The sequence below is a fragment of the Perca flavescens genome, chromosome 1, assembly GCF_004354835.1.
Source record: "Perca flavescens isolate YP-PL-M2 chromosome 1, PFLA_1.0, whole genome shotgun sequence".
Lineage (NCBI taxonomy): Eukaryota > Metazoa > Chordata > Actinopteri > Perciformes > Percidae > Perca > Perca flavescens.
In genome coordinates, this window is record NC_041331.1 from 35,053,504 (window position 1) to 35,115,758 (window position 62,255).

The 62,255-nt window shown below is 40.1% G+C and overlaps 2 protein-coding genes across 4 annotated transcripts; both read right to left on the minus strand.

Annotated features, from left to right (window-relative positions):
* Positions 1-27,164: 27,164 nt before the first annotated feature.
* cyld (cylindromatosis (turban tumor syndrome)) lies at positions 27,165-50,096 on the minus strand. 3 transcript variants are annotated; one of them, XM_028576356.1, is made up of 17 exons: positions 49,730-50,096; positions 48,407-48,949; positions 45,800-46,111; positions 44,439-44,544; positions 43,490-43,591; positions 42,737-42,853; positions 38,433-38,821; positions 36,979-37,144; positions 36,739-36,880; positions 35,954-36,076; positions 35,175-35,266; positions 34,756-34,822; positions 33,157-33,289; positions 31,882-31,990; positions 31,536-31,654; positions 30,929-31,145; positions 27,165-30,052 (listed from the first exon to the last, which is right to left on the minus strand). In XM_028576356.1, exons 2-17 carry the CDS (start codon positions 48,896-48,898, stop codon positions 29,868-29,870), a joined length of 2,871 nt encoding a protein of 956 aa, XP_028432157.1. In that variant the 5' UTR covers positions 48,899-48,949; positions 49,730-50,096; the 3' UTR covers positions 27,165-29,867. The 3 variants fall into 3 exon arrangements, with proteins under 3 accessions (XP_028432157.1, XP_028432166.1, XP_028432173.1); XM_028576365.1 differs by lacking the exon at positions 42,737-42,853; XM_028576372.1 differs by lacking the exons at positions 42,737-42,853; positions 43,490-43,591.
* A 786-nt stretch (positions 50,097-50,882) lies between these two features.
* On the minus strand, positions 50,883-56,872 carry nod2 (nucleotide-binding oligomerization domain containing 2). The gene is made up of 10 exons (XM_028586912.1): positions 55,795-56,872; positions 55,065-55,191; positions 52,891-54,670; positions 52,672-52,755; positions 52,492-52,575; positions 52,289-52,372; positions 52,126-52,209; positions 51,665-51,748; positions 51,462-51,545; positions 50,883-51,252 (listed from the first exon to the last, which is right to left on the minus strand). Exons 1-10 carry the CDS (start codon positions 56,278-56,280, stop codon positions 51,180-51,182), a joined length of 2,970 nt encoding a protein of 989 aa, XP_028442713.1. The 5' UTR covers positions 56,281-56,872; the 3' UTR covers positions 50,883-51,179.
* Positions 56,873-62,255: the final 5,383 nt, after the last annotated feature.

Genomic DNA, 62,255 nt, shown 5'->3' on the forward strand with positions numbered 1-62,255 from the left:
ACAGCAGGGTAAACAATATTATCCTTGTGATCGAGTATATTTAAACCTGCACAACCTCAGCTGCTGCCGACTTGGTCAAAACTACAATACTGAAAAGAAAAAGAAAATCTTTAACATACAGGCTTAAAGGAGAAATCCGGTGCAAAATGAACCTAGGGATTAATAACACATTTGTACCATTGTTTTCATGCTAATCGAATCTGACCAGTTTTAGCGCAAAACCGCTAATTAGCTTATAACGTTATTGGGGCACTGGTAAAGTAAAAAGAAATCGCTATTTCATATCCCAGAGAACGGTCGACTCGGTACAAATGTGTTATTAGGTTCTTTCTTTAATTAATAGGTTCATTTTGCGCCGGATTTCTCCTTTAACACATATAGGATGATTACCACTTACTAATGCTAATGCCACATGTCACACTGGACTCTGGGAAAGTGTGATGGCCATTTTTCACTACAGTATTTGTGTTTAATCAATGAATCAATAAAATAACCAACAGATGATTAAAATAATACTTACCAGTACCATTACATCACATACATTATCCAGACATTTTTGTAAAAAAAGAGTCCGTCTTTTCAACCCAACTCCTCACGCTGCTATTTGCCAATTGCTATTAAATTAAACAAATGGAAATGAAGATGAAGAATAACAGTTTTTAATGTTTCATTGTGGACACTAAAGAAAACAATCTGAAACTGTTGGTTTTGAAATCTATCAAAATTTGCACCTCAGAAAATATGCCACTTAAAATGCATTTCAAATCATGTGTTTAAAGCTCACGAACATCATGAAATAGAATGCTGTGGATCAATTCTGTACAATATCTGCATCTTGTCTATACTGGTGCATGTAATATGGTTTTCTTTGAGTAAATAAATGCCCTTCATGTGACGTTCCATTTCAAATCCCCCCTGAATGACTCCTCTGACCCTCAGTTTAACTCAAGTTAGCCTCCAAAATCTCAGCTCACTAAACTCCACATGCGTGATTATGCTTTGTAAATACTGAGCAAATCTGCCTATTACCAGAGTAGTTATAGGCATATTGGTTCAGAGGGTGTTCAAAGATGGTCTCGCATTAGTGCTACCTTTAGCATGCTAATTGCTATTCTTCTCCTCAGTGGGGATCCTGTTTGAGATGGAGGGGCCATGTGAACTGACTCGATCCCTAGCTGCTTCAACTGTCAACATGCCCAGCCACGGGGAGGAGAGGACACCAACACTAGCCATGGGTCTTTAAACCCAACTCTGTTTAAATAAACACTAACATCATGGTAATATCATAAACATGCAATATGATATTTGAAAAGATATAGGAATCTGACTTCATCTTTCAAGGTAAATTTGAATTTGATTAAGTTGTACAGGAGAATATAAAGTCAGAATATGTATATTGTGATCAAAATATACACAATAACTTTTCTTAGGATATTTCATAATTGAAATAGTCACAAAATGTTAAATATTCTAAATACACAAAGCAGATGTAGCCCATCAAAGCACACTTAAAAAAAGACATGGTCTGTTTGTAACAAGGATGATTAATGCCTCTAAGAAGGACATCAGATACTTTTGAGGCTAAATGGCACACACACAAAAAAGAATTTGTTAAAGTTTTAAAGAGGGCATGGCTAGTGGCTGCTCTGATCGATAGCATTAGCTGTGACAAAATACATAAAAAGGGAATCAATGCTAATAAAGTGAGCTCAGCCTCGCAAGAAAGCCTCCGCCTCCTACATTCACCTCCAGATCCGTTGTCTTCCTTGTCCAGTCGTATGCAAGACACGGTTGACTATCAGTGACACAAGCTCCAGGTCAGGGATCACATCTATTAACAATTATTAATGGTCAGGTTCCAGCAAAACAGCAGCAATTGAGAAAAAGATGATGGCAAAAGCCACTTTTCAAATTAGGAAAAAAATATAAAACTAAATCTTCTTCACTGTAAATATATACTTTCCTGGGGATGTTCTACGATACCTATAGAACATGTTTACTACAAATGTGGATAGCATAATTAGCATTTCCACCAACTTGATAATTCTGTACAAATTGTTACTTAAAAAGAGGGAAAAGTAGCAATATAACTGCCCAGTGTTTGAAGGAAAGCGTTCTGTTAAATGTCGTGCAAAGTGATGAATATGTGCCATCTGCATGTCATGGTGTTTTCTCAGTGCTAACCACCGGGACTCCACTCTACATACCTGTGCTAACCTCCACACTGCCTCCCTCACTTAGGTCTCAAGCATGTGTTAAACTGTGAGAACACTTGACTGCATGACTGTGTTTTCAAAAAAAAATCTTGAAATAGCCAGTTCCTCTGGGAAAGCAAAGCCTCTTTGTATGCATCAACAATAGTTTTATGGTTGAATGTAACTGAAATGCCAGAAATTGTAATGTTGGTACAATGGGAATCAAGAAATGAAAGCTTGTTCTGCTGTTTACTGTCATTTTAAACCAATGTGGATACACTTAATAGTATATTAGTGTAAATATTACAGAATGGAATTATCCAGATAAAATATAGCATATTGGTCATTTCATTACTTATGAATAAACTCAGTTCTCTTTGTATAGTTATTTATACTTGTTGACATTTTAGTATTCCCTAAAATGTTAAGTCTTATGTAACCTCATGTTGTTTTCAATCTAGTTTACATGTGCATAGTACAGGCCAACCAGGATCTGCACATAGAGGTCAAGTTACACAAGGCCTGTTTGATTTAATCTACATTCACGGAATAAATGTTCATGGAACCTGAATGAACTCTACTCTTTTTCGTCATAGTGGAACTTGTGACTTTGATCAACCAGAAATCAAATTCAGGAAGACATAGACATGCATTAGAATGTGAAACTATAACTTCAGCTTCATCATGTAGTCATATGTCAATATAGATTCATCTTTTAATGCAATCATTATATCCGAATATACAACATTACATATGACAAGCATTAAAGATGCATTGTGGAGTTGAGCAGAATGACTGAAAAAGCAAAACTTTTAAAAGTGTCCCTTGGACATAGCAACCTGTTATGTTTGACATGTGGTCTAATGTACTAATTAAGAGAAGGAAAGACATGTGTATGTAGTATGCTTTCTGATAATGTATTCAACCATACCCAAAGAAAAGAGAAAACTGGTTCAACCTACAGTCAGTTAAATGTGGTGGGTGTGTGTGTGTGTGGTCAACCACACAAAAACATGTACATACTGGATGTGTTTGTGTATTCATGTGAGCTCTATCTGATTACACTTTGTGATCTGGAGCACAGCGCCCCACAGTGGCCCATCCTAGGACATCATTCCTCTCTACAGTTTCCCCAGCACCTATGTCCTCCTTGCAGTGGCGGCTGGTGATAATTATTTTTTTGGGGGGGCACTTATTTTTGGTTGGGGGGGAGCAAATAAATACAAAGCAGTACTTTGAAACTGGGCAAAACAACCAGCACAACTTTATTTAAAACAACTATGTATTTAAAAAGAGCTTTCAAGATTCAAGTTACAAACATAATAAGATAGTGACTCACTGAGTTTTTTTTTTTTAACTCACAACAGAGTAACTTGACTTAACTGTAGGGTTATTTTTTTTCCTGTCTTCATTTAACTCGTAGCTTGGGCATTAAACAAATTGCACCCACGACCAGTACTACTTTAAAACTTGAGATTATGCAAAATAATCTTTTACCAGAAGTCTAGCATGGCTAAACTAAATGAGTCAGTATGGTAATCAAAATCAGTTTGGTAGATAGGCCAATTAGGCTCAAACCCAATGTACTCAAACCACAACTCAAATATCAAAAACCTGACAAAAGAAAATAAAAATATAAAACCAAATGAATCAAAAACTGAGATCTCTTATTTCATAGATAACCAGGGGAATACTAAATCAGTCGGTTTGTTCAACACTGTTTCATTAGTTTGAGTGCACCCAAGTTCCTACCACCACCCTTAGCAGGTAAAACTGTCCATCCTGGCTCCTCAGAGAATAGAGTAGGGAAACGACGTGAAAATCCTGTGAGTAGCGGAGATGATGATGGCGAAGGTCTAGTGAGCGGTAAGAAGATGGTGGTGATGAAGATGAAACCCAGGAGGCAGTATGATGGCGGTGACTTGAGCAGCACAGTTTTGTCTCCCAGTAGAGTCTCACCAAAAAAAACAGCCTGCACAAAACGTGAAGAATAATCACAGTTGTCCATCGTCAATCCAACAGTTCACTTGTGTTTCTCCTCAAGATACAACATATTCTTACATACTACACATTTTAACCACATTTCACTTAAACTCAATGTTATTTGTCCATCTTAATTGACTAGCTTATAGAAAACATAGCAGTCACAACTAAAGGACGGAAAATACATACGTGTCTAGCTGAATTAACCAACAGCTAAGTTAAAATTTACAACAACAATTTCAATATTAACCATACCCTTTTATCAGGTTCATCAGGTTAGTAGCTAATTCCGACTGGCTTTAAAACACAAATCAAGCAACAATTCTCAAGGTTATCAACACCGATAGTAGTAATTTGCTGTTAGCTAGCTAGCAGCTAAGATAACTCACCGGAATGTTCAATTCACACGCCGTTTGGACGGGGTCGGCAGCTCCACGACGTTGTATAACTTCTCTTTCACGAATCTCTCCTTGTTTATTGTTGCTAGTTTCCTACTTTAATCAAAGTGGTTAGACCATTTCAGCAACACAAGAGCTACCTGCTGGCGCTACTATTGTGTCCACCTTCTCTCTCCAGTAGCGGCCGGGCGAAGAGTTGAATGACAGGTGTTGAGAACCAATCAGATTGGATAAAATAGCATGTCTCCAATTCTGATTCGCCAGGGACGCAGCGAGGTGCGTCCGGAGGAGAATCTTTAAGAAACCAATTAGAGACCAGCTTCAGCTCACATGCTGGCCGAAAGTTTAAGGACTCACATACACATCCATTTGGCCGGCGTCCCTGCAGCCCTATGCTGAAGCCAAGAAACCGGAGGAAACATATTGAAACATAGAAAATAGTTAACCAATTAAAGCCAGTTTGTATTAAATGCTGAGGCTCTTACTACCAGTTATGAGTAAACTATTTTATTTTTCATTTTTTATTTCATTTTTATATCATTTTTGTATACATTTATATTTATGGAATTTTGATGGGGGCGGCGCCCCAGCGCCCTCTATTGCCTCCTAGCTGCATGTGCCTCATGCTCTAAGGTGGACAGCATATTTACATAAAGGTGCAACCCCTTTACGCCTGTGATCATCAACATTGTTTATCGTTTGATCAGCTATGATTGATGCTCTGTTAATACAAATTTAACTTAGCGTATTTTCCCTGCCAAGGGACCCATGAAGAGGTTCAATTACAGAGCAATCTCATTAATTCGAGAGCTTGTTACGGAGAGAGGACAGCAGGCTTTTTTTTAATTCTGGAATGCAGATGTGTAAGGGACATAATTAGTAGATAAGAGTCCTAATTGGATCCTGCTGTGTGGCTGCAGAGGGTGTAGCCCTCGCTATGTTTTACAAGTTCCACGGTGTGGAAGAACACTTTTTTATAACCTGCTCGCACACACGCACCATCCGTCACACACAATGTGGGAGGGGAGTCCTTGCTCCCTGGTATTGTTAGTGAAAGATCGTCACAGCAGACGTACAATACTTGACGAACTTTGTCTTTGGCTTTAAATAAAGTGACATAGTATTATTTGCATGTAATGAAAGTATAATTTGCTTATAATAGACCACAAGTTTTAGGGGTTGGAAAAGTTGAGTTTGATCAGCAAACTCATAGAAAACGTAGTACAGCGTCAAGTGAACATGTTTTTTTGGTTGACAAAGAACGCAGGGTGAAAACATCAAACAGTCCTGTGAGCCTGCTTCACAGCACTGTCGTAACGTTTTTATGACACAGGTTCTTTTTCCCACCCTTCTCTCCTAGGCCACGTAAAATGTCGAGAGGTGGAGGGCTCCACAGAGGCATATCAAAAGGCCGACCACCTCCCAGGTCCAGCACAAATAGCCGGCTTCATTGCCCTCATTAGATGGCTGTGTTATTTAAGCATGCCTGTCTGTCTCTTGGCCTCTGCGGGGGGACCTGCTATGTAGAAATAGGCAAGGCAATGCAACTGCCATTCTCTGAGGGCACATACGAGCCCGACATTACTCATCACGGTGGTCCACCCACGACTGGAACTCCCACACTCACCTCCCTTTCTGCTAGTGAGTGAGCGCTGTGCAGCAGACTGAAGGCTCAGGCTCAGCAGTGGCACAGCAGGACTAGGAGGCAGGAGCAGGAGGGAGGAGGCGGCAGCTGGATGTGGAGGGGGGTGTAACCCCAGCTCTGGGTGGCGGATCTCCCCCAGCTGTGCCCATCTGAGGGGAAAAGCGGCCCAGAGGAAGCTCCATTAGTTCCAGGGACAGCCCGGGCCCTGAGTGGCCGATGGCAGCAGCAGAGCAGAAACACACGCTCCCTCTCTTCCAACATCAGCAACCCTCCACACTCAATTACTTCTCAGGGAAAGAGGTCTATGGACAATGAACACACAGCCTCTGGAGCACTGATTTATACTTTACACAAGTTTCTACTTGTTCTCAGTGAAAATACGATTTTTTGGGGGTGGGAAAGTGCATTGGAATTGTACCTAAGTCTTGCTTCTATGTGGCCAAGGCCCTGAAAGCTATTTACTGCGTGTTTCTCTTTGATGTAGGCCGCTGACTGTGAACAGTGTCACACTTGTACTTTGTTCCAAGTACTGTATCACTGAAAAAGCAATTAGTCAAAGAAGTCTTACCACATGTCATGTTCACACAACAGTGAGTGGAAGCTGAACTGAAAGTATCTGATGACTGTTTCCTGTCTTCTACAGTGCAACACCTGTATAATGAAGCTGATCCAGTATCAGTATAATGTATTAGGTGTGAAGAAGCTCTTTAATATTATTTTGTCTAAGCATTTGAACCGCTGGAGAACAAAAGTTTGTACGGCACACTTTTATAGAGAAGGATTGTGTTAACATCAAAGTCAGACATGCTCTCTGGAGCTCCTCCCAACCCTGAGTGCTTCACCAGAGGTTGATTCATTCACATCAGGGTCTTTCTTTAGCCACATTGAAACAGAAATGTCTGTATTTTGGAAGATGAGACTCACTTCTCATTTCAATCCCTTTTAGAACAATGAGGGAGGAAAAAGAACAACAGAAAGGACCAATTGGCAAACGAGGCCTCGGTTGCCAACTGACCCATATCTCTGTAAATTACAAATGTAGTTTATCTCTCACACACATGTTTTCTTCATGCTAAATATCATGTTTTCGCTGCATCTCTTTTAGCCTGATGTTGATGATTTATTCCTGTTTTTCTTCAAAGGAAAAACACACACACAAGACTAGACGTTTGTGTGTGCGTGGCGGAAATTGATTAATTGTTTCAGTACCTTACATGCAACGAGCATTATGTCCTTATGATAAACATCTTGGATTTCAAAGGTCAGGTTTTTTAACCTCTATCCTTGTGATCCTTTAAAGGCAGAACACTTTAGCCATCTCCCCCAACTTCTTGGTTTTATTTGTCTGTTGCTCCTTTTTTTGCAGTTGATACCACCTACTTTGGCTTTGTGTCAGTGTCTCCATGCTAACTCGGTTTGTGTGTGTTTGTTTATGTGTCTCGTAAGTCTTGGCCAAGCAATCTTGGCCTGGGTGCCTGCTGTGCTGTCTGTCATTCTTGCTTCCATTGACATTCAGACTGAGCAGCTGTGCCTCTTCATGTTTTTCAATTAGACATCACGTCAAACCACCCTGTTTGGAATTTAAAGGGCTCACTTTCCCTGTTTACACACCCTGGCAACATGGGGAATGAAAATCCGCAGTGAGGTTGTTTTTTTTTCTGAAGAAACATAGAGATATATGCATCCTTTTTCCCAGTGTCCTTGTACTGTACTTTACTCAGTACCAGTGATTTTTGCCTGTCTGTGTGTATGAGAAGAGACAGAGTAAAAGAGATTGAGAGACACATACATTTAGCAGTGACTGAAAGTGCTCTTTGGTAGTACAAAACAAGAGCACATGACCAGGGATTTTATTTTGAAAGGAAGGTAATGTCTTTGGTTTGAACATTTTGGTGAAGAAAGTAGCAGATAATCACAGAAGATCCAACTCATCTCAACAGGTGTTCCCTCTAGGTGCTGAGAAAAGAGCGAGCACCCTAAACAACCCAAAAGGCTTGCATTTTTCCAATCACAACAGAGGTGTCATTTACGTCCCCGTCACCAGGCATGACCTGGACCCAGACTGAGCCCTGAGGAGACACGCTATTGATCCGCACAGCCAAGAAAGCCAGCTGCCATTAAAGCCATGACAGTGGAACTGTACGGCATCGATCGGCAGCGCCGGAGCCCCACCATATTATTTATAGAGGAGAGCTCCATCCACTACTCTCTTATGTCTGATAATTGATGGCAAGTGGGGCCTTGCTTCCTACCCTGACCCCGACAAACTGAAAGTCAGATGGATTACATCTAACACAATTATGATTGATATTATCAGATTACGCCATGCACAACAAGGCATGCTGGGTGAGCCGAGCTGAGGTATTCACTCTTTGTGGTTGTCTCCCTAAAGTCCTCCTGTGGGAAAAATGGTGTGTCTGTGGTGAAGAGGTGAAGGTGCAAGTGGTTGTGTGTGTGTGTGTGTGTGTGTGTGTGTGTGTGTGTGGATAAGTAATGAGTTGGTGCATGTGTTAGAGGTCCCAATGAGCAAAATAAAGCTCAGAAATATAACCTTATCAGCTTTAAAAAAATTAAGGATGGAGACCCATGAAGCTAATACAAAAGATTCATGTTACTACTGCTATGTACCCAGGAATGTTAGAGTTTCCATCTGGTCCGAAGGCATGCCGATAATTCTGACTCTGCTGCAGAAGGTGTGAAAATATCCTCGCAGTTGACTCTGCTTGACTCGGGTAAATTAATAGGTTTGCTGAAATCTAAGTCGGTAAAATCCCCCATTGATTTATTTCCTCCACATTTATATGAACTTCTCAAGTGTAATGATTGGATTGAGCACTTCACATTTTCTTCCACCTCAATAAATTAACATTATTTTATGGTTTTGTGGTTTTCCTTTTCTTTAGGAAATGAGCGATGTATTCAAATAATGAGGTCAGAGACTCTTTCATCTGTAAAATAATTTTCTAATACTACTTTCTCAACTTCACAATAATAAATATATAGTAAGGATTCTGCTTTAATAATATTTGTTTAAACTGGAGTCAGAGGCTGTGAAGGAACAGTCGGCTCATTCGCCTGACTATGAAACCTCTTTTGTAGACAAGGCAGGCTCAAAGTGGCACATTGAGACAGCTACAGCAGCGCTCAGCACAGACCCTTCCTGTCCCATCAATGACCAGCATACTGCTCTCAATCCATTTCTTTTATATGTTATTATTATGTGGTTTACTTGCATTTTTCCTCTAATCCAATTACTCCGGATGACTATAATGCAATTTAGACATTGTTTATTATTCTATTACAGGACATTTCTTTCTCCCTCAAACATGCAAGGCTTGCCCTTAATGCCCCTCTTTATGGTTCAGAAGTTTCTGCGTTCTGTGGAGATCATCGTGATCAGGAATTGAATTAACGTGACTGAAGGGGTAACTCCATATGAGACTTAAATTGTAACGACAAGCCAGTTAAAATTCATTTTACACTCTGATTAGATTTAATGTTATCATCATTGCTTCACAGATATGCCTGTTCTTCATTCATATTGGAGAGAGAGAGAAAGAGAGAAAAACATAAATCTCACAAATTGGTTCCTGTCTCTTCTTGTTAAAACGATGGAGATTTATGGCTCGGCCATAGCACGAGGTCTCAACCGTTTGCCTGTCCTTACCAACATCAGCTTTATAAATATGCCAGCAACAATGTTTCATTCTCCAACAGTCAGCGCAGTTGTAGCAAATTAAATTAAATCTGCATCTTTCTCCTGATGATTTTTATGTCCAATTCATTAGCAAAACTAACATTCTTATTAGATAGTGAGAGTGGATGTTCTGCACAGTGGAGCACTTGACTAAATGCCTGCTGAGTGGTTTACTGTAGTAGGAAACATGTTTGATATAATAATAAGCACTTCCAATAAAAGTTGGCCTCCCTATTATGGACTTATGGTTGTGTGCGTTCTTGTATTTTTACTTCACTACATCCACATGTTCTTTAAGAGCTAGTTTAGATTTTAGGGTTAATTTAGAGGAATGACTGTGTTTACACCAGGGTTCATGTTAAGAAATGTAGTAGAGATTGTTAGTGTTTAGAGAATTAATGTGCTAAATTAATATCCTCACCTGATGGTAGGCTATTACATAATGAATCAGATGTGTGTCATTTTGTGCATACATGTGGTTAGAATATGTGTGTGAATGTGTGTCTCTATGAGGCAGCAAGCAGAGCGGGAGTTTCTTCTAACAGTATGAAGAAGTGGAGGAGGTGAGGAGGAGCAGTCTGGCTGGCTGACTCTCCTGCTGGCCTGGCCTGATAGCTGAGCCAAGTGCGTTTTAACACCTGGAGTCCTGGCTAGGCCTTTTCCAAGCACCACACTATAATGACTTGTTAAGGAGCTCAATAGAGGCAATTCACCTGATGCAATAGAGAGAGGGGGAAAAACAACTTGAGGTATTGAGTGTCAGCCAAACACAAAAATGTTCCATTCAAAGGTTGGTGTGTATTACACTGCGGTTAGTCTCAATCATCTTAATTTAATGGCCTCTCCTCATTTGTGATATTTGATTTCATTTTTCACTTCAGCAAAGAGAGGAGGTCGCATATGTATGGTCAACATATGGCACATATTAAATTACTTATATATTGTGTTTTGTTTTGGCAGTGTCATCTTTCTCATCCTGTGGCTTCATGCAACATATGCTCTCTCCTATTCCTCATATCACACCAGCTATTGAAGTCTATCTGGCATCTGATACCAGCTATTATAGTACTTTATATCTACATTAAGGACCACTAAGCTCTGAGTAACTAACAGGTGTTTTGTATTTCTATTAAAACAAAACATTTGACTGTGAACCTGTTATGAACATTGGGAATAGCTGCAAACACAGTCACCTACATGGTGAATATTTTGGAGCAATCAGGCACATTAACTGGAATTACTGGGGCTCAGTGCTTTGCTTAAGAGAACTTCAATGGTAGTTGTTGAGGGAGAACATCTTCCTATTCAAACCAGTCGACTTGTACATTCACAAGGCTAAGAGTCAACAGCCATGCTAGCGGCTTTGTGAGGATTAGGCACAGCAATGCTTTGAGCTAAATGCTAACGTCAGCATGCTAACATGCATGCTCACAATGAAAATGTTAGCATGCTTATGTTTAGCTATTATCGGGCCTCATGCAAGAACCAACAGGTTTTCTCTCAAGTGGCAAGCACTCTACAAGTGATTTCAGAGAATTTTCCCATATTTTGAATTTTCTCTTAGGTACGAACACAATTTACGAGTAGCACAGACCTGTCGTAATAGTCACAAGCCTCTTTCAGACATGGACCCTATTATTATTATTATGTTAATCTGACGGCAATTTGACATGTCGATCTTATGTCTGAATAGGCACTTTATCAAATCACTGTAATAAATATGATCTTTGTCATCGTCATTAAGTTGTTGTGGAGCTTTTTCTCAGACCAGATACTGATACCAAAATTATAAACGCAACACTTTTGTTTTTGCCCCCATTTTTCATGAGCTGACCTCAAAGATCTAAGACTTTTTCTATGTACACAAAAGGCCTATTTCTCTCAAATATTGTTCAGAAAACTAAATCTGTGTTAGTGAGCACTTCTCCTTTGCCGAGATAATCCATCTACCTCACAGGTGTGGCATATCAAGATGCTGATTTGACAGCATGATTATTGCACAGGTGTGTCTTAGGCTGGCCACAATAACAGGCCACTCTAAAATGTGCAGTTTTATCTTTTGTGTTTACATAGAAAAGTCTTAGATCTTTGAGTTCAGCTCATGAAAAACGGGGGCAAAAACAAAAGTGTTGCGTTTATAATTTTGTTCAGTATATTTACGCTCACATAGTGACCGGTGGAAAACAGGTTAAAAAGCATGCACAACTAGAGTAATAATATGATCACTCCCTCCTATCATTTCAATGTTCATTTATGACAACTGCATAGATGAAAAAATGAATTGCCAGCTAAATGCAATAAAGCAAATACGCACAACTTAACATCCTGTCATTTGATGCTTGTGCACTGTTGGACTTTATTAAATAGTCTGGAGAATATGCTCTCCATTAACGTTAAATGATGAAACTGCTGAAAATACATCAGTGGACTATATCACTGTGAGAAGCGAGGACAGGCGTCCCTCGAGCTCACAATGGTTCTTAATTAGGACTAGGTGCAAAATATTGAGCACGCAGACAACTCTTTGTCCTGTCATGTCTGAATAAAGCTGTAACATTAACGTAAATGTCACATATATCTGAATGACAAAAAGCCATCACCTTAACAGATAGATGAAGCCAGCAACGTTGTAGTCCATGTCTGAAAGGGGCTATGAACATATGCCTTTCTTCACAGAGGAAACAAACACTGGCTTGACTTAAAAAATCATAATGCCTTAATCTAAATTAATTTGTAGCTGAAATGCTTAAATAAAAAGGCTAAATGAAGTTAAATTTCAAAAAGCCTTAGAAAAAAAAGGTTAGAGAGGTTAAGGATAAGAATATGAAAAAGTGCATAATTGCACATGGCTGAATGTTATCCATGTACCATGTTCAACATCTTAATTTGCATGTTAGCATGCTAACATTCACTAATTAGCACTGAACACAAAATACAGCTTAGGCTGATGGGAATGTCATTAGCTTTACAGGAATTTGGACATAAACTTAAGTAGTTTTTTTTTTCTTCAAAAATGACCTGATGACAGTGCTAGATGAAGTTAAGAGATCAACAAAGTTATTTCAATTCATTGTGAGAGGGAATGGCAGTTCATCCAATAGCTGTCAAGATATAAAAAATAAAACATCAGCCTCATAGTGATGCTAGAGGAAAAGTCGGGGGATTATAGAAGTCATTAGGATTCATCCTCCCGGGAAATATGAATGTCCAACAAAATATAATTGCAGTCCATCCAACATTTAGACCGGCCAATCAACCAACATTGCAATCACTAAAATCACATAGCTAAAAAAAAGCTAACACAATTGCCTGAATACATATCTTTTTCTGTTTTCTTTTAGGACGGCCACATTTATTTTCAACTTTACAGTAATTTAACTGATAAGATAATATCAGCAATGATAATTTTGTTCAATGAGCCAGCAGTATTTGTTTTTCTTACTTTACAGTTATAATAAATGATCACTTAATGCATGAGCCAGACTTTATTATTTTGTAGTACTAGTAATGTACTGTGTTACTATTACTGTTATGCATTGTGTTGGTTGCAGAGGTGTCAAGTAACGAAGTACAAATACTTTGTTACCTTACTTAAGTAGAAATTTTGGGTATCTCTACTTTACTGGAGTAATTATTTTACAGCAGACTTTTTACTTCTACTCCTTACATTTTCACGCAATTATCTGTACTTTCTACTCCTTACATTTTAAAAATAGCCTTGTTACTCCTATTTCAGTTTGGCTTGTTTTCATTCAAAAAAAAACAACAGAAAACCTATCCAGATAAATCGCACCATCCAGATAGCGATATTACGAATCCCACTATGGCCACGCCAAGACCCGCCCTTCAATAGCATTTATTGGCCAGGCGTTATGGCCTTTAGAAAAATGTTTTTTTGTGGAGGGCTAGTGCACTATAGGCCCCCAAGGCGCTGCCTAAGCTTTTGGCCTTAATGGCATTTTTTTCCCCTTACATTACTTTTACTTTTATACTTTAAGTAGTTTTGAAACCAGTACTTTTACACTTTTACTTGAGTAAAACGCTTGAGTTGATACTTCAACTTCTACAGAAGTCTTTTTAAACCGTAGTATCTATACTTCTACCTGAGTAATGAATGTGAATACTTTTGACACCTCTGGTTGTGATCACAGCAGTTAACAGCTATTCATTTTGATTAATTTAGTTCCCTGAATCTTTACCTTAACATTTAAAAACCAGTGACATTGTTGGCTGCAGCCTGCAACTCTCTCTGTCACAGTGCAATGAAGCAACAGCAGAGACAACAGAGCACTGGAAACACTGGCATAATGCTTTGCGGAAGGGCGAAAAGTGACATCATCCTGGACACTACTGGACACCACAAGCTTCCTGTATTTTCACCTCACAAAACATAATGGCAGTTTGTCTCTATAGTGGTGTCCAGTCTTTGTATCTCTCCTCAGGAACAGGAAATCCATGCTAGAGGCAAGCTGGGGCTCTCCAAAAGAAAGTGATGACTGCAGAGAAAACCCTTTTAACATAAATACAGTCATAGCTGCTCAGGTTGAACTGTTGTAATGGTATTGGAAGTTGTACAAGCACACAACAACAAAAATAAGTTGAATCACTTTCATTTCTCTATGAATATACATTTTGTAATATTGGCAGATTGTGAATTTCAATTAATACTTATTATGGACAGCATTAGTGAGAAATAACATAATGTTGCTGAGATGAGATTTATTTTCTTTCACCATGTTCGGCGTGGCATCGTAAATGAATCATCAATTGTCTCATGTCTTTTTCTTTATCTAAATTGTATTATAAAGTCAAAAACGCAGTACAATACATCAGCACAGCTATCACAGCAAGTAATTGAACATATCAGTTCACAGAAGCTAATAAGACCTAGTTTTGTAATGTAGGAATTGTACATTGACAAACGGATTGCATTTACTTCTTCCTGCCCTGCTTATTATCAGTTACTTGTAATATAAATATGCAAATCTGCTGCTTGAACTTTACAATCCTCCTTTGAGGCTATTCATCTCCTTTAAAGTGTTCATTTACATGTGGAGAGCCCCCATGCATCAAGCCGTGTCATTTTGAAAGCAAATATTAATCAATTTTGCATTGTGGATTGCCCCCGAGCAGTGTGTAATACATGCGGTGTCTTTCCCTGGATGGATGGATGCAGACGCTTCTCTGCTCAAACTTCTTGTGATAACTGTGGAGAGGCTGCTCTGTTAAGAGGACTCAGTATCACTAAGCTTTATCATATTAGGTGCACACATGCCCTGCCATGACCCACTTTGGGGCCTTTTTTATACCTTTACTTACTGAGAAACATTTTTTTCTCTAATGCTAATTCCCTTTATGATTGATGCTACCCAAGTCCAGCGATTAAGCTGGTATCCGAAGGATAACTTATTTTTCTTGCTTGCTTTCATTGGATATTCACAAGGAAATACTAATTTTTAAAGTAGTAGATATTACCTTTCTAATGGATGATTACAAAGAGTCTGCAGAGCCAGCTGGCACACTGGCTTACTGGCAGTTGCACATGTGTTAACTGAAACTGAATCATCCATATCGTCTAACCAAGACTGGCACTGACTATTTAGCTCATAATACCTACTGAACCACTCATGATAATCTTTCATAAACCGGCTGAAGTTTGTCTGAGTCATGCAAACTGGCCTGTTTCAGCCGACATAGTCTGTTAATGTTCATACCAGTCAGAACTTATTAACCTCACTCCACTGGGCCGCAGCATGGCTATTCACTTTCACAGGAAGCTACATCAGTTTCACTTGAGTGTAATGCATTGGAATAATACTGTGATTTCCTGTGCTCAGGCTGATAGCCCATGTAATTTGCTTCTCAGCATCATAATGTTGCTCTAATGAGCTCCCAATGTTGTGTCATGTTTTCAAATGGTGGGCACGGCTAATATCATCTGCTGGTGATGGCGAGAGACCCTCTTCGGCCTTGTTACAGAGCTTTAGAAGCTGAGATGGATTTAAGTTGTGTTTGTCCATCTGCTAGTAACATATGCACTGATATGCTTTCCTCTTCATGGCTGGCTTAGCAAGGAAATGTCTGAGTCTTAATGTTTTGTGTGTTTAATATTATGACTACAAAGATTATAAAATATGGTAATAGTATTTTTCTGTGGAGAAAAAAGAGAAAATATATAGGCTATGGTGATCCAGGGAGAAGGAACTGTTTTTGGGACTACGATTTTTCATAAGTATCTCAACATCTTCGAGATTGATTGGCACAAAATTTTGTACAGACATTCAAGTTTACCAGATGATTTATTCTGATGGATTTGGTGACCCCCGAATTTTCCTCTAGCACCACCATAAGGTTAACGTTTAAGGTTTTGAGTGAAATTATTAGACAGTATTAACTGTTGGATAGATTGCCATTAATTTGGTACAGACACCCAAAGCACTTTTGATCCAGGTCCAACATTTGATCAAAATAAAAAATAAAATAACTATCCACATTTAAAACTTATTACAATCCTATTTGCCTTAGCTGTACTTTGTGTTTGGTCCTAAGCAAATGTTAGCATGCTAACACGCTTAACTAAGATGGTGAACAAGGTAAACATTATACCTGCTAAATGTCAGCATGTATCGTGACATGACATTAGCATTTAGCTCAAAAAGCACCATAGTGCCGGTGTACAGCCCACATAGCCGCTAGCCTGGTTGTAAACACTTATGCTGCCTTCAAATTGGGTTGTGTTCACTGTGTTTACGAGAAGAGTCCATATAAACGACCCCCTTCTATGGTATTCACAACCTCGTAAGTGAACATTTTCGGAATGCTCAGAGTTCACGAGTTGTGACGTGTTTGCTGACATTTTCAGAAATGGCGGAGGACATGGAAGTTAATTGTATATGTCTGAGGAAAATGTTGATATTCCCAATGGCCACATCTTTTTCCTCGGTCATTATGCCTTTGCATTTTCTTGCAGTGAGTTACCCGGTCACTAGCTTTATTAAATTGTTAGCCTCAATGGCTTATAGATGCCGACAATAACGTTAAGGAGGAGTCTGCTATGTTGCCGTTAAATAGCAGCGGTGTTCTCATGACTTAACCACTTGAATGCCAAGCATATTGTGCACTCGACCTTCCCATGTCGTAACCACAAGCTCACAAATTCCTTCGGTTCCTTCCATTTGACGGCAGCAATAGTCACAGTTTTAAACACCTAACTATCTACTTTCCAAACTTTTTCCTCTCAAAGTAGTTGCCTAACCACACAGAAAGAACATAATCCAAGGGAAAAAAAGAATGCTTGAAAAATAAATAAATTGTGTATGTGTGCAACATACATGGCAAACCAATAGAAATCACACACACAGTTGCACTGCATCTTTGTCCAATGAAAGTGCTTTATGATCATGTTTTCTGATTGCAGCCAGGCCTTACAAAGCAGCCCTTGACAAGCCTTCATACTGAGTAATACCACATGAGACCAGGCTACTGGTTTTTGGGAGACGTGTAACAAACCTTACCAAGCAATTTGACAACCTGGAACAACAATGCTGATAAAGCCAAGCTCACAACTAAGTAAAAACGAAGCATACAGCAAATACAGCAGCCTGCCCCCATTTCCCTAAGGGCTCCCTCCTACTCAATAGCGTCAGACACAGCAGACAAACGATGATAAAGTGATCCTCTCATGACTTTGACAGGCACGACAGACAGCAGCAGGGCTGGCCCACGCAATAACGCCAGTCAACCAGGCTCTCGCTCAAAGCACAGCACTGGGACACACGTTTCATCTGCAACAATGCAGTCAAAGTAAACACCTACGCTGACAGTCATGCTCCTAATTATTGCCAACAGCTTGTTAATAAATAAAGGCATATTGCTGCTGTCAGATCTGTAGCACACACCTTAAAAATAGGATTTCAGTTAAACAAATTCTCAATAGTATAATGTGTTTTGGATAGGTTTATTAAGGACATAACAGTTATGAAATGTGTTCTTAATGTTTGGAAACCTTAAAATCTAGCTCAAGTAAAAACAATGGTGGTTTTTAAAGATCCTAGTGTTTCTCAATAAAAAGTGTACATTATCTGCGCAACATTCAGTCAGTGTAGGATTTACATTACTTTTTTGGGGGATATTTGTATTTATTGAATTTGAAAACGATTCAGGATTCACAAAAATGATGCTTGTTTTGTCTTCCCTGTGCAATTAAGAAATAACAAAGGTTCTTAAATGTAATTGATCTCGGACACATTCAAACTAGAAAAGTGAAAATCTGCAGATGTTGCAGCTACAATCACACTGCAATAGTATTTTTTCTTACTAAGGATTAGATATTATTAGTTAATAATATACAACTCACTATGTAACTCTTTGTATTAGTTGTATAGGACTTTCCCCTCCATTTGTCTTCCACTTCGTGGTGCGAGAAAGCCAGTGCCCAAACGAAAACATTTCTGACTGTAGAAATATTTTTAGGTATTGCTACAAGTGAATAAAAATAGTGTTTTTAGTTTGTACCTACAGTATATGTGTCCAATCACTCTGCTCTGCAGGTGTGATTTTAAAGCACCTGAAAGGACCATATTTGATTTGAAGAAGCTCAGGAAATGCAACAAGGCCACTAGGAGAGTGGTAGAGCCAAAAGGTCAAGCGTGTAATATCAAGAAGACATGTACTTGTCTCCAGCGCACAATAGCCTCCAGGAGCAAACAGCTTCTGTCATTTCAACATACGCCATCCATTTCTCTGTTAATTATAGTCATATTGCTGTATTGAAGTCAAGCGTTCCTTAACATATTCTTTGTTTTGAGACCTTTTTGTCTCAGGTAATGGAATGTCAGCTTGGTGTGATTCCTGTGTGTTGCAGTGTTGATCAAAGTGACCTCTGCACCCCTCTGCTCTTGCAAATCAATACACACAGTCAACAGGAGCTGACAGAGGCAGGCACAACATATAATAAATGACAATTCACCATCACAATGGCAAGAGCATATCTGACAACTACTGCTCATGGCAGTAATTTTCATGTGATGCCAAGCTGTTATGTTCAAAGTGGGATTCATTTGCCAGCACTGTCTCACATAGATGCTGATATTACAATTCTGACTTGTAAGCACCTCATCCCCCAGTCATACGTTCCTAGTGAAGCTGTCCCAGCCAAGTGCTAACAGAGGCAACAGCATTACAGTTGTATCTTTTTATTGTTGTTGTCTGTCAAAGGGAGCTTATATTGAAAGCAATTTTCCTCTTAAGGGAGCAAATTGTTCACAGAAAATTGTACCTGCCATCGCTTGGAGATGATTGGCTGCATCTTTTGGTGTTGGCAGCCAAGAATGGAAGGATTTCATACGCGGGAGGGGAGAGGAAGTAAAAAGGAGGAGCAGTGTATATCAAAAGATGTGTTGTGAAAAATGAGTGTGAAATTTCACACGTTTCGGATGATGAAAATGGCTGCTGTTTTGCCAGGTGGAGGGGAAATAGAAATCTGATGTGTGATGTGCAAAGAGGTAGAGGCGATGTGTTGTGGGGTTGGGAGATGCAGGGTTTTATTATAAACTACACTGTGGGCCTGTCAGTAAAACTGAGACTGGCCATTTCCCTTCATGTTTTGCAGCTTTGTAAGGATCAAGAGGATTTGTTTCTGCTGGCAGCTTGCCCGTCACCTGAAACAGAAAAGTCAACTAAAGAAAAGGGACTCCTGGGTTGTGTTGTGGCCTGGCCAACCACAAGTGATGCCAAATGTCAAATGCCTGCTACTTGAGTCAGGTCAAAAACAATTAGAAAAATGTAAAATGCATGGCTCTGGTGATTGTTTCTTTTTTTTTATAGACTTTGCTTAATTCTTTTTATTTTTACCCAAGTGTTGGTGAAGGTTTTTGCCTGTCACATAGTTCTGTAGATTTACTGTATGATGGCTACCATTTGTGCATAAGTACATCATTATGTTGACATCTGCATTGGGCTTTTGTATAAATATGTGCCTTATTGTATTACAATACACAGATACATACAATGGAACATATCGTCCTCTGTATAAAATGCTACTGGGATGTCACACAGCAGCCCCATTGTTTACACCATTTTTGAAATATAAGCAAACTGTTGTTGAACTGTAAAATGAAAAAAGTCAAACTGTAAGTTCTCCATTCATTGCCAGAGCTCAGTCAGTCTCACTGTAGTTGTGTCTGCTCCATCTCTGTCTATTCTCCAGTAAGCAGCCCCCCTCCTCCACCACTAACCACCAGGTCCCTGCAGCTGCTGCTAATTGCCCTGATCCTGACATTTCTCTTACTATGGACATAATGAATTATGAAAGTGTCAGACCAAGCCCAACCTCCCTCTGCACACACACATAAAAATACATACACGTGCACACTATCCCACACCTCCCAATAAACCTATTTGTTTTGGGGCTGGCCTGCCTCATCCATTAGTTGTTATTGTTTTCTCTAAACATGACATTGATTCAATTTACCACCAATCAATTGCAAACGGTTCTGACATTCAGATATGACCTTAAAGCCAGGCAGACCAAAAACTATGATTAGGATTAAACTTTTGTTAATGAGGTGATTTCTCTTCACACGGGGGCATGTGACACAATCCAGCAGGAATGGTCAGTAAAAATTAGATCAATTATTGTGAACGAAACCGCTTTAACTCGATTACCCTATGCACCGGCTAGTTTGTGTAATTAATAACCCCCTCTCGGCTGCAGAGAACAGTTTATTAATAACAGTCTATATCTGTGCTCCTTAATGAAATGGCAGAGGCAAGGCCATCCGTTCTGCAGGTAATGTCATAATCAATGGTGCCCAACACACATGTTAATTACCATAGTTATTAATTGTTACAGTTGGATTTGAATGCTACATGCTGTCAGCTCCTTTGTCCTGCTATGTATAGCAATCAGTGGATTGAAAATGACTAATCTAATTAGCCATTCAGCAAGCAGGCTGGGAATCCAAATGAGACGGTATCAGCTCTGACAGCTGGCAGCCGAGGTGCCGTTCACACTGGGCCGTGAACAAAACCAGCATTATCCACTGCCCCGGGAACAACAGGAAAAGGCATGTATCGCAAACTAATAAATACATTCACAGCAGCGGCCTGCCATATCACACAATGGTCTAATGAAATGCTTGCTTGATGCCTTTGTTTGGGCACAAGGAGTGTTTATGCATTTATCTGTACAGGGTGTACCTCGCCCATCCAGCAGGCAGCGGAGAGTCATTTTATTGCATCAAGTGGTACTTCTGATCAGTGATCTAATGACATGGTCATATGGGAAGGGTAAAATGTTTTCTTTCGTTTGTTTTAATTAAGACATTTAACCATTGTATTTAATGACAAATGTCATACATTAAAATATATAACATTATAATACAATATATTGCACAAACTAAAAGCCTAATGTGTGAGTTTTTGCAAACTCCTGATCCATCTGTTTTTTTATCTAAACAATTGTGTGAACGTATCCTGTTTTAGGATACGTCCTAAAGTAAACCCCAAACAAAAACTTTCAGGACAATGAGTACCCCTCAGACTAATAATTGAATTGGCCTTTGATCAACACATGATTATTTTCTTCAGATAAGTGCAAGTCTCTTTGAACAATTCTGTCCAATTTGACCAATGTTGCTTAGTTTGTGGGAGGAAATTGTGAGGGAGATTATAAAAGGTCATTGAACAGGACATACTTAACTTAGCCTAATCACCCTCACAGTCATTTTATACTCATTACAGTGGAGGATAGTATGTAAGAGCACAATATGTAGAGTCTGTCTACATATAAGTAACCACGAGGCCAGTCATGTATTGTCCTCATTGCAAAAATACTACGTTAATTTACAAATTATGAAATACGAGTTACAAATTAGACGCACAGACACAGATACGAATTTTCGGATACAAATCGCTCTGCATTCATTTGTACATTGTGTTTCACAAGTCACAAATTAGAGGCACAGATACAACACAGATTTACGGATACAAATCACTCTGCATTCATTTGTGCATTGTGTTTTACAAGTTGTAAATACTTATGAGACTGTTGTAGCACCATAGAATACTGTATCTGGCTCTTTAGCTGCTGAATGCTTCATTATGTTCTGCTCTTAGGTGCTGAGAAGGCAGTGGACACTGGGTTTTAGAGCTTTTTCCCCTGAAAATGATGCTATGAGAGCGGAAAGAGTGAATTAAAACGTAAAGTTATGAGCTGGACAGATAAACAAAAGGCTGAACCCTTTGTCTTCTTTAGTTGACACAACCACGCAAACTCAGCAATTTGAAGTTGATCCACTTAAGAGTGAGTTATGGAAAAACTGAGGTTTTGTTACTGGAAAATGTCTCAGTGTGGATAGTCTGCGCGCACACACTCACACACACACACACACACACACACACATCCATATTTAAATCAGACAGCAGCTTGTGTCTCCATCCAGAGAGGACCTGTAAATAATGCAGTGTTAAAGGTGGCAGCCAGGAGAGCAGGAGAGAATTACAGGGCGAACAGGTGGATAGACCCCCACCCGCACCCCTCCACCCTTCCACCCATACACCCACCCATGCACCTACCCCACCACGACACGCTGCCAAGCCAAGTCTCACTGTCAACCTCACTATCCGCAGTCTTAACACCACAGGTGCTGAGCTCCAGCATGGCAGGCCCAGGGGGGCCGCCGGCCTTTCCTCTCACCATACAACAAAGCAGTGATGGGCAATAAAAACACTTCACACCTTAAGTGAAAGATACGACTTTAAATATTTTACACACATTCTGCATATGCAATTTATCCACACCTGGCTCTTAGGAGCAACAACATCTGGTAGCTGTTGCTTTAGAGGCAATTAATTCTTCATCCAACCGGCCATGGTCCTCTCTGATGAATGTGGAGAAGGAGTTATGTGTTACTTAGATGAGTACAAATGTAAAGATTACAATGCAGTTTAGTAACATCAATACCCACTGATGAAACAAAGATGTCAACAACTTTTGGCATTAATATTAATTTTGCAGCACCCAAAGACATCTGAAAGAATCAAAATGTGGATGTGTGTTGTTGGATGTTTATAAAAATAAACAAAAACAAAAAACATTTGAATACATGCTCTACATTTTAAAGATAATATGAAGGAAAACAATTGTCTTACTGTATCTAAAACATGTAATTCAATTTAGTTGATTAAATATTAACGTATTTAAAACACAGTAGGATTTTTTAAATGCTGTTTCAGAACTAATAACACCTGTGGATGTCTGCAATCACTGATTGGAAAAAAGTAAGAGACAACAATGACAAGCGATAGGAATGCTGATATTGAATCCTGACAAGATTCAAGCCTAAGGTACTTATGCCCCTCAACTAATGAATTAAATAGATAGATAGGCTATGTGTCTGGCTGAGTTTAAATTTAGAGGGGCATGTGTCCACGGAGAGAAAACCGATCTGGGTAATGATGAAAAACAACTGTCTGGTGAAGCCTGAGGAAAAAATAAAAGAAAGATTTTAAGATAGCTTACAGTGACTGAGTAACTGCTGAGTTAATAATTTTGGCTATAAACATTTAGGTTGATTACACTACTTTGACTTCATCAGAAACTGACCTTTGAAGACAGTAAATAAAACTGGTTATCATGATGAAGTTAAAACAACACCTAAGTGGTATATTGAGTTAGGACTGATTGGCTTAAAACCGTTCATGCTCCACTCTTTTTCATCTTTAGTGCCGGAAATCACTGCTTTCCTGTTGTCTTAATGGCCTTAGACATTTACCTTCCTTCTGCACTGATAGGATTCCTTTGTTTATTGCTGTCTTTTCCCATGGGAATGAAAGTAGATTTGGAGTTCAGTGCTAACTGAGAACTGTCCTGCATTCTCATGCACTGTATCTAACAACGGGCAGACACCATACAGTTATTACCCTATGGGACGGTGTTTACTATGACCAAACTGCCACCAAGGCCTGTGTCCATGTCATGGATGTGAGAACCACAGCAATGCAATCTTGACACGCTTATAAAAGAACAAAATAGTCCTCTGTCAGTGAGAAAGAACAGGGAAGTCAAACATCTCTGTTTTGAGAGAATTTTACAGTTTAAGGTCAAGGGAGTAAAAGGGGGCTTGTTGTGGTGGGTATACATGATTGAAACCTTCCACAGAATATAAGTCATAAAGTACTTCCCGTTATTAGGGTTTGCCTACTGTTTAGGTGAATGGGGAGCCGAAACCCACTACAGGTGAGGCTAAACTACTGTATGTCCGTTTCCTGTTAGTTTGTGTAGAGGTGGGGTTTAGGTGTTAGATGGACACTGGTTGTGCTGGCTCTTTATCATAAACAAAGCCTAGCCCAGAGAGGTCCATCTGCTTTGATTTTATTTAGTGATTCCCCCCAGGGGCCCTGAGCTGGAGTGAGAATAACAATACTCGAGCCCATCTGTTCCTGTAGAACCAGCCCCGGCTAAATTACCACACGCTATGAGCGGCTGGCATATGCTGTGGCATAAAGCTACAAGAGGGCATTGTGTGCCAGCTGTTCTGTTGACAAATACTTATCTGGCACTTCTGAAGTCAGCTTGCTAAGCTGGTTTCAAGTTTGACTAAAAACTAAACGGGGTAAGGTGTGGAATAGGGTTCCTGTGGGGGAGATGCATGTATAATACATGCCAATTTATCTCAGGGTATCGTTTTGTCAGAGATTGTCTGGGGAATTGGGTCACTGAATGTAGACTTAATCTGAACATATAGGCCAGATAGAGGACTAAAGCCAACCAAATGGTCAAAACAGACTATACTTATTGTAATCTTTCTCATCTTCCCGTAAGCATAACAAGCTGCGATCATATTGTTGTTGTATGTTTACAAGTCAGTGGATGATCACTGTGTCAGGCGCCTAAATTGGGATGGATCATGGTAATCCTATCAGTAAAGAATCAGATCTTTGAAGGAGTGGATAACACAGACCTTAAACATTGAAAAATACACCAAAAAGCCAGGTTTTAAAGGGATTTACTGCTACAGCCTCCAGCAACTCCCAGGAAATACTCTATAATAATAAAATGAATTCTAATAAATTATAAGCAAAACAAAGTGACATCTTCTTGGAAATGTAAAGCCACTGCTTCCACATGGTGCTGCGCCACTCTCAGGCCCCTAGAAAGCACCAGCAAGGCTAGCCATATAACTCCATTGTGTGTTGTCTGTTTATCACTGAGCTAAGATTACAACATACAACACATACTTTTTTTATGGTTCTTAATAGTGTAATAATATGTGAGATTTTCACTTTAAGAACACTAAAATGCGACTCTCGCAGTAAAACATGAGACTTCACAGGTTTGTGCTATACTAACCACATGAAGCTACCAACATCAAATTATATTCTGGATAAATGTTTGGCAACTACAGAAAGACTCAATGGCGTTTCTTAAGAGTTTTTCCGAGGTAAGTTTTAAGCACCCTGTTTTAGCAACATCAATAACAGAATCCAGGAGAAAAAAAAAACATGTACAGTGCATTCTGTATATCAACTTGTTGGAGGGCAGTTATCTCAGCAAAAAATAACTTAATATCCAGTTAGAAATGCTACCTCGGGAGGTCTTCTGTTTTTTTTCTCAAGTGTCTTTCAGTAGCCACTATTATCAGCAACTGAGCGGCTGTAAAGCTGCTGCAACTCCCTGCTTGTTAACTCACACAGTGCATTTACAGTCACAACAGCCAGAAAACCCAATATGACAAAAAGTGTACATGATAAAGTTTAAAATGTCCCAATTCATCGCAATGTGTTGGTAAGTCAATAATATACTCATGTTTTAAAGAGTAACTTAAAGGAACACGCCGACTTATTGGGAATTTAGCTTATTCGCCGTAACCCCCAGAGTTAGACAAGTCGATACATACCCTTCTCATCTCTGTGCGTGCTGTAAGGCTGTCTGACGGCTCCAGCGGCATCAGGCCAGCACAGAACATGCAGGTGACTGGTTCCAGTAATCTTACTGCTCCGAATAAGTGACAAAATAACGCCAACATGTTCCTATTTACATGTTGTAAGTTGTAGAGTCACAGCGTGTACAACAAAAACAACGTAACATGAGACACTGCCGTCTTCTAACTGTAAACAAACCGGGAACTATATTCTCAGGCGGAAGAATATAGTACTTGGGCGGAGTGATATGCTCACAGCAAGCCTGTCTGAGAATATAGTTCCAGGTTTGTATACTGTTAGAAGATGTCTGTGTCTCATGTTACGTTGTTTTTTGTACACGCTCTGACTCACACAACATGTTGGCGTTATTTTGTCACTTTTGTCACAATTGGGAGCAGTAGGCTAGTTGGAACCAGTTACCTGCAGGATCTGTGCTGGGCTAAGCTAATGCTGGAGCCGTCAGACAGCGTTACAGCACGCACGGAGATGAGAAGGGTATGTATCGACTTGTCTTACTCTGGGGGTTACAGTGAATAAGCTAAATTCCCAATAAGTCGGCGTGTTCCTTTAAAGGGGCTGTAATTTAAATACTGAAAAAATTGGGATTGCCTCTACACACCGTTTCAAAATACGTGAAATACCTAAGTTTTTTTTCACGGCCACATGCACTAACTTCATTCTCTGCCCAGGACGACATTCACAATATCTTCACGTAGCAAATATTTGTTTTCCGCTATATTAATGCTCTGAATATCAAATACAGCCCTTTTAATAAAAGGCTAAAATCTCAGATTGACTTTTAGAATGTGTTGACCACACATAACAGTGATGTCATGATTTACTGACACACCCTGGAGTACAATTCTACATCGCTTATAGCTGGTGTAAAAAAGGGAAAGGTTAGTGAATGCCCCCACCTTTCCTTTCATGTGCAGCTGATTGTGATCCTTACAATTACTTGCTGAACTGAAATAGTAAATTAATGTGAAAGCAATATTTTGCATGTAGAAACTGAGCATTCTGGCATTACACATAAAGAGAGTTTCTAAGTAACCTCCTCTCCATGGTGGCTTTCCACCCTCACTAGTGTCGCAGTACTGCGTGAGTGAAATACATTTCTTAATTTCTCTCAACACCATAACACTTATTTCCTGGGATTAAATATTTGTGACCGGGAGATGCCAATCTTAAAACATACCAATCCGCTCCCACCGCCAAACCAAAGCATCTGCAAAAGATTATCCTCAATCCCTGATGCTCACCTACACTGGCACTGCAAAATATGCAAGATCGGTCATCACACCACTCAGAACAATGCCGTGTACCCTTCAAAATGGGCTTTATTTTGTTAACATTTACAGGAACATCACTGACATTAATTTTCCACCCGTTACATATGTCTATACTGTACAGATGCAACAGAATAAAATAAAATCAAGATCCCATCCTCTGTTCTGAGACTTCTCTCATAGAGAACAAGGCTCCAGTCAGTGACCAGCTTCAGCAGTGCAGAAAACGTTCACACAACGTTGACACAGGAAGGTCCCATGTCAGGATCCCTGGGACAGTGGAAACGACCACGGAGCAAAATGGAAGTTGTCAGCTGGAAACAAATTTATAAAAACGCCCTCACACACTTACTCACAACTAAATCCATGATTAAGTTGTGATTTAGGAAAAATATATATAATGCTGATGCAAACATGTGCATTTCTTGACTTTGTTTATCGAATTTTGTGTGATATATAAAAACCAACTACTTTATATCTCAATGCATGACACATATGCTTTAGGTACTCTTTACAATTGGAATACAATGGAATCAAGGAAATTTTAAAAGGCAATATGAGTAGGATTTTCCTAAACATCAATGGTTACACTAATACAAAAATAATCCCTCTCAATCATTCCTTATGACCCACTAGAAGTGTGTGGCGGTGTCTGTATCCGCACAGACCCTGCCCTCTGCCTTTTTTTTTCCTTCTTCATTTTGCTGTGTGCGGGACGTTTCTGGGCGTAAGCCTCTGGGCACTGGGTGTGTAGCCCCAAGCCCCAGCACGCAAGGTGTGAGGGCTGGACCCAACAACAAAAAATGTTTTTAAAAAACGCAGCGGACGGGTGCCAGATTGTAAGCGCGCATCTAAGAGAAAGCGACTGAAATGGTGGACACCGTGCTGAAAAAAAATGAAAAATATAGCGAGGTGAAACGGCAATTGGACAAAGCTCGAACCAAAATGAAAGTGAATCTGGGGTTGGCCTTTCAGCCGCTGGCGAGCACTGAAGGAGAAGATAAGGAAGGAGAGCTGGGCGCGTGCTCTTCTGGTATCATTCAGTAGGGGCCAACATTGAATGTGGTTTAAAAACCGGAACGGACAAATCCTACTCATTCTGCCTTTACATTTTTAATAAAAAAATGTTTCTTTAAATACATATATATGGTGCCCCCAAGGTTACCAGCCTTGTGCCTCATTCATTACCCATCCTTTGTTAACTCTACACTGTTCAACGTGTCACTATTAACATTCAGTAGTTGCTATGAGGTGGTGCAAACTACAAGAACTCACTTCAATATATTGTGATAGAGAACAAGGAGTACCCAAAGCAGTATCATCAAACCCCGCTTTCATTTTCTTAAAAAGGGACGACATATGAGTTTGTAATAGGATTAGAATATAATAAATAATAGTATTTGATCACAATTGTTTTGTTATCTGGTGCATGGCGGGAAACTTGCATTGCTTGTCACATCTTCATGGAAGGCAGCGAGAGTCAATACAGAGAAAAGGCTTTTGTAAACACAAAATATAATTTAGATTTAGTCATCAACACAATGAGTCAGAGACTTAAAAATAAAAAATAAAACGCTGCATATGAAATTCTTCACATCATAGTCTCTTACTTTAAAGAAAACAGTCAGACATTTCCAGTATTTCACCTCATTGACCCTATGAATGCATGGAGTGCTCCACCAACCAGCTTTACAACAGGAGCCATTGTACTCCCTTCATGCATTTATCTGGCATCTATTCTGCATTAGCAATGCAGAGCGCTCTTTACAGCTACAGAGGAGAAGCACATTTGTATTCTGGAACACAAAACTCTGATGTCTCCCAACCAACAAATTAGCACTCACTGTGACTTCCAATGGGGAAAAAAAAAAAAAGAGCTAAACCTAAATGTTTCCTGATAGGTCCACTTTTGGATGGAGCAAAAGTGCAGCATTGGTTGAGTGTGCAGTAAAACGTGAGACTTTTACAATGGCTACATCTGTTTCTGCAAAACATGTACTGTAAAGACATTTACACAGCGTGATGGGAAAATATGCAAACCGGTTCACAGAGAGCAGAATACTCTGGTCTTAATGCGACTGCACAGTAGGTTGACATCTATACTGTGGATGTTACTACCTGGAGAAATCTATGCTACTAAGAGATTTTACACAAGTTTTTAGAACAGTACACACAGGTTGGATGAGGATTTGCGCACTGCATTGCTTCCTTAATGTGGCGTTATGGAAAGCTCCCGTTTTTTACAGTGATTAAGAATAGCAGGACTCCTCTTTTCTTAAGGTAAATGAGGTGGGTCCTCCCACTAGCTCATCTTGTTTTTGTTGCAGATGTGTTGTCAGCCGCGGCGACGCGAACATGCCCTCCCACCCATCTTCTCCCCCTTCCTACCCTGAACAGAGAGTGAATCGTCATCAGGCCTACCTTTGCTTCATCATCCACCACCCACGCTAGGCTGTGAGACAAAGGGAAGCTACATCGGACTACATGAAGAACACAACAACAACTAATGCACAGTGCAAATAGGCTTCTCTTCCATCTCTCTAGCCTCCGGAGATGGGCAGGCATCGAGGAGAGGTGGGCTGGAGAGGGTTAACTCCGGACAGCACCCCTGCTGGCAGGCAGCCTTTCTTCTTTTAGTTTGTTTTTTTCATTTTTGGACTTTCTGGCAATCTCCTGCCCTTGGGGAGGGGGAGGTGGTGTGGCTGAGAGGCAAGGGTGGAGGGGTTGGGGAGGATTCTACTTGTACAGGCTCATGGTTGGGCTCTGGTACATGCACATGTAGGCATCGCACAGCAGGCGTCGGGCCTGGCCCTGGATGCTCTTGGGATCCAGGGTGTGCAGCTCCTCTGGGGTCATTTTCAGGTAGGCCTCCACCTCCGGACAGGGAGACACCTGGGGGATGTTGAAACCATTCTGCCCTCCTGCGAAGCCACATGCACGATCATTAGAAACAATTCTGACAATTCTGATAATCCACATCATATTCACAAATGATTATCAGTGTGAGGAATACTCGATGGCTAAGATTTAATGCAGCCGGTCAAATCCAACAGTTTTTTTAAATACTTTTAAATTAAACCTCTTCTTTCCAGCACTTGTGATGTTGTTTTTATGATAATTACGCACACACATTGTGGCCAAAAACAAAAAACAGCAATTAGAGGTAAAACTATTAGTCAATAGATAATGTATATATAATAATAATAATAATAATAATAATAATAATAATAATAATAATAATAATAATAATAATAAGACCTGCAGTAGTTTCAATATGAGTGAGTATGTGCTGCTGTTCTCTGTCTTGACATGACAGAAAAACACTGTCACCATTTTCTGACATTTCACTGATCAAACAATAATTTATTAATTATAAAAAAAAAATGTAAGTGCAAATTAATTTAGAATGAAAATATTCTATAGCAGCCCTAATAGCAATTTCACCCAAGTCGGATTGGAGCTAAATTTACAGTAGTACTTAAGAGTATGTCTGATATTACAGGAAGAATAAATAGTCACACTGTATCTCAAAGTCTTACAATGCAATACAAAATGTCAAACCATAACTTTGGTTCAAAATTCAAACAGTTGTTGCATGAGGCTATAAAAGTTTTCTGTAAAGTGATTAATTAGTTTACTGGGTTTGTGAGACCCTAGAATACCGTCTGTGTCACTGCGCACTGTGAGGTTCTTTCAACAGTCTTACAAAAACAATTTCCTGTACATATCCTGGCTCTCATTTCAAGGATCAGTTTGATGTCATAACAAACGCAGCATCAAAAGGCCATGGCACTTACCATCACGGTCAGCCATGCTGTCGAAGAAGAGCCATGAGGAATCTGCAGTGCCGTACTTGACGAAGGCCACGTAGTGACTGGTTTCGATGCACAGCACGGCGAACAGCTCCATCCTCTGGCGGGGGAAACTGCCCTGCCGCCCCGTACCTTCTTGCAGCTCCTTGGGGACAGACAGTTTGCCGTGCCGATGGGCTTTCCTCCTCGGGTGGAGGTGAACCTAAATCAGTACAAGCAGGTACACGCCATCTTTACTGTGGCCTATATAAGTCGAACAAAATATGTTTTTTACGTGCTTTATATAACATATAGATTAAAATACACAGAGAATAAAAGCTTTAAAGTACATTTGAGGATTCATACTGCCAGATGGGCTATTTTGATATAAATCCAACAATATTTCAGTAAATGCACTAAGTGTTGGCAAGTGAAATAGAGCAGACCATATGTTACAATCTACTGTAGGAGCCACTCTTCTGCAACATAACTTCTGCACTGGACAGTAGGATTCCTTTGGATTTGGCGCCACCAAATGGACGATCCTAAAACCCACACTTTACAACTTAGTTTTTGTTGAACTGGTGTTGCAGTAATGCCCTCTGTTGTTTACCTGTGTATTGCACTTTTCACAGAACTGTTTAATCTTGCCAGCCGTGATATCCCCGTCCTCGTAACAGTCTCGACACTCGTAGAGCGCCAGGCCTCCGCAGATTCGACATTCCCTTGGAGCTGGATAATAACAATGCATTTATTCTGCATGACACACTGCACAAAGGTTCTTTAGCAGGTTTGGAAACAAGAAAAAAAAAAAAAAAAAAGCTTCCTTCATCTCAGTTGAGTAGCAGTGACAACAAAGTGGGATTTCATTACCAAATGCCACACAGCTCTGAAACACCATCGATTGGCAAGGACACATCACGCTTACACACTGGAAAAAATGATTGGCTACAACTCACTGTCTTCAAGAAGGTCTGTGATGTCTAACTCTAGTGAGGGGAAAATCTTGTTGAACATTTTGAAGTCCTTGCCAAAGCGGGGCATCTGGATGATAAGGCAGGAGGGAGCCTGGGGGCGGGAAAAACAGAGAAAGAGAAAACTTACGTGGTCATCAACAAAGCACGAGGATGTTTCAGCAAAGCTCAGCGCACACAGAAACTGAAATCAGAACATAATCTACACAATGTACTTCCAACACATTACAGAACTTAACGATTAAGTCTGTAAAAGTGAATAGAGACAAGTTTTTACATTATCTTGGGTAATTAAAAAGGTACAAAAAAATCGGCTCATCCTCAGGACATGTGACTGTACATGTGAACTAGTGTATGTTCTACATTTCTTGTTTGAATTAATTGTCTGATTAGAAGTGAAAGCTGCTTTTAATCTAGGAAGGGTCCTTTTCAGGCTTAGGATACACAGTCCTGTAATGTAGGCCTATTTCCAGACATGGAAATAGACATGCTGTGTGAAACCTTTTCCTTTCTCCACAACATTCTCACTACTCTACCCTCTGAATCACAGCTCGGACTGTAGATCACTACATGGGCCATGACAGGTGACATTACATATGAAATCTTTCTGTCTTTCTTACCTAACAAGCATTTTGTTCTCCTCATCAACATTACAACAACTAAAAAAAGGGTCTAACTTAATCTAAAACTATAAATACAGGGGGGAGCCAATACTTTGTCACGCTCTGGAGACGCTTCAAGTACCTAGGCAATGCAATGGCAGAATCTTGATTCATATTTCATCAGCGCTGCCTAGTTTGATAGAATGATTGCAGTTCACGAGCAATGACACTGTGTTACAGAGTCCTCAGCTCTAATTGGATATTAATATTCGGGCGTGGTGGAAACTTGCAAATGCCATTAGGAGCACTAGGAGGAGGCAGAGCAACATGATTTTCACAGATTATCTGTCTCATGTGCCAGTCATTGTCAGGATAAAGTGACAGTTATAGCAAATATGACAACAATATATATATTTTTTTTTATAGACGTTACCTACTGAACCGTGCAGTGCAACTGAAAAAGCCAGGTATAAAAAATGTAAATCATTTCACCATGATGTAATTTTGTAGCACAACAAATTGTGAAAAAAACTTGGGTAGTGTCTATATTTTGGGTAGCACTGTTTATGATCAGACTTGGTTCAAATACTTACTGTCAAGTCAAGACAAAACATACCCCAATGCCACCAATCTTTCTACTCAACTCAAGCTCATTCACCTCTGCAAACTTTAGGTCGCTGTTGATGAAGGACCACTCCAGGAGCTGCTGGATGGTGGGAACTCCCACCTTGTCCTTCTTGTCCATGAAGATCTGGTAAAAGTAACAGTCCTGGACCTTCTGTCCTGCTGACCTGGAAAAAACAAAAACCTCAATGTCTTGGTTCATGTATCTTTTTAAGTTTTATTCACATCCTCCTTTCTCAACTGCAGTCTGTGCAGACATCAAAAGCACTTCCTGCAGTACCTGCAAGTGATAATTATCTCACAGATTTGTCTTTAAGAATTCTGGCCAATCTGTATGGAATTCTAACTATTTCATACCCAAGAGTACCTTATGTAGCAGATATGGAATAAACCTGTTAGTTAAAGCTATAGCGCGTAGTTTCTGTCGCCCCCATGAGGAATTCTGACGACGACGACGACGACAACAACAACAACAACACTGTCGGCGCGTCCACGATACAGCCTTCCGTGACCGTGCACCGCCCCCACCCCTCCCCTCCACGCAGTTGCTAGTAGCCAAAGGAGACATGGAGGATTAAAAAAACGGACTCTTCAGAAGAGGTAATTATCTTCACTCGAGCTTCTGTGCGGGAAAGTCACCGGACGACGCAATTTTCTGAACATAGCCATTCTGAGAAATACAGAGAGATGTGTGGAGCGGATGGTCTTAATTAGCTTTGTAGCAACTCATTTGGCAACGGCTTGAATGTAACGGACGTTCATTAATATCCAAAAGTTACTCACTAAAGCTTCAAGGATCTAGACTATTTTTCCAAAAAGTATATTTTTAAATAATTTGAGAAAATTTCCAAGAAATGTTTCCATGAAATGTGCATAAATAACCTAAATATATACCTTAGCTTACTACGACAAATTGGGAATTTTCCTTTAAAAGCAGTTTAATGTCAACATCAGACTCAATTTAACTTGGCATTAACTGCTTGGGATATGATAAACACATTTTCTGTCAAATCTAAATCCGGTCCCTGATGAACTGTAAAGGCAGATTCAACGTTGCTCAAGTATTCATTTCTAAGCCAGGTACATGTTTCAGATTAGTCATGTTATGTTATATGTTGTGGTTTTACAACTCAGTGAGTCTGTCACTGCTTGGCTTTGGTATGAAATTGTGAACACGGGTTTGGTTGCTCACTATAGAAATGACTATGGAAATACTATTGCAATATAACACTATTGCATAGTAGACCAAATTCTGCTCATCTGAATTGCAAAGATCATTAAACATGACTACAAAGGGAGTTTTCATAACGTGACCAAAAACACTCCTACAGTTAAACCCACTTTGCCCACACTGTCTGCCATTCAATCTCCAGCATAAGCACTGCTGCAGAAGTGAAACTGTGTACATCTACAAACTGCAGATTGTCTGGTATAGTTTTGTGGTTTAGCAGTTATATGTTTGGAAGCAGCGACAAGCAACGATATGTTCATTACGCCATGTCATACACATGGTTAGCGTATTATAAATTAATAACCGCATCACCAAACTATTTCAACCATGCGTTTTGCTCTGTAAAGAGAGTTTGGCTTTTTTTTTTTTTTTTTTTTTTTTTAAATGGCAACTGGCCCTTACCTTAGCTTGAGCAATGGGTCCACCCTCAGTATGTGATGGAAAAGGATATTAAGGAACTCCTCAGGATCTGCAGTACAAGATTAAATGAGATGTGAACGTTCCTGTGTAAATGCTGCAATCCAGTGCAGACACTGTTAAAACTGTGAAGTCCATAGCATTAATGTGTATGCTATGTTAAATAGTTGATTCCTTTTATCTCTCGTGACTTGCAGCAGTTTTATAGTCACATCAAAATTCAGATTCCCAATTACATATCCCATTACAAAGAAGGTGAAACAATCATCATGATACAGTCAAAGTCGTGACAAGTATTACAGTGAAAAAGTATGAGAAATTGTTGAAAGACCAACAGATAAATTGTTGAAAGACCAATAAATAAATTGTTGAAAGACCAATAAACAATTCATCTACCATCATACCTTTTTCTTCCGACGTAAACCCAGACGCAGCTTCTACTTTCTCCAGGATCCTCCTTAGCTTCATCACTTTAGTGGCACAAACATACCCATGTCTGGATGAAGAAGAGCGAGCAAGTTACAAGCAAGCTATAGTCACATTTGGTTTTGTGACATCTGCCCTGCTAGTGAAATTTTGCATCTGATGTTACATTCAGGGTTGGATGATGAAGTAAATAATGCAACTTATAATATTCCAGATTGTGTTTTATGCATCTGAATTAAAATCATGTGCAAGCTCTAATTTAAAAGGGAAACTTGAGTATTCTCTTTAACAGCTTTTGAATATTTATAATAAGGCTGTGCAATTAATCACATTTTATCGTGATCATGATTTCAGCTCCAAGCGAAGAAAAGTAATTATTAGGTTTTGCTAGTAACTTCTTATTTTGTCTTGTGTTCTGAATGAGAAAAAAAAAAAGTTTAAAACAGGAAAAGTACTAAGGGAAATTTCACAATTCAAGGGGTTTTCACTGTTGATTTGTTTCACTTTCTTTTTTTATTTCAATAATTGCAACATCTTTCCAAAAGCCAATGAGTTACCTTGTAAAATAATCGTGATTTGAATATTGACCAAAATAATAGTGATAATGACTTTTTCCATAATCGAGCAGTCCTAAGTTATAGCTTCCTATAAAAAAAGAGAAATCTAACATGCATGCCTAAAGCAGGTGATGAGAACACTGAGTAAAAACCTACAACGTGGGTCATGAGTATGTCTGCAATAAACCACTCGGACTTACATGCGCAGGGGGTTGACTATCTCTGTGCGTAACAGCTCTTGGGTCTCTCTGTAATACTCCACATCGGTCTTTGAGCGTGGTCTCAGCAGAACCGTGTCCAGTACAGAGCTGAAGGAGAAAAGACTGCAGAGCAGAATGCACAACCGAGGGATTACAATTAATGTTATTGTTTGTTTTATTAAATCTATATGAGATATACTGTATGATAATTTACCATGATCTTTTGCTGACACTAAAAAAACAGACATCATCCAAAAATATTAATGTTGGAAAACATATGAGGGATATAATGCAGCATGCTTGGTTCAATTTGTATTTATTGATAGTTGATTAAAAATACTTTCTACTTTTACTAAAACTTTCCCATAGAATCTAACTTTACTTTGAAGTGTTTTTTTATTATTATTATTTCTGGAAAGGTATAATTTAAAGCTAAAATTAAAAACACCAAACTGGTCGAAGCATCTTCAAAGCAATGGATGTCCTGTAGTTTGGTGAAGAGGTTTGGCTTGACTGCTTTGTTCAATGGCCCTTTGGCAGTGTTGGCAGAAACAACCACTATCCACAGGCCTGCTCACAGCAGGAATACACTCTCCTGTTAGAGCCAGTGGGCAAAGTCAAAACAGTTTACTAATAAGCCTCTGCCTCTGGGCAAACACAGCACTGCTGGCTGAGGAAGCACCATATAGTCAAATCAATATGACTGAAGGTCCAGAGACGTTAGAATACCATGGCATACACTGTAGCTGATAAAGTATTAACTTTTAGACTAAAGGAGTACTGACCAGAAGAGGGTTGAATCCAGGTAGCAGGAGTTGTAGTGGCCCTGGATGCCTTTCTTTTTTCCCACCATGACATCCAGACCATCATTCTCTGTGCGGGGAGGCGTGTTCTCGTGTACTACCTCACTTAGATAACCCCCAAATGCTGCATAAACCGACACAGTACAAGTGTAAACACAAAGCTTTTGGGGACAGTAGTTAATTTGGTGCCTTTAATCATCCCAATTGGTGCTACTGGCTCACCAATGGAGTTGCATCGCTCTATGGGGTTGGAGGAGTGATGCAGGGACGGGAAGCGGGAGTCGGGCCGGCAGCACTTGAGCTTCACAAACAGGGCTTTTTTGGGGGGGCAGGTGAAGTACCGTGTACCTTTGAAGGTTCCATCAGTGCAACCAGGGCACTCTTCCTCCTGGAAGAGAAGGTCAAGATCACATCATCCAACTACTGGTAGGTACTGCCTATAATGTAGGTGCAGTAAAAAAGCATTGGCTTTCATATATATGTTGTTTTCTAAACGCCTTAGGTCATATTTAAAACTGCCTGATCAGATATTTTGTAAGTGACTTTGTTTACTAATTTTGTCAACAGTGATTGGCTGTTTAGTTACGAATATGCTGCATCTTACACAGATCTACTAACAGTGTCATGTGCGTACAAACTGTGTTTATATAACATCTAGCTAGCAAAAACTAACGGTGTTGACAAGTTATAAACTGGGTACTTTGCTGTAGGCTACTATCTGCTGGTGCACTGAAATGTCATTAACGATATAAATATATATTCACTCCAGTACTATAATTAAACCACACATGAAAGTGTGTGGCTCAGACAATGCAGTAGTGCTGGCACTAGTGTGGGCTGTGCATGTGATGGGAGAATGCACTGTGCATGCACAGGGTTGTAATTTTACTGAATTCCTACTTAACGGGATGCTGGCAAATGATCAGTACATGATGGAAGAGCGCTGCTGAATGCAGTGCAGGTTACAATTCAATTAAATGGGCAAACTTGTAACCAAAACAAGCCACAATACCTAGTGTTGCTTTTTATGTGTATTTTCCCAACAAATAAGTCCACTATTAAAAAGGTATGATTTTTATATTAATACTTGCGCAAACATTTCCCAAATTCCGGAGCTTGGAAATTTCCCGACCCTTTGCAACCCTAAAACCTTAAAATTAATAACTGAGTGCAGGCTGGGGTTGGTGGATGTTGCACGTCAGGTTGCAATGCTTTGCAATCACTGGCCAGTGAATAGTAACCCACAACAGCCGTGGTAACTAAAAGAAATAGCTTAAACTGAATATAAATTCAGGCTGGAGTGGTGAGTGTTGCTAATAAGCTGATAATCAGCACTAATCACTTCATGTTTCTGCCTGAGTAAGAGCTTTCAGAAATGTGTTTATGTAACCTGTCATTATGTATCATCAGTTGAAAATAGCAACAAAATAGAAAAAGGAATGACGAAGATAAGACAATTCTCACACAAGCACCATCTATCAAATGAAAAAAAACTAAAAAATATTGAAGATACACCAGTATCACAAGATAATGTATGACATTGATATGGGTGTACTAATAACGTTTTTTAACAAACCATCTCCAGATATATCATTATAAGTCCCACCAATATTATCCAGTATCTCGGATTTCTTTCCCCATGTACTGATACTGACAACTAAATCCAAAATCCTCACCAGTTCTAGCCCAGCCAAAGGCTCCAGCAGGCCAGGAGGCAGGCCCACCCAGCGAATAACACCACACAGAGGGGGGTTCTCCTTCACCTCCACCAGAGAGCCCACCTCCAGACCTGGCTGTCCTCGAGGAGGCGTCGAAGGCCGCGGCGAGGGAGGGGCAGCAGGTGACGGGGGCTCGGGCTGCTCTCCCATCACTGACTGGACAGAGAGGGAGAGAGGCCCATGGCTCATGCTGTCAATGGGCCCGGTCTTCCTGTTCAGGCTGAAGGGCAGAGAGTGGAACTTGTTGTCACTGGACAACGAGGCAGAGGGCGGGGCTCTGGAGGGCGGGGAGGACTGGTTGAAGTCAGGGGGCGTGTCAGTAAGTGACTTGGCGGGGTCCTCCCCAACTGTGGGAGAGAAACCAGAAACCAAAACTTAATGCCGCATTTTACACTCCACTGTAGAGATGTCAGTCTTTAAAGAGTAACTTAACACTAAGTGAAAGAAAATACCCGTTTTACTGACAACAAGAGAACTTCAGCCACTGGAGGTCAGCAAAGACAAGGTTTTCAGATGGTGTTGAATCACAGTTTAATAACTGAAGGAAGAAAGAAACCTGCACACTGGCAACGGGAGGCATTTTGCTTTAAAGAACTACTTCATTTTAAATAGTGAGAGACCACTGTTCTAATACATTTTTAGTATTTCTACCTAAACAATCTCAGCATTTTAGAGCATTTTCACATTTGAGCCAATTTGGGTTTGGCAAAGTAATATCCTATATCTCATATTTTTCATGTCATGTCAACAGTTCAGAAAAACAGACAGGTGCGCTATATATGTACAACTACAAGCAAAAGTCTCAGAATTGTAACGGTATTTAAAAAGACATTTACTGGTTACCCATGTTGAAGAGACTGGTCTGCAGTTGAGATGGAATGTCTACTATATAATTTAGAAGAGTATACAAAACATGTACTTTATCTGTGATAGGGTATACTGTTGAGTGTATAGTGCTGAAAACATTGATCCACAGCTAACAAAGATTCTTACGTGTAAAAACTGTTGCTTATGAACCTCCTTAATTCCTGGAGTAACAAGCCACTGTCCAGACTCAAGTTTTTAAGCTTAAGTGTGAAAATGCCCTTGGTTGAGACGTGATGTCTGGTGTGCAGACTCCTCTTCCCATCTGATGGTGTTCAGCAGTGTGTTCCACTTTGCTTTGAGGATGACACACCGAAATAGCTATAAGCGCTTCATTCAATTTATGTGCAGTATGAAATGGACAATTTTCAGAGATGTCAGCCTTCTTGATAACTTAGTGAAGGCATGTTGTGCACAAATATCACACAAAACTGTGTTTGTGGAAGGGGAGGGGGTCACTCTATCTAAGAATTCACCAAAGAAGAAATCCTTGACGGCCATGACAGTTGAGTCAATACATGCGCACTCTTTGCTAAAGCTAAAAACTGGAGAAATTTGTGATGCCACTGGGAATCAATATTTGCCACTGCTCTAAAAATAACAGCTTTTTGAAGAGTTTTTTGGGATTCCAAGCCCTTGAAGCAAAATCTTAAAAGTAGATGACTGGAACTTTACACATCACCCTTTGCAGAAGTGAGAGGTTACTGAATTGGTGTTCTGTTAGCCGTTAGCCATCATAATGTAACTATATTCTAGCCTGAGAGGTGCATTTCTGCTTCTCATCTGCGGTTGAAATCCATGTGTGAAATTACAAACATAATAGGATTGGTTACAGTTCAGTGGCTGTTTACTGGCACTGTCAAAGATGCTACACAACAACCTCATCATCAACATTACGTGATATAGTGGAATGTTTTAACACACCGTGTCATTATAATACGTTAATTAAAAGATACATTACAGATCAATATTTAAATTCTGATTCGTGATTATTAGCAATCCAGCATCTCATGGCTCAATAAGGTCATCACAACATGTGTTGTCTCCCAGCCGGGCCTGCTTTTGGAAACCACATCAGAATGTTATAATTTTCTTTCTAAAAGAGTGGTGCTAGGTTACTAGTACTGACTGAACCAGCATGACAGACAACATGAATTCTTGAATAAAGTGGCATCCGCCTTTAGGCTTGTGTATCCGCACTTGAACTGTTCCCTCACTGAGACAACCAAATTGGTTTGGAGTCTAGTCTGATTACTTAATGACGGAAATGAAAGCACCATAACGAAAAAGAAAAATAACCCAAAATGTGGAAAGTGACCCTGAGGAAGATGCAAATGATTACACATTCACAGGATGAGTAAGCAGTTGTGAAACAGCATGTTAGCCATTTATAAGTGACTTTCCCAATTCCTGCGTTAGTATTGAAATACTTTTACAGGAACTCAAGTATTGTGTTTTGCTGTGGCAGGAGGCAACAACACAATCATTTTACAGTAATCATTTTGATGATGAGTACTATAAAATTCAGAGCCTGCACGTGTTAGTGTTATTTGCCATTATACTGAGGTACATAACCTCTTTTGCATCTTGTTTTGCTTCTTATTTTTTGGTTGATTTGTGATGTCTCCAGGTTTTGATGAAAATCCATAGTTATGCATTCATTCACAATTAGAACATGAATCTTATCCAGAATGTGACCATAAACAGAATAATGGGTTAATATCCAGAATGCTGTGAACACGGCCTCTACCAACTTCACTACAGGAGACATTACGATTCTTCAACAACTGACATGTATTGGTGATGAAATGAGCAATGTAATTGTGTCCCGAAAATGAAAATACAAAAACAATGGCACAATGTACTGACTGACTGAATCAGTCGGTCAGTCAGTCCTGACACTTAAAGGCTTTTACTAATAACTTGGCCTGCAAATAGTATTTGACACAAATGTTCAATCAATTCAAGTGCATCAGCAGCCGAAACAAGACAACAGCCAGTTAAGGAGTCATTTGCAGCACTGAGAATTATTAAAAGCCTTAGAGCGACACCGATTATTCCATGCAGGTGGAATATCACACTAAAATGGAGATGAAGGACGAGACTAGTGGAAAGGTCTTTATAGCAAGCTTCTGCAACAAACTACGGATTGTTGTTTTTTATTTAATACGGGCGTGTTTATTTAATCCCAGTATACATTAATTAGTGTACAATACATATACTACACATAAATACAGTAATTATATTTTGTATGGAACTTCTTTTCTCCCACTTGTTAAAACAAAAAAAATATTAATTGTATAACTTTTCATATATTCTGGATTTATTATGATTTAAGGACTCTTTTTATGATTATGGAGGTGCAATATTAGAATTCTGAGATACAAGCAGATCCACTATGATACTCTAAAGTATTGTAGTTATCTATCTTACAGAATAACAACAAATGTGTCACTCCACACCAACTTGGAGAGATGCGTATTGATGTGTAACACCTCCGTTTTTATTTTATTTTGTATTACACACCTTGAGAGGCAGACAGCCAACGCACACAAATCTCCTACTTTGCATATGTTGTGAGCTTAATGTCAACTACATCTACAGTCTGTTTAAGATGACCAGTTACACTATTACATGAATGCAAAATGAAAAATAAGATCAATAATCCCAGCTTCTCACTGTTATAGATATAAAATGTACCTCTTCTGTGAGCTACTGGAAAACCTTTCCTGTTCACAGATCATATCAGTTGTGTTGGTGGTATTTCTTGTATTAGCCAGCAGCTGACTACTGCTGTTTCAGCGCCACAGCTCTGCTTAGATTGTGCTGAAATTATATTAGGAAGATTACTTACTAAGTCAACTACTGGACAAATAATATGCAGTGGATATCTCATAATTATGAGACACTACAATATGTCAAGATTATAAGTGCCTTTTAACTATACATTATCCTAGATTCAAAATACAATACAGGATTAATGTGATGAGATAGAGAAACTCATCATTGTAACTTTTGTATTTCATTCATTTTATGAGAAACCTTTAGTCATATGAGTAAAAAAAAACATTCACAAAACTCACTTGATCATTAAAAAATGATGTGCCACGTTTTCAGCAGGTGGGAGAAATAGGTTCTAATACCAATTTTACCAAATCCAACTATTTTATGCTTCTTTTAGAGGACACTCCTAGTTAGAGCAAACCTCGGGTGCCAGAGTATACAATATATGTCTTTTAGTCCAGGGGTGGATCAGCGGGAATGGAACCCCTGATCCTGCTAATGTTGATAAATTAAAACTATACAGCACCAATAAAGGTTTGCCTAAGTATGTAGCTTGTTGTAAACAGGAGCTTGCCGGGAAGATGGTTGACATCCCGTGAGTACCCGTGTTTTACCTTCATCAATGTACCATGTGCTTTTGGATTTGGACTGGACTGGGGGATCAACAGAGCTGCCATTTAAAGTATAGTAAAATTCAGACTTGCTTCTACTGCCACACTGATGACCTAATCCTGTAAATAACACAAGTACATGAAAAAAACACAGAGATAAGCAAAATATGTGTGTATGTGTGTGTGTGTGTCTGTGTGTGTCCTATTGTCCTCAACAGCAGACCAAGTGAGAAATAAAAGGGTAGAAAATCCTAGACAAAAAGTCAATTAACAAGTTTTCTTCATAAAAGAAACACAAAAAGAGAAAATAAAAGCAATCAGAGACACTAACACATTCCATCCACATCAAATGAGGGAGTGTCTCATATTTTGTTCACAATGGAGTTAAGCATTATTATCTTTTAAAGGGACTTTCCAACAAAACTGTTTGATCTGTTGGTATTCTCAGCTTTGCTTGGCTAAAATCTTTCAACTTTGACCAAACTGTTTTGTTTTAAGAGTTATCTAAAGCAAAGAGAAGACTTCCTCTAACAGAAAATAGACTTAGAGGGATCATTAAAGCTACAAAAGCAAATTCAAATTTTTGAAAACAGCAAAAATCTTCAGGACAAAAAGTGGTTTGATTGTTGTTTTACACATGCAGAATCGCAACCGGACAATTTGGATGGAATGCCCTTTTAAGAATTATCTCCACACAATGGGGCTGGTACGCCAGTTACATTAGGTTTGTATCATACAATAACAGCATTGCAGTACCTTTGCTCTTTGGTTTGCTTTGGCCAGAGGACGACTTGTCACTGTTGGTGCCTCTGGGGGCAAAACTGTGCTTTTGCAGCCTTTGGTCCTGCATGGAATATTCTGTACAGCCCAGAAATACACCCACATTAGAGGCACAACACCCCCATCAGCCTATGTTAAACTACCATGCACCAAATGTATGTACTGTAGTTCGATAACCACAATTTTGATAAACACAATAAAATAGCCAATAAGAACTCTCAGGACTCTATTTTCTGTTTCCTTAGCTATAGGACACATACTTTTAATGTATGATACTGAAGTTAGAACACGGCCTACAACATTAAGCCAATGGCAACAGGTGCATTGCATAAGTTAAGTTTCAGACTAAAGATATTGTATTTAAAAGCACCATGAGCACAACACTGACCATTCGTTTTTTTGCCTCTCACATAGCACACAGGCTGACAGAGGACGATTTTCACTGTCTAATATTACAAGCATGGCAAATTAGGATATATAAAATATTTTATAATTTTTTTCAGGGTAAATTTGAAAGTTACTCTGCTTAGTGAAAACATATACTTCATGTAGCCTGTCTAAAGACCCCTTTCTAAAAAAGGGTGATGAAGAGAAATGTCAAATTTGCACAATAAAGAATCTTAAATCTTCAAGATGTTCTAGATGCAAGTTTGAATAGTCAGAGAGGCAGCAGTAGCACACATACAAACAAATCAATATGCCAATGTGGAGAACAAAGACCCTGAGTATCTCACTTGACTTTCAAAAAAAAGTGAGACATCAACACAAAAGGCCCTCTGTTCCCGCTGCAAGCAAAACACAAACGCTCAGAGGGAGCTCAGCGCTGGTCCAACAGAGGGACAGCTGAATGTTTTTGCAAAACACTGATGTTTCACGACATACGCATGGTCCAAAAACAGGGACAAATAAACACTTGGTGACTCACCTGGCATTACGTCACAGATGGGGACGAGTCGAGTGTGCTCCAAACTGGCAAAATTACACAGCAACTTCCCATCGAACACACCATCCCAGTCCCCGATAGGATTGTCCTGAAAGAGTTGGAGACATGAGAACCTTAGAACCCTGCCAGGCGTTCTTCATCTCTGAAAAAAAAAGGTTCCACACGGACTTCTTCTCCTAGTATCTTCTAGGTGATTAATAAGGTATTTTGTCTTATCGCTCTAATAATGATGCTCAGACTCAATCCTCTGTATTGTTATGATCCAAACTGCTCATCTCATCATCTTCTCCACCAAAAACAACGGATCTTCTAGCTCAAATCATTCCACCTGAATGCTCTACTTTCTCTGCACGCACAACCACACTAGTCTTCTGCTTTAGTTTGGAATTCAGGACTCTGCTCCAGCGGGATAATCCAAGACAAGTGTGAGGCTAGTGCCACTAGCGAGAGAAGGCAGGGCGAGGCTGGACGCAGAGTGAGGCAGAGCAGTGGGCTCTCCTCAGCTGCCTGCTGGCCCCTTGCCATGCTTTTGGGTCATACAGCACTAAGTCTTTACCTCACTCCCCGCGTGACTGCCTTGCCTTTGTGTGGGTGGCTCAGATGCACTGAGTGGGCTGCTGCTGCTGCTGCTGCTGCTAACGATCAGCAGTCAAATGCCTCAGTTATGTGTTTCAATCTCTCTATGACTACAATACCTCTCCCGCCTGACAACAGTAGTCATAGATACCAGCTACTGTGATCCCAGGCAACAAGACATGTTCCCTCAAGATACAGAGAAACGGTCATCAAAAAAAAAAAAAAAAAACACAGGCAAGTCATGACTCTCATAGTTTGATTCTTGTGCATTAAAGCTGAAATGTGTAACTTTCTACATATTGCCGCCCTCTACTGAGGCGAGAACAGTTCACATGAGCAAACTACAACAAAGACGTCATTATAAACAGCATTTTACAATATGGGTGTAAGTTTCCCTTCCGGTGTGACAGCGCTGGTATGAATGAACACACTTCATTTCCATTGTCAGCCAGTAAATTGTTTCCCAAAGCAATGACACTTTAGGGTAGAGCATACTGTAGATAGACTATGTCTACATTAAGCCATGTGAAAGCTACATGCTGTTGTGCATGCTTTAGTGTACGAACATGAAAGTAGTATCAATATTGTCATTTAACTCAACAGGAAAGCGAATACGCGTATTTCCCAAAATTTTCCTTTGAGGGAATATTCATATTGTCAGGGAGAAAAATACATTTGTCAATTATTTTCTTTATCAACTAGCCTGTTGATTATGTTTTTATATATTTAGTTGTGGATAAAATACCTATTTAGAGAGCCTTACTTACCATGTCAACTCCCACATAGTAGCCCAGGCTCTCATTTCCTGGCAGCAGGTCACAAAAAATGATGGTTCCTCTCTCTGGCCCGTCCCTGGTCTGCACCAGGACCCTGGAGTTGATCTCCAACGGAGGGAATTCCTGGTCCTCTTCCACCAGATTGACGTGGTCCACTTCCAGCTCGCCCAAGGCATCATCATCTTCATCCTCCCAGAGTTCAAGCTTGTCCAGGGCCACGAACACGCCGCACTCATCCTCACAGCGGAAAAGCTGGCGGCCCTGGTAGGAGCCCTCCGTGAAGCCCTGGCCCCGGCCTTCCTCCTGGGAGACGGAAGTAAAGTAAGGATAATGAGACAAGTGTAGAGAGTGAGACAGAATAGGAGCAAGAGAGATGAGCAACTTATTGTCATAAAAAGTAGGGCAGGTAGCGAGGCTGCTTGCTCAGCATTTCTTCACTGAAGGGAAGTCAACATCATAGAGCTGTGAGAGCATATGATCGATTACTGCAGCAGGAATATGACTTGAGTTACTGCCATGATAAATGCATTCAAAAAAAATAAAATCTTTCTCTCAATCTCAGATTATGGATGCTATCACAAAGCATACTGTAACATATTGTGCTAGGATTCTATCTGAAGCATATGTGCAGACTCTGAGGCATTTATGTTGAGCTACAGTCTGAACGTTTGAGCTCCCGCAGCCCACTCAAGACAACAGTACAACAACGTTGTACTGCAATAAGCAACCCAATGTATTTTGTTACTTTCTGTAGGCTACATACAGTACAGAAAGAATGGCACGACTTCAAATAATCTGACTTAATCTTGAGATTAAAGAAATAGTCAACCCAAAAAGTAAAATGTTGCTATTATCTGCTCGCCATCGTGTCAGTCAAAACTTTGCTGAAACAGCTTTGTTTCAGCCTTCTGTAAATTAACATTTACTAGCCGGTCTCAATTATTAATGCTTAAGGAAAGGGCTGAAATTAACAATAAACTTGCAGAACATAACTCACTTATTATGAGACTAAACAACTAAGTCAGAAAGTGAACACTTAAATATTTAATTTCATTTAAAGTGCTCATATTATGCTTTTTGGCTTTTTCCCTTTCCTTTATTGTGTATATATCTTTTTTGTGCATGTTATAGGTTTACAAAGTGAAAAAGCCCAAAGTCCACCCCAAAGGGACTTACCATCTCCAACAGAAAACACTGTTCACAAACTGCTCCAAACTGCTCTATTGTAGTCCAGCCTTTACTTCAGAGACAAACGTGCGACACTTTGTAACACACGCTATAATGCTCGCCTAGCTGCTAGCATGGCACACCCTCATAATCTGCTTCTGACTGGCTAGTAGTCCTTGCCTAGCTACTGCGCATGTGCGACTCCCAACAAAGATTGAACAGAAGTGAGATGCCTCACTCTGTAGCTAAAACAGCAAGCTCAACACACAGGGTGAAAAGAGGAGCTGCAGCAATGTGCAGTAAAACAAAAATATGGTGTTTTTTGAAAATAAAACCATGTAAACCTATTCTGGTACAACATCTAAATACAATTACGAACCTGAAAATGATAATATGAGCACTTTAAAACTAATACGATACACAAGGTGCTGAGATGTCACATTCTCATAGCAAACGTGAATATTTAGCTTTTCATTCTGCCTGGGAAGCATTGCCTTGTGCTCTGTACAAACAGCTCTAAAAATAGCTTTACAATTGTCAGCAACATTTTTATTTGTTTCATGGCCCATTTTGTTATTTTCCGAATGTGCTACGAGTTGTATCTACTTACTTTCCAACACAATACAAGCACAAGCAGACAGACAGTGTACAAACCGGTCGTGCACACAACTGTGCACGACCTGGATGAATAAATCTAGTTGTACTCATTGCATTTTTTCTCCTCTGTTATGCATGTATATACTAAAGTCCACTGAGCTTAAAATAGCAGACTCACACTCCGGCAAATGAATGGTGTTGCTCACAAAATTCCATACTGATGTCTTATTTATTAGCAACAGGAGTACAAACACTTCATTACGTTGCATTTGCCATGATCACTTTCACTAATGAAGGCCATGGGTAGCGAAAAATGGTTGTTCCTCTGCTCCTAATAAATAAAGACAGCAGGGAGTGTGTGTTTTCATTTGCTGGACTATGAGTCGGATGCAGCTTTAAGCTTGAGACATAATTTTGAAAAATGTTACTTGGGTCAGGCAAAATCACATGGTTTTAGAATGCTCTCAAGAACCATTTCCTGGCTGCTTCTTTTGTATCAGATAAGACTGAAAGGAATTTGCACAAGCCACACAAACACAGGTTGCAGGTGTTTAACTGGTTTAAAAGGTGAGTAGTCAGACATTTTTGACAGCTGGTTTGCAATGACTAGAGTTCTGCCATTGAAAACTCTTGGTTTGGTTGCAATTCTGCTGTTCGTTTCACATCTGTACCTACTGTTGTCGAGCTGCGGTTCTAGTGCAAGTTGAAACTCATGTTCTTTTCTTTTTGTCGTGTTATTATGAGAGATATTAATATTTCTACAGCAGTAGAGCTCTCTGGCCCAATGATCACAGAGGAAACACAAAATAACTAATAAGACACACGAGTTCTCACCAGCAGCTCCACCCCAAACCAGATTCCAGAGAGGGCTCGGTCAGGGAGCAGCGAGCCCTTGAAGCGGACCACACCGAGCAGAGGTTCATCCCCTGACCGCAGCTGGACGCGCACCTTCGAACCACAGTCAATATCACGGACGCGCTCTAGCCGTGACTTGTTGCAGAGCAGTGCATACCGCTCTTCACAGTTGGTAATAGGAAACAGCAGCTCAGCCAGTTTCTCATCCAGCTCCAAAACGTCCCGCTCGTCTAGGCTCAGCACCACATTGGTCTGGTCCAGGATGCGGAGACTTTTTTTGCCCTTGCATGGGGGCAGTGTTCGCCCCAGGCTGTTGCGCTCCTGGCATGCCTGACCGAGACTGCCACGGGGGATTCTCAGGGTCTTCTGGGGAGGTTTCTCCACCGTACACTCCTTTATGACCATGTAGAAGCGCCAGTCCTCCCTGAAGCCCCCACTGGGCTTCTCCTGGCTCCACAGGGCAGAGCTCATGGCTGCATGCTAAGCAGGAGGTCCAACATCAAGGCAAGCTTGACCTGTGGTCTGTAGGAAGAAATAACGCATGATAACGTAAATTAGTTAGCTGATTATTGCTCTTTAACAGATACCTGACCCAGTTTGCTTGTTGTGGTTTGTTGGGAGAAATCTGATCTCAGCTGTGTACTCTCCCCGTCCGCACAGTCATTCCTGTGCAGTAACGTTACCCCTGATTTTTTAGCAGGACCTCGTGTGACATTACTCATACCTACTGATTTGATTATTCTAAACATAGATGGTAAGCAGACAGCTGACTTATTCTAAGATTTTGATGCCAGACAATTGGATTTCCCCTGATGACACCTCAGATATGATGATCAACCACTCAACACAGTCAAGAGCACGTTCTCACTACCGTTAACTTAACGTACATCAGTCATTTGTTTCAAGCATGACAGTAAGACGGACTTGGTTATTGTATTGCTGTTTTTTTTGTTTATAAATGGTGTAACGTCAGCGTAACAACATATTAACAGTAAGAAAGGCATTTCAACCTGACATGGGCTAGGACTGATCTGACATTTATTTACCGTGTTCATTGAGGTGAAAACCACAAAACTGATTACAGTTTTGTTTAATCCAGTGCAGCATCACTGACAGCAGTATCATGACTCGTTTTCATTAACATTTTCCCTGACAACCAGAGCAGCAGTGTGTCATCACCAGGCAAAAGCTGTCAGTGATAAGCCCTTTAACAGAGGGAAGTAACGTTAGCTAACGTACCGTCAGCTAAAAGGCACCAAACAGTAATGCACACATTCAATACTAACGACATGGACGCCTTACCTGTGATACGCGTCTGTTCAGTTAGAGGCCACTGCCATTTCAAATGTCCATTTCAATTAGATAGAGGCCTCTGAAAACAAGCTAGATTCCTCCCGTAATAACCTCTGATTAGCTAAATGGCTAGCTAATGCTTGCGCCCTAACCAGCTATGCTAAGTATCACGCTAAAGTTAGCCTAGCGAGCTGAGCGACAGCAAGCAGGCTGGCAGAGGACTGCCACCCTCTACAGTGTGCTATCAGCATTTAGTTAAATCTGTTCTCCATGGGAAATACGTGAAATAATACAGTGTATCGCTACAGCTATGAAATATTTTATTTACAGGAGACGACCTCACGAAACTTAATGTATGACGTCATGCACTTCCTGATAGGCATTGGTCATTCGCTTCGTTTTCAAGCGCTGATTGGCTGTTTATTGTGTCTGTAACCAAGTCCCACTCTGTGGGGTTTTCCCATGAATGGCAGAACACATAGTTAGGTTGAAGTGGATCTTTCAGGCCAGATAATGCTGTATCTGTGGTGGAGTTTTAATATTGAATATTTGCTTAAATAAAAGATACAGTTACTGAATTATAAAAATACCTAACAGGTAAGCACTTCTAATGTATTTATTAACTTAACAAAAACTAGAGAAGTATTATTATCAGCAACATGTATTTAGAATCAAAAGTAAAAGTGCTCATTATGCAGAATTGGCACCATTCAGAGTGTTATACATAATCTAATTTGTTATATTATATTATTGGATTATTATTAATGATGCATTCATATGTATGAAGCATGACAATGTTGCCGCAGGTTTAAGTACATAGCTATTTACCACCACTTTATATACTGTTGTGAGGTTAACACATTTGTGTCAAATTTTCTGAAATGATCATTTGTTCGGAACTAGTAACTAGAGCTGTCAAGCTATAAATGTAGTGCAATAAAACATACAATATTTTCCCTTTGAAAATAGCATGAATTGAAAACTCAAGAAAAGTATACTATTAGTAAGCCTATCTCAAAACGGCACTTAAGTAATTTGAGTAAATTTGTGAATCAAGGCATCTTTCCACCATTGACTTCAGTAGACACAAACTGCTTGTACAAACTTTTTCTTTTATTCTATTATTATTAATATTAGTAGTAGTAGTAGTAGTAGTAGTAGTAGAAGTAGTAGTAGTAGTAGTGCTGGTAGTGTTATGTTTTTTTGTGATCCTATCACCACATACACCTACAAAAGAAACCCAAGATAAAGGTGGATATATTTTGTGTATTTGGATAAAAAAAGGATGAAAGGATAAAAAAAATTGATGAAAAGTGGCATTTTGCTCTTCTAAGCAGAAAACCAAGATACACTTCAGCAAACACATTTTACACTTCACATTTTGATATAAAATATTTCCTATAATAAATAGAAACAGTTCTTAATGCAATACACAGTCCTTGGCCAACTTTATACAAAATCAGAAGGTCAATCTCGATTCGCGTTGTGTCATTTCCTCTATCTCCTCCAAACTGAGGTCATTGTTTCTCAACCTGCAGTATAATAAGAATAAACAAAATCAATGGAAGTGAGGCATTAAGACAAAATAACATTCTATTTGAGCCAAAACAGGATGCAGTGTCAACAACAACAGTCTTTCTTGTCACTGAATATAGCAGTAAGGCAATGGCTTGCCCAAATTCCAGGATGCAAACAAGCACAAGTACTAACTACAAAAAGAAACAGTGGGAACATTACGCACCATATTGATATCACACGAGTATTATGTTCTAGGGCTTGAATCAGACATTCCACCCCTGTTCTGGTTATGCAGTTGTCTGTCAACCTTTTACAGGAAATAAGAGGGTGGAGAGAGGGTTTAAGCACTACTGTATAGTGATCAGCCATTCGGTTGATACAACTGTTGTGTGCATTGTCAATACCTGTATAACTTGTCTCACTTACCAAAGCTCTTCCAGTGACGTACTGTTCTTGATAATGTTGGCGAGGGCACATGCTCCTGCACTCCCCACACCATTGCCTACCAGGCTGCCATTACATAAAATTTGAATTATATTCAGATCAAGTACAATACATATGCAAAAAGTGTATTGCTATTAACGAAAAGGTGCAGACAGTGGCGGACTCTGGGGCAGGGGCGAAAAAAGTTTAAAAACAAAAGGCACCAATGTGCAGAAAGCTTTCTAGCATGTAGAGCGACCTATAGGGCACCCTAGAGGGACTTTATCACATTTTCTCTACCATAGGTGCATACAACAATATACAATAAATACAATACAAACATACATACAACTGTGGTCATTATGCAACTACACAAAACTGGGACATATTTTAATACGTTCATATTTGTAATACCACACTGTCATAAGTCTACCTAACGTGCCGGTATTTAAAGCAAATATTACCTTAGCCACACCAGAGATTTGCTGCTCTCTAGGGCACTGGCAAGGGCCTCTGTTCCTGCATCACCTATCTTGTTGCCCCAGAGCCTGGGAATACAGATACAGATTAGTAAATGGAAATGCACCGCCAATAAGACGCATTGGAATTTTGTAGGAAGACTTTTACCCTAAATACTGCAGTGAATGGTTGAATTTTAGTCCCTCTGCCAGCTGCTTTGCTCCTTCTTCTGTTATATTATTGTTGCCTAACCTAAAAAGAAAACAGAGAAGTTAATTTGCTTTTTATTTTACACTACACAGACTATATTATAATAGTTCCATTTTAGTGTCACATCTAATGAGTGCTAAAATATTACTGTACGTGCTGACCTTAGAGAGAGGAAATTCTGCTTGGTCTTCAGAAGATGAGAAAAGTGTTGTGTGCAAGCATCAGTTAGCTTGTTGTTGAAGAGCCTAGAGACAAACAAAGTGATTATAAAAGGTAACTGATCAAACCAAATTTGTGACTTCATGATAGTGCGATAATTAATTTAAAAAAAAAAAACGTACGCAATTTTCCGGAAGTTGTCACACTGGATACCTTTGGCAAGCAGTTTGCGGATCCCCTCATCTGTAATGTTATTATTTCTGAGGCTGATAAAGGAGAAGATATAGGACAATTGAGCGTAACATGTACTGTATATTTGCATTATAGTAAATGCTATTGTGGAAGCTTTTATTCATTATAATTAATAGATGGAAGGAATAATTTAACCTTTTCATACTTACTACAGGGAATTACAAATGTGCATGCAGGGAAGAAGCTGTTCCACTCCAACATCCCCTACAGAGTTGTTGTCAAGCTGGAGGCCTACAGGATTCCTTAAATGCTGGAGAACATAGGCTAGTGCAGTGCACTCTACAGGACCAATGTTACAGTAGGTCAGTTTCAGGTGGTCCACCTCAAGCTTACTCATGGCACATTTAGCAATCCTGCTCTCCTGCATCTCATAGATGCATTTTATAAGCCAGACGAAGCCCGGCATTGCATGCATGCTCTTCTTCTCCCCCTCTACAGGTTGAGGGATAGACTTAAAGTGTTTCTGCATGCCTTTGGACAGGCATCTCGACACCTGTCTGACCCTCTTCTCCATCACAGCAGTGGGGCAGCAGTGGATCCACAGGCTTCGGTGGCGCTGGGACAGTAGTCCAGACACAAAGGTGGCTGTTATTTGCAGATTTGGTGTTTCAGCTGCTGTAGCTTCCCCCTCTAAAGCCCGCTCTTGTTTATCAGTTGAAGGCATGCAGGCCATGAAACATGTGCTGCTCAGACCTGTCTCCCTCATGTTCTGTGGCTCAAAGAGCCTAGGGATAGTTGAACGGTCAGTATTATTTGACAAAACTATGTACAGAGCAGCAAAGAAACATTGCATAGTCACATGAAGGAATTCATAGCATTTACTGTGAGTGGAGGACATATTTTTGCTTTGAATGAGAAAGCCCATGCAGATATCCTTCTCAGTTACACCACATGTCTCCAAGTCTGGACCTGAGAAGATGTAACAGGTGGCTCCTATCCCCTCAAAGGCAAGCTTTCCTAGATGCAAGACTGTTTTTAGGTGCTCCTGAAGCCAATCTAAACCTGTGGTGCTCTTCGGGGAGGTTTGATGCTGGAAAAAGTGCTGTAGGATCATTAGGTAAACGTCTGTGATTGTTTGTGGGCTGCCCTCTCCACAGCCTAGCAGCTCCTTATGGCACTGGGAGACAATCCAGCAGAGGACTGGACTATGACACAGTCCAAGTAAAGCTGTGTTTGTCTGTAGGGACTCCAAAACCTTAGCAGCTACAGTGGGATCACTGTGATGCTTCCTCACAAAACAGTCAATCCCGCTTGGGGAAAAGCCTTTCAGGAGGACCTCTTTGCGGAGGTGTTTCTTCAACACAGGGCCCACTGCCTCTGGGCGACTAGTCACCACTTTCCGCACTCCCTTCAGTAGGGAACCCTGGATTAAGTTGAACAATACTATGTGTACAGGTGCACGCTGGGTGGGGCAGCAGAGCCTGTGCTCATCTGAAAAGCTCTGCTTGAGCTCATCCAGGCCATCAAAAGTGAAGAGAATGAGATGTGGGTGGTCCAGGATGAACTGGAAAATCTCCTCCTGCTCCCTGTCTGGCCAGCAGCAGTGCTGAAACAGCAATTCCTGAATGGACAGTTCCCTGGTCTCTGAGTTCAACCTGCGACAGCTGAATGGAAACAGAAGGAGAAAGTCCTGGAGGGCTGACCCCCGAGCCCAAAGCAAGTGCAGCCTTTGGAGTAAGGTGCTCTTCCCACCGCCAGCATCCCCAGACACCAGCACCGTGTCGGCCTCCTCGTTCACTGTACCCACTGTACCAAGTATGTCCTCCAGGCCCAAAGGTCCATGGACATCAACACAGTTATGAGCTAGTTCCAGCTCGCCTTTAGTGTAGATGTCATCCAGAGACATGTGGCTGGTCCCTCCATAAGTACTGAGAAAGCAGGACTGAGCTGACACAGAACTGCTGAGCTTCTTCTGATACTTAAAGACCTCTATGACAGAATGCATACACATGAGATAAACTTTATACACAGCACCACAAAATGAGACCTTTTTTTATACTTTATTAATCCCACAAGGGAAATTACTATATATATATATATATATATATATATATATATACACATACTGTATATCTGCAATGTGGTGTGCTGACAACTGGTTTTTTAGAGTATTTTTTTAACCAAAAGGTTCTATTTTTGAAGTTCCACCACTTCTATATTTCCAAAGGAAATGCGTGTATTCTGTATATTTCAGACGGATCACCCACAAGATTAAACAAGCACGTGCTTCTGCTTTAGGTTTAGCTTGCACATAGAATCTCCTATTACAGTAACATACATACATACTGTAATAGTTGTCAGCATGATTATAATACTGACATACCTTTGGGAGGAGTCCATTTCTCCTGATTCAGTGGAGATCCAGATTCCTGTTTTTGCTGAATGTACTGCAGTACAACCTTCGCCGCTGATTCTCCTTTTGATCTGACATGGTCGAGCAAACGCCTTGCCTGATTGACATTAAGTGGAAATTTTGGGAAATATGAGTATTCCCTTTTTTGACAAAGGTTAGATGAAACTAACTAACCAGACTACAATTCTGTACGTGAAGTACAAAGCTAGCTCCAGTAGACAGTTAGCTTAGCTTATCACAAAGACTGGAAACAGTAATACAGCCTGGGGCTGTAATTAACATGGAAATAAAATAATAAGACACGTTGCGGTGTTATGGGGGATTATGTGAGAGATTATGTCTTGGCTAGCTAGGTGCACTAACTTTCTGGAAAACATTCCAGTTTAGTCAACCTTTATAAGTGCTGGTAGGTGGATGTTAACCTTTGTAAAAGGCTGCTGGAGCTAGCTTCAAATTTACCACACTGACACAAGAGTTGTATGTTCTTAGCTCTTTGAAAGAAAGTGAATAAGCACATTTCCAACTGTTCCTTCAGAATGAGCACAAAGGCATTTCATGATGGTACCAAACCAAATCTATTTTAAGCAAAAGAAATTAGACTGCTTCAGTTCCTAATTCCAAGACAATTGATTAGGTAAAGAACAATAACATGAAGTTGTCAGTTTAATAATGTGTATAAAATGTGGGCCATTTACAGTACCTGCTGAGAGGGGGTGTGCATAGGTAGCCGCACTTCATCGCATTCTGCTGAGGTGAAGTCTCCTGATATGACAAGAGCTTTTAGTGCATCATCAATGCAGCATTGTAGCTTGCTGACCAGGCTTGGTCTTTGAGTCAGAAGAGTCTGAGTGGATGTGCTATGATATTCTTCTTTTTCCTCTAGATTTGAACAGCATCCTGAAAACGTGAGGCCATCGCCATGCACTTTTGGCAGGACCTGTTTGAGAGCAGCAAGGAAGAGCGCACAGGTTTCCAAACCCTTTGTATAAACCAGGTCGAGCAACTGTCTGCCGTTGGTATACAGTGCCCTACCCGGTACCTGTATGTTCTGGTAGTCCTCCCATATGAGCTCCCCCTGGGCCAGTAGTATGTCCAGAACCTGTTCCAGATGCTCAGCTGACCCACTGCTGCACAGTGCATTCAGTATCTCTGTCCGTTGTCTCAGCACAAGCTCCTGGACAGACATGCTTTTTGCATGTCAGCTTCCCTACTCAGGTATATCCAATGTATACTTCCAGTCTGACCACTTTGCACAGTGAACACCGGCATGTTATTATGATTAGTCATCACTCAGATATCGCGGGATCAGTATCGAACACCGTATCCTTTTTGTTGTTGATTCATACACGCTGACCATGTTTGTGTAAGTGCTACACGCTCATTTAAAACATACACACAAAAAACACAAGATTGATCTAAGGGACTTCAAACGCAAAGGCAAGCAACATACAGTAACACCATTGTACAATTATCACTCACGTTAAAGTCAATCTGTCATGTGGGCTGAGACGCTCCACTACACAACTTGCCTCTTCCTCATTCCACAGCTGAAGTGATACTGATTGGGCTACCAAGTCCCTCCTGTAAAATAGAAACTAAACCTTGCCAGCAAATGAGAACAAACATATTGAATATAGTTTGCCACATGCCAGCCAATGCCCACTCTTCACTGAGATGTGATGACATTTAATACATCCTCTTGCCCGAGGTTTTCAAGGTGAGTGTACTGGATTTACGAAGACCACAAAGAGGAATTAAAGTTTTTTAAAAGCAGAAACTCTGGCAGTAATGGTTCATTTGACACATTTACAGGAAAAGCCTCCGTAAATATACTAAATGCGGAAGTTGCAGATCCATCGGTTGCAATTTGCTCATGCAACCACTTGGTGGAACTATTGCATAAATAAACCAACCTGAGGCTGGGACATTTTACTTTCTTCCCTTTTGACACATTTTTGAATTCCTGTTTTTGTCACATTTCTTTATTCTCATATCTCAGAGGCTGACCACTTCTCACTATCCTACCCACCCCCTACCCTCTCTTTGTGCACAATGTAGGCTACAATTTCCCGTTCAGTAGTTTCATTAGAAATCCTTTGATTATTACAAGCTGGTAGGTTTTAATGGTTTGTTGGAAATAAACATACAATATGATAATTTTTGTATAGTAATAATTCTACATTGTTATAGTAGCAATGATATTGCAGCCACTTGGAACATGCAGCCTAGCCAGCATGCTGTGTATCTAATGTAAACTTCAAAAAGTGCATATAAAACACACCCCTGGAAACAGCTCGTGATTGCCTCTTACTCCCCTTGCATTCTTTGATGTCAAGATAAAATAAGTGCAAGAATGACTTTTTGGACAGTCAGATGATTTGTCATTACTGTTATTATAGCCCCCTCCTGAGTAGCATGATTAGTTTATTCTGTTTCTTCATTGTGTCCTGTCGGGGGAAATCCTCAAACACACAAAGGCATGCAGGAGTTTTCAAAGACAGACTGGAATAAAACTTGAATAAAAAAGTGAGTTTCTCTTAGTCAATACTCTTCTTACTCTAGTCTAAGAAACAGGCACCAAGGGGAGTGTACCGCAGAGTGCTCTCTGTCAGGCATCCTACATAAAGCTCTAATGTGGAGTTCTGCCATCCAAACCACAGTAGGGGGTCCAGGCAAGTTTGAATGGATAAAAAAGAAGGTAAGAAATTGTCAATAAAGAAAATACAGATATGGTCCCATAAGACATCTCTGAGTATTGCTAACCTCTGTTGCAACAGAATTATTATCACCTTGTGTCAATGCGAGGGAAATGTGTGGCTCCAACTTCATCCATTTGGGACTACATAACTTTCATCATTATTAATGAAGACATCTTTGGACCTGTTAAGACTAGACCAGCCAAGAAACACAAGCTCTTTTTTACATATGTAGCCAAAGGCTGTAACTCATTAACTTTGGATCACTATCAAGGAAGTATTGGATAAAGTCTGAATTATTTTCTTCTGCTTACAGTAAGGTATGTTTGCATAGTCTGTCATCTTTCTGTTGATCTCATATCTCTAAAGAGTCAGCTATCTAGGAATTAGTTCTAAAAATTAGTTTAGATAAGATGGGTTGAGAGGGGTCAGACTACTATACGTCACATATCCAGGTAGCACTGTTTTTAGAGTAAAAAAAGGTTTAAGCATTGTAATAGCAAAGGGTCAGAGGTTGCAGTGCCTGATCATTCTGTGCCCAGCCTTGATTAAAAGGCATCAAACCTCCGCTGTTTAGGTTTGTATTTGGTTAGTTGTCAAGGCAGATCACAACGTCTGGCCTTTTTTTCAAGAGAAAGAATCATTCTGGGTCTTTGTTTTCCTCCAAATCCCTTTACAGACGATCAGGATAAGAATTAGTATTTACTTTTCCACCACAGACACGCAGATGGGTTGACTTAAACTTGGCCTGGGCAATCTACTCCTCAGCTTGCAGTTCACTGGTCATGAAAGTTAAGTCGCACTCCATATGAAGTGAGTTCACCTCTGTGTACTTCACTGAAACTGCTGCCCAGCACTAAATAACCTTGTCCACCCAAGTTAGTTTTAAACTGTATGTCAATGAATAACAGTGCAGGATCCACCCCTCTCACATAGCAGAGATGGAAAACTTTGGCTCCAGTCATTTCATCGCTGTGCATTCTTTCTGTGCATATATCAAAAGCACATGTGGTGAGCTCAGTGTTAGGCCAGGTGCACTGATGTACAGTATGTGAACTGATTGGTTTGCCAGAGACACAGAACTCCCAAATCAGAACGTATCTCTATGAATTCTGAAGTAAATCTACATGCAAGTTGTTATACATAACCAATTATCCTAAGAAATAATGTTGTTATATATATATATATATATATATATATATATTGTGAACTTTAAAAGAATGCACAACCATTATAACATCAATATGGAACACAAAATAACAGTCAAAGATGCAATCAATCAGCCAGCACAAAACAAAAACTTTATTTTATCATTGTAAGCAAAATTGCATAAGACACAACACACACACACACACACACACACACACACACACACACACACACACACACACACACACACACACACACACACACACACACACACACACAGTAACATTCATTTAATGAAAACAATCTATATGTAATTGTATCAATTAACTGAACAATCAATCTTAGGTTCACATTTTTTCATTGAAGTGTCAGTCAAATAAAAAAGGGAATTTCATACTGAAAAGACTTTGGAAGATACCCACTTCATTTGACTGCTGAAGCCTTATACATAACAAGGACTATGGATTTTGTCCCCCATCAATTACATTGGAATGGCACTTACAAGCAAACTTTATGTGGGCATGTACATTTTGATTGAAGTGTAAACCTATCCTTTGAATAACCTACCTTGTTAAATTCATTTAAACGTTAATTAGAAGAAAGATGCACATACAGTAGGAAAGGTATAGGGATTCCATAATCATTATTTAAAATGTGATTTGTATTGCTTTTAGAGATTTCTCCTGAACAAAACACAGTTAGGGATTCTGGGAAACAGTAATACATCTGGATATCAGGGACATGGGGATTGACACAGTGTTTTCTGTTAAGTTACTACAAAAGCACACTTGTTAGATGTGACATGTTTTGAATGGTTCTATGCTACATATATGATGCATAGTAATTCGCAATGGGTAGCTAAAACTTTAGGATAATATTTTGATGAATCAACATTAGGAGACACATCTTTCTCTCTTATTTATTCAGACTTTATATATGCATTGAGAGCGTTATGTTTATTACCAGTGTGATATAAAAATACAAAGAACAATGACTTTACCAATGGTGTCAATAAAAAAATAAATAAATAAAAGCTGAGTTATACATTAACAACCTGTAATCTCACATTCCTCTGAGACAGGGGGTGACGATAACCTCTATTCATTCATGGAGACATTAACCACTAGAGGATCACTTTGTACTGCGATTCTATAGCAATGCAGACATTCGACTCTCAAATTGACTCATACATTTGATGGATTAGTGTATAATTAGAAAAGGCCTCTCCATGCCAGAAAGAGAGGTTTTCAACATAGGAAGTGGATAGCAACATGCACATGTGCATGACCATGTGTGTGTGTCAATCAGGATTTAATTGACGGGAAGATTAAAGCGCACATCTGAGAGCCCCCTTTTTTTTCAGGAGCGGCTAAGTTGAAGGAGTCTGGTTTCCAGCGTCTGCCCCGAGGTTTGGGGTGCTGCGCTCAAGGTTAGGATGGGCACCCCGCTGAGTGTACGCTGTCTGAGATGGGTCCTACTTGTTGGACATTCATTATCAAACTCTGTTTGCTCCTTTCATCTGCAGCTCTCTGCAGCACTCAACGTAAACTACAGAGGCACCTTGCAGCTTGACATCTCTCCATTCACTCTGTACCTTAAACAGCATGCTGCCACATCAAAGAGCTGCGGCTGCCTTTGATGTTGCAAAAAGAAAGAGCTCCAATGATCTCCTAAAAACCAATGCAACTTTCTGGAGCCTTGTTTTATTCATTTGCTATCTCTACAAGTCTGGAGTCAGTCTCTAGAAGTCCAGGCAGCTGATTTGTAATTTGGAAAAGTTGAACTTTGCTCTACTAAGTCTACTAGAGTCTACTAAGTTTTACATTGCGGTGGTGGGGTTTGTGTTTCCAACATTACACTTCCTATGGTGAGTGTCATGTCTTATAAAGTAGAAGGGGACTTTCACTTAAAGGCATACTATGTAACTTTTCCCTCTTCGGTCCCCCTACAGGCTGTCAGATAACTTTACTCAAACATGAGTAAACACATTTTTGGAGGGCATCGTATTAACTCTTAGGTAGTCTCGCTTTGCCAGACCTTCCTTCACAGCCCTGCTGAGAAGGGTCTGGCTAGTCCACACAGCATCCCGGGATGGGAGAAAAACGTGCTCTGGTTCATTGGCATTTCTTTAAACCAATCACAATCGTCGTGGGCGGCACTAAGCGCCGGACAGAGCCACGGTGCCGTTGCAAAATAGCTTTGGGAAGGAACTTGTTTTTGTGGAACGTGTACGTTCAAAAGTTGTTTTAGTTGTGCAACAGGAAACTTAGTTTGGACAGATAGTCTAGCTAGCTGTCTGGATTTGCCCTACAGAGATCTGAGGAGCAGTTAAAGGTCCCATGGCATGAAAATTTCACTTTATGAGGTTTTTTTAACATTAATATGCGTTCCCCCAGCCTGCCTATGGTCCCCCAGGAGCAAGATTACCTCCCCTTTCTCTGCTTTGCCCGCCCAGAGAATTTGGCCCACCCATGAGAGAGAGACATCATGGCTTTCAAACGAGCAAAGTGGCAGTTTGGTGAAGGCCACACCCCCACCCTCCACCTTGCCCCCCCCTCTCCTCCTCAATAGCTACAGACACAGAAATGGCACATACTGAGGAAAGCTCATTGTGGGACTGGCTCTTGTGGCTGTAATTCTGCACCAAGGCTGAATTTCGGGAAAGAGACTTCAGATACAGTATTAGGGGACCACTAAGGTCTATATAAAAGAGACTTCAGATACAGTATTAGGGGACCACTAAGGCCTATATAAAAGAGACTTCAGATACAGTATTAGGGGACCACTAAAGCCTATATAAAAGCATCCAAAGAGCACCATGTCATGGGACCTTTAACCATAGTCCTCATAAATGGACCAGAGTTTAAAGTGCTCTTATTATGCTCATTTTCAGGTTCCGGCAGAAAAGAGTGACATCCGGCGGAATTTCCGATGGCACTCTAGCAATCCTGGAAGTGGATAGTTGTGGATAAAGATTAATGGTATAAGCACTGCGCATGAACAGCAAAATATTGGACCAACAGATGAAGAACTTCTTCCCCTAAGCCCTGGCCAGCACAGCATCAGAGCTGAACAAAGCAGCCTAGTTGGATTTAATCTTGCTAATTATAGTTTCATCAGATATAACAAGGGAAATGTCGACAGTAAAAAGTGATATTTAATGCAAACGGCTACAGGGTCGGGTACACTGAACTGTAGCACTTTGTCAGCTTTTTTCCTAATTCAATGAACTTGACAATAATTGAAGTTTTTTTTATTTTTGCCCTTCTTTCCACACATAAAAGACTGCCATGCCAATTAGCTTTAATTCTTTTTC

Coding starts and splice junctions, on each gene's coding strand:
- cyld (XM_028576356.1), bottom strand. CDS start 48,898: ATGAGCTCTGCCCTGTGGAGCCAGGAGAAGCCCAGTGGGGGCTTCAGG. Junction 36,881..36,978: donor AGAGCGATGCAACTCCATTG/GTGAGCCAGTAG, acceptor CGGTTTATGCAG/CATTTGGGGGTTATCTAAGT. Junction 33,290..34,755: donor GACCCATTGCTCAAGCTAAG/GTAAGGGCCAGT, acceptor TGTTTTTTCCAG/GTCAGCAGGACAGAAGGTCC.
- nod2 (XM_028586912.1), bottom strand. CDS start 56,280: ATGTCTGTCCAGGAGCTTGTGCTGAGACAACGGACAGAGATACTGAAT. Junction 54,671..55,064: donor GAAATGGACTCCTCCCAAAG/GTATGTCAGTAT, acceptor ATTCTGTCATAG/AGGTCTTTAAGTATCAGAAG. Junction 52,756..52,890: donor CACATTTGTAATTCCCTGTA/GTAAGTATGAAA, acceptor CTCCTTTATCAG/CCTCAGAAATAATAACATTA.